A 72,089-nucleotide genomic window follows, 5' to 3' on the forward strand; every position below is an offset into this window, starting at 1 on the left:
ATAAACTATTTTAGATCCTTATTACATTCTTAATTTGATAGAATTTTCTGGAAATTATGTTCTTATTCCATGGAAATAATTTAAATTATGAACATTCTATGAATCTCATTCTTGAATCTAAATAAAATTAAATCTCAATTGTTTGGGTTTTTTTTGGTAGGATTTGATCAGAAGAAATCAATTAAGATCAGATCATAGTATTTCCATCCATTTCAAAATACTGTCTTTTATATCCTGGAGTTTAAACCATTCCCCCCCCATTAAAATTTTCTAAAATTGAATGCCAAAAATCTATTTTGAAACTGACCAAGAAAATTCTTTTGCTTTGAAAACGTGAAAGTCATTCTGAAATAGTTTGAAGTGAACAGTCAATAAAATACACTCATCACCATGAACTATCTCAGCTTGATGAAATAATACTTTCATGAGAAATGTGGAAACTGTCGGATGATCTCCAACCCACTCTGGTGATATGGTTGTTATCTCCTCTTCTTAAATGAAAGAACTTTAGAAAACTGCTACAATTCATTCCACTGTTTGAAAGAAGACATTTTTATGTCACCAAAATGTGAGACTATTTGAGAATTCATTTTCCATTGGGTAGGAGAGAAGACTATGATGCTTTTGAAAAAAGGCTAAATTTCTTTTGAGAGTTTACATTAAGTACCTTCAAATATACATTTCATTACAAGGATCTTTTAAGACCCACTGTGAATTTAATAATAATGTAGAATAGTATAAAAATATAACTGTAAAAACCTCCAAAACCTGACAATAGAAAGAAAGAGTAGGAGAAAATAGATGCAAATTAAAACTATGTTATTTGAAAAGAACTTCTGTCTTAAGAGGTCTAATCCCCCTATATGTCTAAATAATTAAACATAAGGTGCTTTCCAGGGTTTTAATGATGCATTTCACCTCAGTTCACAAGGCAATTGAAAGTTCTGTAGAGTATGATAGAAAAAAAATTGTGGTTCATAAAAAAATAAAATCATGCCGTATAACCTTTAGTGTTTATGTCATCAGTTAAATTAAATGTGTAAGGACCAGTAAGTCTGGAGATTTTCAGTATTTGTGAACTTGTCTTGAAGTATTTTATCTCTTTTGGATTTCTTCTACCCCATTCCTGAAGGAAGCTGACTCCATGTTAATCCAGCTTGCTTTTTTAACAGCAGTTTTGATACAGGCATGTACATATATATTACCTTTCTATGGGGAATGTAATGCCTCTGTGGCCTGGGCCACTTCTTGTCCTCTCATTCTGGGAAAGGAATGACAATTAGGGCATAGAAGCAGCATTTTTTATCAATACAGGGATAGCTGGAGGAGGAATTGACCTTTTCAATGTTAGATTAAAGAGCCTCTCCTGAAGGGTTTTCAGTTGGGAAGTGCCTTACACTGAATGTTTGGGCAAAAAGATGGGAAAGGGAATATACTTTATTGGGAGCAGGGAAAAACTAGGTAATAACCAAAAATATTTATAATGTTTATGAACATGGACTATTTCTTAAGATGACAAGCCAGTTCTGAGTAGCTGCTGTAAAAATGAGTCACGATCCATATAAGCTGATATCAAACTCAAAGCATTCCAGGCACTTAATTTTGTTATTGTAAACGTATTTAAATTATTATGAGGATTTGTCACATATCGGAATCAATTTATATTTTATTATCCTTGTCAGTAGTGCCGTTGTGCTAAGTCCAGATGTGGGGGTACCTGAGTTTCCTTCCCCTCTCTCCAGCCCTTCCTCACTCCTCTGCTGCTATGCTGGCAGCTCACATGTCCCACCACCTTGCTGCAGTAGCTGCCTGTCTGCCTGCTCTAGTAAACGAAATAGGGCTTGGGCTTGAGATCAGCCTAGTCCCATACGAGTTCACTGCTAGTAAACCTTCTGGCAGAGTTTTAGCCAGGCCCAGCTGCTGCTTATACTTGGGCATGCTCTGGATGATGATTCAGACTAGGCCTTGTTCCCAGTAATTATCATGGGTAACACCACCTATTTTAAGGTGCAAGGCAGTTTAGGCATAGATACAAGCCACAGCATTTGGCTTCCGCACCACAAAAAAGCCGCTGACCCCAGTGTTTACACGTATAACCATAATCTATCTTTCTCACTTCCAGGATCTGCCTGTAAATATCTGGAAAGCAGCAGTGGAGCTACTCATTGTGCCTACTCATGACGTGTCTGTCCAAACACCATGGTCTCACCTTCTCCTGCCCTCTGGTGTGCCTGACCCAAGTGCAGGTGTGTGCTGGGGCTGCCTCTGGCACCAAGGGGTACACCCACAGCTGTGCTGCTGCCCAGCCACCTTCGCTGAGGGACAAGGAGCGAGTGGAGGAGAAGCAGAGAGCAAATACACGGTTGAGAAACAGTGAGCTCCAGCTTTAAAATTTTCAGAAATTCAGAAAAAGCAAAGCACATCACAGTTTTCTCAGGTAGAGCCCTAACACTTCTAGTACAGATCTGCAGAAGTGAAGACAATTACAGGGATGATGATAAGACAGATGCAAAAACTGGAGACAGACAACACCGAGAACCACCAAAGACCCAAACAGAAGGCACAGACACAGACAGGTTTGCTCAGGGTCACACAGAAACTCTAGGGCAGGAAATTCTGGGAAGAGTACGTGAATTGTGGTAATTAGGCCCTGTAACCATAAATTGTCTCTCCTCTGCATAGTCCTTATTAAAATAAGAGCATAATGACACGTGAAATATTCCAAGAAAGAATATGTCCATCAATAGCATATGTATATGCCCTTGTCACGACCCAGACTGGACAGACCAGGGAGTCGTGTTTAATCCGAAATTCCCTCGGGCTAAGTTAAGGTGAAACGACACCAAAAGATCAGTTAAAGATTTTATTCATGACAGAAGCAAACTGAACTGGGGAGGCATGGTACAACAGGAATTGGCATAAGACTACTTCTGTAAGCCATGTAACCATGTACATCGATTCAGGGAATAATGAGATCCCTCCCGTTGAGTCCCGAGGTTCAGAGCAGACCCCGTTGCTTTCCAGACTCCTCCTCAGAGAAGGGCCCAGGGGCAGCTGGATCCACTCCTAGTCTCAGACTTGGTCAGCGGTTTATGTCTTGAAACGGATGAGGTGTAGGGATTGTGGAAAAGGAAAAGGAAAGAGAGAAGAAGACAGAGAGAGAAAAGGAAGAGAGAAAGATTTCACCTGTCCTGGGTCCAGTGTTGGACCAGTCAGCTGAGGGGTCCAGTCCCGGTGGGCTTGCACGCCTGGGGCTTCAGTGTGTGTCCTTTTATCATCCTTGCCCCTCCTTCAGGCGGGCGCCCAAACTCATCGGGTTAATGAGCAGTTTTGGAGCCTTTGGGCTTGGGGGTCCTTTGTGGAGTAACTTCTCCTTCCCTGCAGACGTGGCCATTGTTTGATCTTTGTATCAGAAGAGCTCATCAGAACAGGGAGCTGCGCACCCTCCAGCACGCCCTCCCCCTCCTGTTGCTGACCTCTGAGCTGATGGGGTTTTCACCTGCCTCCTTGCTGTGCAGGTTTGTCTTTAAGCAGAACTTGCCCCACCACAATGTTGGAGACAGTAACTCTTTCAGTCTCTCACAGCACTACATTACCTAATCTTAGCAACAGGAATACAGACAAATATATTAAAAAAATTCATTATTCGAGTTGCCCAAGAACATTAAAAAATTGAACCAAATTCAATGCTATTGCAAGTACATTTGAAGTACAACACAATTTTCTCTTTGTAAATGTCTAAACCCTCCACCTTCTCTGAGATAATTACATTAAAAAAGATGAAATACCGCACACGCATCTTTCAGTTAAATGGGCCATTAATCCCCCAAGAAAAAAAACACTGTATAACTTTTATTTCAAGAATTTTTTTCCCTTGTTCAATGAAAGTCAAATAATACATCATTTTCTGAATGGCACCATATAAAAGACTATATGAAATGACCTATGATTCTACCATCATTTGTTTCATAGCAATGAAGCTAAAATTAGGAGGTTTTAAATACTTTACAATAAAATTTCAATACTGAAGTTTTCTCTCAAATATAGTAGCACTTAATTTATATCTTCCTAATGTGCTTGCAATCCATTTAAAAAGAAAGTCTGAAATTTATGGGCATATATCTAATAACCAGATTAAACCCTGAGTATGGAAGAACTGTCATATATAATAGCTGTAAAATTACAGTTATGCAGCAGATGCATCATACATAATAACCTTGGACAAGCCTCAACTGTGGGATCTTGAAGTATTTGCTCACTTTCCAGACCTCACCTATGAGTGCTTAATGAAGAAGACCTCACACCAAAATACATCCAGGTTCCTGACGTGGACAGTCAGTGGACCAGAGCTGCAGGATGCACTGCGCTTCACAGTACAGCACCGTTTAGCCATATGCTAGTATTCCTGAGTACTTTTACAGATATGTAATGGTAACCAGCAGACATGGCTTGGTATGTGTATTTGCAACAGCATGGTTGCAACCAGCCTGGTAATTACATCATTTTCATGACAGGTATGAGTTTAAATACAGTCAAAGAGATTCAGGAAATCCCAGGATGTTCTAGGAACTAAGCCCGTGTCTGCCATCCTTGGGTGCACGTTGTTATCTGTCATACTATGAAACAAAAGAGCGGGGTCTCCTCATTTGACCATGTTTTAAAGGCAGCCCTTTTGGGTAAGTGTCCTCAGGAAGGGTAGGGTCCTGCTGTGCTGAACAGATGGCACTGCCAGGCTCCAGAGTGTGTGGAGATCCAGACATGTGCCTTGCGTGGGATTTCTGTAACTGCAGCCAGGATGCTCCTGGCCACCAGCTGTGGCCACCATTTTTCTAATGCATCCTGGTCTCTGACCCCAGGCATCCAGCTTATAAACTACAAATTTCTTCTGTAGGACCCAACACTGAAAGTGGTGGTGTCCCTAGATTGGGTATGTCCCAGATCTGTCCCTTTCTTTGTAGAAAAGTATAGTCATTATTAAAGGCAAACAGTGATGTCTGTGAGTCCTTAGTCGCTGTTTCTCCAGTGACGTTCCTGTGCTCATATTGTCAGTCGCTCCCACTATGTATTAATCTTTCACCAGAAATTATTTCTTTTTCACCGCTAATTGCAGTGCTCTCTATTAAGAAGCAGTCACAGAAAGTATCAGTACAAGTACTTCTTGAAAGAGCACCCTAAGAAAGGAGTTGTTTGCAAGTTAGACTAAACTATTTGTTGAATAAAGTAGAAGCTGATATCACCAACACCTAAACAAGAGGGTAATTTGAGACACCTTTGCTGAATTCCAGAACTCCCATTGGTCTTAATTAGAACAACTGAAAGAAACTGTTAATTTCAATCAGCTGGTGAAAGGTGCTGCTGTCACAATTAGTCAGGCTTTTGGAGTTCAGTTTTCAACTTTTTAGGTAATAGACAGTCTTACACATAATATACTGTTTCCCTTCAAAAATATGTGTATCTTTTCTTTTTAATTAGAGAGTATTTATAGTGTTATGAGCCCAGAATGTGTGTTAAAACTTTGTTATTTTCTAGACAGAGTTTCTTTGTTTTATCAAGCAGAACTGGAATTTAATAACAAAACAACCTATGCAGAAAATAATTGTACTTTTAAAAAAAAAATTCTAACAAAGCCTACTGAGTAATCTGCTAGTAAGAGACAATACTAGACATCTAATTCCTGGGTGCCTAATCACTGTAAAACAAGTGCCTTCAAATTTTTTGGGAGACCTTCAAGAATCTTGTATATGCATTTTTATATTCCAGGAACTTATTTCTGAGATGTTGAAATGTATCTGGTTTGAGGTTTGGGGTTTTTTTTCCTTTGGCTTCTTCACTTACAGCACTTGATTTTTTTCATGTGACTGTATTCCTTCCCAAATGTCGTGGTTTAACCCCAGCCAGCAACTAAGCACCACACAGCCGCTCACTCACTCCCCCTGCATCCAGTGGGGTGGGGGAGAAAATCAGGAGAAGAAGTAAAACTCCTGGGTTGAGTTAAGAACAGTTTAACAGAACAGAAAAGAATAAACTAATAATGATAATGATAACACTAATAAAATGACAACAGTAGTAATAAAAGGATTGGAATGTACAAATGATGCGCAGGGCAATTGCTCACCACCCGCCGACCAACACCCAGCCAGTCCCCGAGCGGCGATTCCCCACCCCCCCTTCCCAGTTCCTAAACTAGATGGGACGTCCCATGGTATGGAATACACTGTTGGCCACTTTGGGTCAGGTGCCCTGGCTGGGCATGAGAAGCTGAAAAATCCTTGACTATAGTCTAAACACTACTGAGCAACAACTGAAAACATCAGTGTTATCAACATTCTTCTCATACTGAACTCAAAACATAGCACTGTACCAGCTACTAGGAAGACAGTTAACTCTATCCCAGCTGAAACCAGGACACCAGGACATACTGCTACATGAAATAAAATCTGCTGCATTTTGACCACAAATAATACATTCAATGGATGTTCAGTGGAATGACCTACTTTGGTATAATGAGAAAGATTAAGTCAGTGTAGGTGCAACATGCATTGTTACTTTGTTAAAACTGAGGAATACTTATGCTGAAGTGATATGTAGACACTTTAAAAAAAATCATTTCAGAAAAAATCCACTTTTAAGCAACATAAAATTTTTAATAAATTCAGCTGAAACTCAGAGGTGCCAGGATGCTTATCTACAACATGGAAGATGCAGGTTTCAATCTTTTTCTCCTTCATTCACAGTTCATAGGAGAAATTAAAAAACAAAAGCTGCCTTTTTAGAGTATAGGTATAGGCTGTCCACAGGTGGCCACAGATTCCTCCCCTTTTAGAATCAGCAACGAAATAATCCAGTGAGAGTCAGGACAGTAGTTAAGGGACATGGAAGGAAGTATTTACACTCTGAATGCTCTCAGTAGATTCTGAAATAGTGGTGACCTCATGAGTAAGGCACACTTCAAAGATGGAAAATTTGGATGTAAAAGCTTGCTCCAGTGTCATCAGAAGAAAGCCTCAAGACTAAACCCCCTGCATGTTGGGTAACTACCTTAGCACAGGTAGCTGGAACACTGCTGTTCCCTTAGTTTTGAAGTCATCTAGAGAATCTCTCTAGCTACCTCTATTACTGTTTTAATTCCATAATAAAATGCATCTAAAAATCTCACCCTTTCCAGTTATCATTTTGGTCATACCCTTTACAAGGTAATATATTAACATACGTTTAAAAATTTGTGGTTTCTTCTTACCATCTTCCCTCAGATCTGGTCAAATAAATGCATTGAATTAGGGATTCCTTCAGGTTTTCTATAAAATAAATTACGTGGCTGTTGGGTCAACAGAGTGTACACATATTTTTTTAAAGTATCACATCCACTTTACACACTTGCAGAGGCCAAATGCTAGCTGCTGTTGCAAATTCAAAGAGCTTTCTACATTTTTTTCTCTTTACATTTCTCTTGATTTCCACTTGCACACACAAATCAGCCTCCATATACAGCCCAGATTTGAATAATCAGGAGCAGAAAACATTCTGAAATGCTCCTTGCAGAACCTCCACTGAATAAGTATTTGGGTAAATATGCCACAGAAGACTAGGAAGTTCAGCCTTCAGGACCACACAGAATTTCACCAGAGGATGAAGAGTGTGGTCTGTAAGAGGTGCACTGATGGGCTCCTTTTAAATATTTTGTAGAGAACATTCCCTTGGCACAAGAAGACATACAATAAAAAGGTCACTACAGTACAAGACATTTCCCAATGTCCTTAGGTGAATCAAGACTAACAGCCAGTATTTAACAGGATTTTCCTCTGCCTTGGTTGTAGCCACACTTCCATGCAGCTAAGGGGAAATTTCACATGCAGTGCAGATCATGTACATGCAATTTGCACTGTTCCTTTGTTTCTCAATCATGGCTTGAGAAAAAAACACAGCAACCAGAGCAGGAAGACATATATGATCTTTTGCCTATTATCCAAAGGAATACAGGCAAGAAAAAGATCCATAAGAAATAAAAAGAACCATGAGATGAATGTAATGGAACTGCTGGAATTGCCTAGCTTGGATATGTCCCTGCTTGAAATGTTTTTACAAGGGCATCCTTGTAACCAGGGTGAAAAAAAATCCTAAATGTTAACTAGAAATCACTTTCCTTCATCCTACATCTTTCCCCTTAGTAAATGAAGACAGGATGAACAGCTAAAATTACTAATTGGTTTACTGATCAGTTGTAGTTTGTTCGATTGATTTGCAATTAATTCTGGTTTGTGGTGCATAGAAGAGGAAGGTTGGCGCCAATCTTTGAGGCAGCTGATACTCAATATCCTCCGAGAGAGCTGTGGACCAGAATATCAATAATCTGTTTTCAAGCAGCTCCTGAAGTTTTTGAGACTGTGTCTTGTGCATTTGTAAGACCTCCAGGGAATAAGAAGAAATCTAGGTTTTGTTAATAAATAGATCTTTTGTGAAGATCAGACATTTTTAACCTTACAACTAGTATTTAGTGCCATTCTTATTTCAGAAAAATGTAAGTACTTTTCATAATCCGTACTACTATTGGTGCTTTTGGTGATACTTGTTTATATCACAACATTCACTTTTCCAGGCTCTTTACAGGTAAATGGCAATTTTAAATTAAAAAAACACTACAGGTTTTGCATCACTACTACTCAAAATTCACAGAAAGTAACCCTGATAAGAACACAAGTACATGCACAGTGTGAGAGAGGTATATCTCTTACTTTGAGGCATACAAGGTCACTTTTAGAGTAGATAGATGTCATTTGTTTCAGTTATGAAATAAAGTTCTTTTAATTAGGAAAAAAAAAGGATATATCTGAAGACAAAGAGAATCAGAAGCTGAGCACAGATTAGTTAAAATGAAGAGGAAACTCATGTACAAAATTAACATCTCTTCCTCCTCTGTATTGTTCGTATTTGTAATGTGACATCAGATATTTTCTTTTAGGAACCTGATTTAAATTTCACTTTCATATTAATTTAGTGAAAGAATCCTTTCCTGGATGCTTTTTGCACTTGTGTTTCACTTTCTGCTTGGAGTCATTTTCCAGAAAGAAATAATTACATTCTTTTACTCTGACACTCTAGATTGCTTATTTGTCTCCTATCATTAGTGTATGCATCTTATTCCTTGGTCCAGTATGCGATTCTTTTCTTTCTTTTCTTGAAGTTTGCCTATTTCATATAAAAATCCCTGAATCCTTTCTATAAAATGTGTCCTTTTCTATACCTTTCCAAGAATTTTCCAGATATCTTCATTACATTCTCCTAATCCCCCAAAATAGACTGAATTTTTTCTGAAATTCCTTTTTCATTTTCTTTTTTCTGTTCAGCACTGAGAGGTATACCTAGTGATCTGATTTTCTAAGGAAAACATGTTAGGAAATCATCTTAGATTCTTTCTTATTGTAGTATAAATGCATTTTAATGCACACAAAGCTTAATTTTAAGGAATTTTCATTTCAATATTTGTGCAAGCAGTGTTATTTAAAACATGAAAGAACAACTTATTTTAACTTAAAAAAAAAATCTTTTTTAAAATTCTGTTTGATGACCTATTGCAGGCACATTTCTGTAGCATAAACAGTAGCAAAAGGAATTGGGACAGGATAAATGAATGGCCATTCATTGAGACTATTTTTGAACCCCTAATAAATAAAACACCTGATTAAAGCTATAGAAGAGAAGTGATAAGGAAAACTGAACTGAGGTTTCCATGCTACTTAAGACTTTGGCTTTTCACTGTAAATGTGATCTTGTTTCAAACTGTGAATGAGTCTAAAACTGCATGTTAGTAGCTGCATTAGAGATACCATAATAGTGGTGGATCATTCCCGTGAGAAAGGCAAGCAAGGCTTAGTGACTCCTGTTTAAGAGAGCTATCTGTCACAGATGTCAGTTTATCTGATTGAGACTCCTTAGCTGCTGCTATACTTGCACCCTTCTCTATATCAAGACCTTTTGCATCTGCGAGCTGCCAGCGGGGGAGAAAAAAAACCCCTTCTTCTGCTGAGATAGCATTGGGATCTTTGTGGCTTTTTGTCTCAGTATTTAAACAGTGGAGTTAACTGGCTGATATGTGAACTTTGAAAGAATCCCAACTCTTAAGGGATGTGGAGTTTTTTACTGTATTTCATAACCCTTCCATCATTTCACATTTTTGTACCTTTAGCCCTGTATGTGACCATTCTGTCAAAGTAATCTATAGATCTTTTATCTGATACACCAGCAGAATACTTGCATATTTTTGTTGGTCATAGTCAAAGCTTTCATGATCATTTTCATGAGAAAAAACAGTAGTGGGAAGAGCTGTCCAAATCATTAAAATGTAAAATGAAGACAACAAAGGCTGTTCAGACTTTTAATCCATTTCTTTTTCCTAATGTTTAATTTTGATCTTCATAGAGATTTGATTATAAAATGAAGCCTTTTTTTTTTTAACCTTGAAGGCAAGTCAAGATGAGAAGCATACAATTCATTACTGAATAAAATGACCTTCAGTACAAGAGAGGTTGTGGGCCACATGCTTACTTGGGAAAATACAAAACATACTAATGCTTGCAAAACAGATTGTGAACAGGTTTTGCTCTACATCTCCAATACACACATGTACACACACCACCAGCAATTGCAATTGCTTGGTCCAGACAGCTGTCCGAAACAATTTTTTTAAAACTTACTTTGGATATTGGAGCAGGTAAACTGGCATCATTGCCTTCACTGATTTATTGGAGGAGTGGGAATCTCTTTTTACTCTTGCATTTCTTACCAGACCACAAATTTAGAAAGTAAAAAAGTTACCCTCATTTACTGATCCATTATGAATGTGCATAGTTTTATGGTAAGGATAATGCAGTAAGGCAAGAAAGCAACCTGAAGAAGGAAGGAGAAATTGGGGTTGTTACAGACATCAACTCCATTGTTTATGATAGTCCGTGTAAAATTTATGGATTTACCACTTCTTTGTAATGTATTTACTCAAGGAAGCTGTGTTATAAATCATCTGTTTTCCAATAGGAACCTACATTTTTCACCCTAATCTCCAGTTGAGTTCACTGAGGCAAGAAAGGTCAAATGACGAGCCCAGTGCTGCATGATGAGTCATTGAATGAACCAAGAGCACTAGGATCCTCCTTGCCCCTAGCCCTTTATATCAACAGGCCACAGGGGCTTTGTGTTGTTCCTTTCAGCTGCCTTTAAATCCAAAGTGGTAGTTAGAAACATCTTCCATTAAATCTTAGCCTGGCTCAGTGCAAACATATACAGTCCTTGAGATGGTCTGTTCATATACTGGATATGTTTCTCTGTTTTTTCTGTGACACCCTTTCTGCTGAGATTTGTTTACTGATCTCCATAAATCAGCATTCTCATCAGATGTGGTAATGAAGTCCTATGAGAGCCAGCCAATATTTCCACAGTCATTAAGTAGTTATCTAAAGATTTCTTTCTTTTGGGCTTGATTCACCACTGGGTTTCTTCAGGTTTATACGGGTGTAAGTCTAATGGGTTCAAATTGGTTGCAGTAAATCAATGCACAGAACTAGTCCCTGAGCTGATGTAAATCAGCGTAGCTCCACTGCATTCAGATGCAGCAATCCTTATTTATATCAGCCAAAGATCTGTTCCGTGGAGTTCAGACAAGCCTACTGTACAAGCTGCTGGACCAGGTTCAGCTTTGATGACCAGGTATTCCCAGGTGGAAGGTTAGGGTTACACTTTCAAAAATGAAAATCAGTTTTGATTAGAATCATAAAGGAGAGACATTTTCATGTGTGATAGTTTTGTTGTCACCTGTTTCTTTTCTCCCTGCAAAAACAGCGCTCCCTTTCAGAGCTGCTCTTCTGAGGTTTCATCTGCAGTAGGAGGAAAACCACTGATTGCAGGCTAACACAGTGGCAGATGTAAAATAAACCCTTTGGAAGACATTTAATGCATGTGAAAAGAAGAAATGAGAAACTAAATCTACACAAACTAAACACAGTGGGCAAGGCTGTCTGTAGTCCTTCTACAAGTTATCAATTAAGCTGTGAGCAGACAAAAACTTAGCCATATGCTTGCATGTGTAGTCCACTAAAGTCAGAGGAATTAATCATGTATAAAACTGGCTTCCACTAAGTTCTGGCCAGAATTGTCAGCCCCTTTTGACTGGAAATAAATATTCCATTTTCGCTTAAGTATTTTTAGACTTTTTTAATAGATAAAATTGAAAGAAACTTTGACATGAACAGTTGAGTAGAAAATTAATTTTGAAAATTTAAAATCAAATTTTTTTTTGTTTGCTTTTTTCCCTTTTCTTATTCATAACCAATCCACAGCATGAACATGTATTCACAGAAATGGTATTCCTAAAGCCACCTTTCACCACGAAAAGTTTCAGCAATAAAAAAATGCTTTTGTCTACTTTTCTTCCAAGCAGGTTTTTGAATCTGCACTTTTATAGAAGAGCATATTGGAGTTGGGGTCCAGATCTTCTGAAATTCTCAGCAGCACAAAAGCAAAGAAAACAGCATTTTTACTATAATATTAAAGCCTCTGTTTATCATAACAGCACCACACTGTATGGAGGAAAGCATGACAATTCTCCACTAATAGCCATTTCCAGTGCATTCAAAAGCTAGAACTAACCAAAGGCAACCCCAAAAGCATGGACAGAATTCCTTTTGCTTTCAACACATGTGGTATCTGAGTTACACTTTGTGATGCTGAGAATCTCCCACCTTCTTAAAACCTATAGTGAAGTAGAGTATGTTGTGTATCGGTGAGGGCAGATACATAAATTCTCTTTTGTAAGAAATATTATACACTTTTTTTTAAAGCATGCTCTTATTTCCCTGTCATTGTGTATTGTTTAATTTTTGTATCTATTAAATATTAAGTGGGCAAGTGGGTTTAAATTTAATTTTAACAGAGAAAATTAAGCAGCACAAGAAATAGTGTGTGATCTGTATTTATTAATGGTAAGTCAAATTTCTGTTTTGCTATGGAAATGACTGCAAATGTAGTGGAACAGTTTTCAGTTTACTTACATCACCAAAAGAGAAACAAAAACAAAAAATGCTCCCACTGATAGTCATGAGCCCTAGGTAACCTTTTCTTTTAGCTTATGTGTTCACTTTATAGTGTAGCAAAAAACCCTTTGCGCACTATGTCAAAAACTTTCATAGTCAGATTTTCTGATTTTTGGCTTGTATTTATTTGCTAGCTATTTGTTCAGATATTATCGTGAAATTTAGGGCCTTAAGCACTCTTGTTCTAAAAATACGCAGGATGATAATATATTTTAAATGTTGTTGTTTTTTTTAATTTAGAGATTAATGTGACTAAATATACATGAAAAGTCAGAGAAAAACTGGCTTAAAAGTGACCCAAGTCCATCTTTAGTGAAAACGTCTAAGCATGTGCTTAACTTTCCATGTGTGTTTACAACACCATGATTTTAAGTCCATACTTTCACTGCTTTGCTGAATAAAGAAACAAGTCTGCAGCTTATTTCTTATAACAGAATTCCCTATTTCCCATGTAAAATCCTTTACACAGAGCTCTAAAAACCATAAATTGCTTGATTAAAACTTATTCTTACATCACTCAAATATTGTTTTACATGAAACTTTAAAAATTAAATGTTAAAGAGCTTCCATTTTTTTCTATCTCATTTTGGAGGGAATCTTTTCCTTTTTTTAAAGGGAAAATTGCAAGTAGAATTGTCTCAATGATATGAAACATAGGAGGAATGCATGTTTAATTTTGTGTAAAATTCTTATATATATACTCACACATACATAGAAAAAATCAAAATGGTAAAACATTTTATTTATATTGAAACCTTGCATGTAAAGAATTGTCTGTTATAAATGCTGTACAAATAGAAAATACAACTTTTAAAAGGGATGCATTTAGAAAGCAGAAACAACTTTAAGCAAATGGAAGTACAAAACCAATTATATAAAATTTCAAATGCACACACACACACACGCATTTCATTACCTGTGATTTTCAAGTTCTGACATCTGAAGCCCAGTATACTCTTTTCCTTATTTGAAATGTTGAGATAATTCAGGATGAATCAGTTACTTGAGAAGTTTTATGCATGCAATAAAAGTACAACACAAACCTTAGAACCACCTAATAATTACAAAACAGAAAATAATAAAAAAAAAACATATGGAAGACTACTCTTTGCCTACTTGTCATAAATAGGAAATATCAGCACAATTCTTTTTCATGAGTAAATTTAATTTATATATTCCTAACTGTATAGCATTTATATGGCTGAATAATCCCACAGAAACACTATTTGTTATTTTTTGAAAATACAGAATTAGCTGCCATTTCAACAAATATTACACTTGTGAACTGTGTCATTTCACACATGCATAGGGATGATATTTTCATTACTTAAGCTAAATTCACAAAGGACAGGTATTTTCATGTGGTTTTTTGGTTCTTTTTTTTAATAAAAGATGGACTTCATATCTAGCATTTAAAATGCAGAGAAAGATACTACTATAAAGCATCTATTGAACTCCAACAAAAAATAAAGCAGTCTGAAGATTACTTTCATATGATATAGGTTCTTTGAGTCTATATATTTTATGAAATGAAATTTATAATGATTGGTAAACAAATTGCCTTATTGAAGTCATCAGCCGAAGCTGTCTTGCACAGATTTACTGTTCAAAGCTCCAGTGACCCGTTTAATGACCCTAAACCTTAGTGTCAGAAGTTCTTTCTAATCCTTAAATATCCATGTCTAATAAATCCAGAAGGTTAATAAAAGGACTTTATTTTTTGTATTGATACAAGTATGGATTTATTTATTCTAAATTACTCACCAGAGAGAGACATTTCATTGAAAAATACCCCTTGAAAGTGATTCATTAAAACCAAGGTGTCATTTTTAAACAAATTGCTGGAAATTGTATCATCAGAGGTAATTGACAATATATCTTTTTAATTTCATTTGTGATCTCTTTACTGTCCTTCTTTTGAGGTAATTTTTTAACTAAAAATATTTTTCTAATTTATTCTATGCTGAGTGTAATAAATGTAGCTCCCTTTTGCTACAACAACCACTGAATATATCTTACCCTCCAAAAAAATAATATAAATGAAAAATAATATGTTTATTGGATTTCTGGCTAAATTAACATGGACTTAAGATTGAAAATATGTATTAGAAATGCATATGGGTTTAAGCTGAAAATCATCATTCAAGCTTTCCCCCCCACGCCCAAAATAAGCATGTGAAATTGTAGATCATTCTGGGTGACAACAGTACTTTAAAAAAATCAAACGTATTAAGATATGGAAATGAATACTTAAATTGTATTAACAGCCTTAATTATATGCAGCTTCAAAATCGTGCAGTAATAAAAATGACTGTGAGTTCATAACATTCATATTTTTCTTTTGCTTTCCTTATTCTGGTTACAGATTATAGTTCTTTGAATTACAATGTGTATTTACACAGTAACTTTACTTAGTGTAGAGACACAGCTTTAAAACACTTGTGGCTTGATGTCTAAAACTGGAGTTAAAAATTCCTAATCAATGGATTTATATCTCCACTGGTAAAAGAATTTCCTTCCCAATAGCCAGAATTAGCACCAACACAAAACATCTTGTAGCATTATGATGAGAATAGTTTGATGATTACAGCTTTTTTTTTTTGGTAGATATAGGAGATTTTGTAAGAAATTCTATTCATCAACCTGATGTTCTTGCTTTATCTAATTCACCAGTTATTTGTGTACGAAAAATGGAAACTACTCTTAGGCACTTTCACCCATGAAAATCTATGAAAAAGCAAGGAAAATATCTCCCAGAAGTCACCTGCTCAGGTCTCTGAGTTTCTATTCTCCCTTTAAATAGTCCAAATACCTATTATGTATATACTGTGACATATATTCTGTGTTAAGTCCCACATAAAGCTGTCCCTTCACATTGATGGCTGCAGGGGACACAGCTAAAACTTTGGATGTCCCCAGTGGTGGAACCAGCATTAGCAGTATCCCTCACGAAGTTGGTCGGGAGAAAGCAAACCTCAGTGAACGAGGGGGCAGATTATCTATTCTCCTCTTAGCTAAACTAAGAGCTAAAAAGCTCTAAGCTTTTTCTGTTGAGCTTAAAACAGGGCACAGACCACTACAGAAAATATTATTTTAGAGGAGTAGAGTTATCTGCTTGGGCTAAACCCCCAGTTTTCAGTTCTGTGCTCATCACTGCGTAAGGGTGTCCCTGTACAGCACTGTAGAAATGGGCAGCCTGGCCAGAGGGAGAAATTCTATAGCACAGTAATTTGGGTTATGGTGAAAATTTTTGAACTCCAGTTTTCAATAATTTATTTTATTTATGCTGTCAGTATAGGGTGTGACCATTCACTGGACCTTTGGTTTATAATCACAAAACACATTGCTGGATAATCTCTACATGCATAGTGTGTATTATCTATAGGTTAACCTTGAGGGGGGCATGACTTTCTAAGCTAGAAACATAAAATAAAGTACCATTACCTACATAAAGGAAAATATACCACATTAAACTTCTAAGTCTTTTAAAAAATCCCTAGAAATATCCAGTAACCAAGAGCATAGTCAAGAAAGGTGGCTTGCTAAAGCACATCTAGCAAAAGGTTCTTTGATACAAAACTGAAGACAATTTCCTCTTCTACTGAAGATAATATGGATCTTGCTATTCATTTCAGTAGATGGAAGTGCCCAATGCAGCCTCCCTTTTCTGATCTTTCACCAGCCAGCTGCACGAACATGGGGAGTGAATGCAGCTGAGTTCCTTCCTCTCCATCATCTGCTACGTCTGCCCAGGCTCTGAGCTGTCTCCTACTGTACAGGGACTTTCTCTGATGATATATTTGAGAACAAAATGGGACCAGACCAGCAGAAGCTTCAGGAGCCACCGTGGTATAGGTCAGAACTGTCTTTCATTGCCAAACATTGTTTTAATTAAGAAAGCACTACAAATTAAAGCTTTATGTTTTTACTGTTCCTCTGCTTATGGATTGCCATTGTTAATAATCCTATTCTCTTATTCCAGCATCCCTTATATTTAAGCATTAATTTATTTCTTTCTTTAGTTGATTAAATAAGGAATGAACCGCAGCTTGCCAGCAGTCATTAGCTGTATTTAATAATTTTTGAATCTTTTTCACTCTGAAAGACACTAAATAGAGGTGTGAGGTCTTTCTTCGGAGTGGGTCTTCTCACTGACAAGTTACCAAAGCACAGGAGGCAGAAGAAAGTTACTGTTATTTGCCTGATTGAAAGCTAATAAGGCCTTTTCACGAAGACACTTGGAGTGTTGTTGCAGCCTGCTGTCCAATTAGCAGATCCATTTTAGCACCGCTCTCCTAGCTCATCCACCTCTGTGCTATATAGCCTACTGCAAAAAAATCTAGATAAGGTTTTACACTAATCTTTGAAAAACCTATATGAGAAAATATAATAAAACATTTATTATGTATAAATATGTATGTCTATATATTCATATACATCCACATTATGTGTATATGAGAAATGAGAGAGATAGACACACACGCATCCATCTGAAAATGCTTAAAGACCATACACTAATCTGCCTGTGAAATGGTTAACAGGGAAATAAATCGACATTCCTTTCTATGTGTGTTACAAACATTATTATCTCCAAGTCACATTTTAATTTCATACTTGATGCTTCAGCTCATGCCATGTTTTTAGTTAGCTATGGCCTATTAAGCTGCTAATTTATATACTGTTGTGAAGGCCTCTGTAAATGCTGCTCTATAAATAATAGAGCAGTGATCCATAACCACCTTCCATGTAACAGCACAGAGTCCACTGCAGCTAATATGAAAGAACTGCTGGTTGCTAGGTGCCAAAATGCTGCCTGCCTATTTAGGAACTGCTATAGTTTTGTATCCCTGCTAAGATGACAAAAGTGTAATTAGAGATTAATCAAGAGCTACATTAGTGCCACAGTTTCCTGCAGACTGACTTTTGTTGCTCACCAGCAGTTAAGTGCATCTGCCTGTATTTACCAGTTCTCTGGAGATTTAAAAATTTATTGTCATATTTACAGGGACAGCTACAGTCAGAGTTATCAAATCATGTAGGAAACTTGGCAAAATGTATATAATTTGCAATTGCAGATATGACTCTCTGTATTTATTTTTTAAACATTCCCCATATAAGAAATGTTTTAAATTTCCTGCCACCACATAGTTAATTCTCTGGGATGAGGGGAAGAGAGCTTAAACCCAGACTGTTTTATCCTCTACTGAAGCTTCATTAACATAAAACTTTACACCATTTTTAATATTCTTATTTAATTCTAAGTCTTCTGTAGCTTCATTTAATATCATATAAACCCTTTCTCTTTTTGGATAGTAAGCAACTTCTAGAGCTGCTGAAACCCTTAAATACTTTAATCTGTTCATAATTTCACATATTACTAAACTATATATTTAGATTCCTGAGATTTCACCTTGATTATACAACCACTACTTACGTATTTCTTGGAAGAAAACAAGCACTTACTAGGAAATGGGTTTGCAGAGTTCTCTTCACTGCATCATGTAGTAAAAGCCACAGAAGAATTTTGTTCAGAAGTTTATTATAATTAAAGAAATTTCTGATTTTAATTTATTTTTTCCAAATAGGGAACTTTTAAGATGATCCAAATTTTTCATAGGGAATATGTTCCATTTCCTGGCTAGCTCCAGTAATAATACAAAGAGGACAGGTAGGAAAACAGATGGAAAGATTATGGGACTTATCCAAGGTTGCATAACAAATCATTGGTATCTGAGAACAGATCTTGTGGAGAAACACGTACTCTCCTTAAATGAGAGACTACAGGTGATGTTACTTGAATGTCTCCTCCAAAGCCTGCCCAAGAATCTTAGCAAGCAGCCTGTGTTGAGCTCTGTGATACTTAGTATCCAAGCCCAAGAACAGACTGATTTGGGTAAGATCATGTCAAACATGGCATAATCACTGGCACATAGGAGAGTAAGTCTAGTACAACAGTAAAAACGTGGTATTTGCAACATGTGAGTAGCAATCTTTACAGGAAGACCAAGAATAACCCTCTTCCATTAATGAGATCAATGCTTACAATCTAAGGAGCCAATAAAAAGCACAAAGACGACAGTAAAAATATGGAGATTGAGCAGCCTGCTCTGCGTAACTTCATTTAAACCAAGCAGTCAGAACCCAAGTACAGGAAAATGCTGTATAAACAACTCTACTGTGAATGGATTAATAGTTTAAAACTCTACAATCCAGTTTTCCTTCCACACCAAACCCCTTTAACAAATGAGATACATGTTATGTGTTAGTTGATTAGTAACTGAGGATTCAACTATAAAAACTGTTGCTACTTAATATATATGTCTGTAAGTATATATGTATATAACCTATGCATGTATAAATGTGTATAAATATATATACCTATAGCTTTTTGTGGAGTTGTAAGCAAGGAATTCCAGTCCTGGGGCACTAGAACAGGAATTCTGGGGTGGAGAGTTCCTGGGAATGGTTATATTTACTCATAAAGCAGATCTAGAGTAAAAAACTCTGTACTGTGACATATGGCTCTGTGGATTTATTCATAGCTCATTTCCTCAAGGGAAAAGCAGAAACTCTGGTATTTTCAAAGGAAAAGGAGATTTAGGCAAATCCTCCTGGTACTTGAGCGATTGCTCCAGATATTACAGCCCCTTTGACTTACACAAGGACAAAAGCTTGTAGATAATGGGCTTAACAGTGAGCTTCTCATTTAGTACCTCCTAATCTTTTTGTTTCCTCTTCCTTTTGCAAAGATCTTTACAACACTTACAAAGATAACATTTGGGTAAATTGAGTTCTTTCTTACATAGAATCTTCAGTTCAAATCCAGCTTTTTTCAAAGGTAATGTTTTCTCCTTTCTTAATAACTGCCATAAATAACATCATAAAAGCTTTTTTGGCTCTGCACAAAGACTGATGAAACGAAAAAACAAATGATGAACCTCAAAAGTCTTGAAAAAAGGTCTCTTTATTGATCCAGTTTTATCTCTTGTACCTAGAAACATGATATCTGAGTTCACTGTCAATGTGTGTTCTATCTAACAAATGCTAATTTTTCTTCCCATCCTTGTTTTATTTTTCATGGAAGAAAAATAGCTCACAACTGCAAGGCCATTTTCTTTAGAAACTAACTTCTTTTACTCTCTGAGGGATGAGGCAAGGAGGCTACATCTTTTCAATATAACTGGAAAAGTTTTCTGTTTGTCCACTAAAAAATACAACTTTTTATCTTATGAAAATAGGAAATCTATGTTACAGCATGTGAAAAAGTAAAGGTTTGCAAAATCAAGCTGGGCACATATTGATAATAATAATTGTCCAAGAAGCAGTTAAGAGTTGAAATCCTAGGCAAAAGTAGAGCTCATCTTTCTTGTCCTCCACACTGTTGCTGTTCCGGATTGATAGCACCTTAGTTTCAATATGATGAAGAGTAACAGCTGCCAGAACTCAGGTGTCACCATAATCAAAAGTTATGGTTATAAACTATGGCATAACCACAACCGGAAGTTATCTGAACCATAAGTTCAGATACTTTCCGTAACATGGGAATTGTGGCTTCAAACACCCTCAGGCTGAGAAAACCTGGCAGATTAAAGCTCCCATTTCCAAGAAAGTGTCCAAACTCTTTAGATATTTGCAAAACTGGGTGACAGCTCTACCAATGACTGTGATCCTAAAGTTCTCCAGAGCTACTGTTCTTACTGGGGGAGTTGGTTTTGGTTTTTTTTTCTTTTCTTTTTTTCTCCAGACATGACTACTGGAGCTTATGAGAAGCCATACTGCTTTCCTATGTCTAGACTGTAAGAGCATAGGAGCAATAAACAGGAAATGCACGTGCTTTCTCACTGTGCAGTATTTAGCACTTTGAATATGGTCAGAGTCTAATTTTAATGCTGAAGGAACATGAAGATTGACCAGGAAAGTAGCTTTTGATAACTGGCAGAGTTGCTGGAGAGCAGGCAGTCTAGATGACTGCCTCAGATTTTGGGAACCTCAATTCCATGTAGTCTCCATTAAAGAACTTTGGATTGTGCCAAAGAAAAATAATAAAAGAAAATATTAATTAAATATGCTGTACTCTCAGTTTTGAGTTTTAGAGAGGTGATTATGTATTAAAATAAAACCTAAGTTATCCGGGATTAAGGAAGAAGGGTAATGTGTAACTCAGTCACTTGGGATCAAACACTAGATCCAAAAGGCAGCTGCAAAGCACAGATGAACAATTTTGTTCCACACAATTACCTTGATTGCAGCTAATCTGATTTGGGCTGCTGTATGTGTATGTATGTGTATCTAATCTTACATAAAGGTTGATCCCTTTGCTGGCTGAATTAGGTCAAAATACAAAAGACAAAATAGCTGATAGGTAAGGAACATTATCAAAATTTTAAATCCACAATTGTACTCTATTTCCACAAACGCAGTTCTTTGATGAAAATTGTTTATTACATGGCTAAGTTCTTAGCTAGAAGGCATCTTCTGGGCTTTGAAGATTTTGCCATAGTCTTAGAAATAAAAAAAAAAAAAAAGAGCAAATTGCTGTGCTTTTCTGTAATTTTGTATAACAGGGTGTTTCAAGATAAATTATACTAGCGGACAGTATCTGTCTTGTACTACAAAACACATGTAAAATACCTGTAATTTAGTTATTTCAAGGCATGCATGGGAAAAGGTAGTAAACACAAACACAACCATACTAGTTTGTAGACATGCAGACTTCACAAGTTAGAAAGAGCTCAGGCTTGCTAAATATCAAAGATGGGATCTGTACTGCACACCAAACTACCTAAAATTGCCTTCAAATTTAAGGTGCAATTTATTTCAAATGGCATAAAGTTGTAGATAGCAGCACTAGCATACACAGACACACTGAATGTCTGTGAGTGTCAGTGACTGAGTTGAAACAGAACTCATTTCTGGGTTATAGCTATAGTTGTATTTAGATTGTACAAAATGCATAGGTAGATATAAATATGCAACATAATATATGCTTGTAATGTCCTGATTTAATTCCAGTTTTGCTTTTTCTTAATAATTTGAAGTGCCCTTTTCTGTAAAATACTTTTTCTTCCAAACAATTTTCTTTCCAAATTCACACAATGTGTTTCAAAATGTTATCATGTATTCAATGTTGTTTCCTGTAATTTTTTGCTCCGTTCCCCATTCAGGAAGCACTTATTGGACCTGAGTATATTTTCCCTTCTAATATCTGAAAAAGCAAAAAAAAAAGTGATTGCACTGTCTCTAGCTTTACACCAAAAACTGTGACAGGAAGGAAAAGTTGACTTGAGCAGGAAGAATGGTGAACTTTAAATTGCCCATTAATGCATTGAATTTTATAAGGCAGCATTTATTCCCTTGAACTCACAGCACCCTGAAACATGAACATGTTTCTGGTGAAGACCTTTTCATAATGGATGAAGGTACTTAACATTTTACTACCATTTATCTGTTTTACTAATATATTGTAACAGTACTGTTATAGTCCACATCATAGTTGATTTTCTTAAGACATGGGATAGGATACAATTACTTTTAAAGGCTGTTTACATCTCTTAGACCCTGTCAAAACTTTTGTCTTCAGAACACTGTCACAAAGGGAGTCATGCACATTGTCCTTTTTGAAAAAAAAACAGTAAGCTCCTGTCTGTGTTGCAGGGCTTTTACATATCATACAGCAGCAGGTTCCCTAAAGAGTCAGCCCCAGGCCTGTAGGAGAGACCAGGGGTTACCGATCAACTTTAATTACACTTTCAAAATTTTAATTTATGATGAAATATTTAATGTGCATCCAAAACCAATCCCAAATATTTCCTTGAAATCCAAAATTGCAGCTGATCTTCTCAGTGTTAAAGAGTTCAAGTAACTTTGTGAGCTGAAAATATTGTGGTAAATTAAATTGGGTGGATCATGTGATTCATTCATGCTTGTGAATCATGAAAGTGGACAACCTACCACACCAGCAGAGACAAAAATAGGAAGCTTTCCACAGAGCTCAAGTTTGGCTACTTCTATGCTCTTCCCTGTGTAAGCCATGAGTTTTATCACCATCAGCTATGTTAAACAAATAGGTCCATGAACCACAACTAATAATGCCTCATTTTCTAAGATTTGCCTCTTCTGAGTGATTGAAGGCTCCGATTAAGGCTTTTCCCCTAATTAGGGTATTCACAAGGCACCTTTTGCATGTAGGTTCTCTTACATCCATAAACAGTTGACAAGACGGCTTTTCCAACCATTTGGGTATTATGCTTTTAGTCCTCTGCCTACTGTCTTGTGTAGGGCAGATTGCATGAACTTTTTATTTTTAAAATCCTTATTCAACTGTCAAAGTCACCCACTGTTGAAAAATGAGGAAGGAAAGATAGACACACAGCACAATCACAGAAGCTTCACTTTCTTCAGATTCCGAGCTAAGAGTGGTACCAATGAAAATAGTGCTTGGATGACCAGGAACCATGAAACACCAAACTGAAAACATATGAAGGAATTAAGTGTCAGAGAAGTGTCTGAGAAGAGTGAACATCATTCTTCAGGCAGAGGCCATGCTCAAGGAATATGCACAGACTTCAGGCAGACACAAAGTTACAGTGTGGTCAATTATCTTGTCACAGAGGAGGCTAATAATTGTCTTTTTAAACAGATAAATCCTTTGGCACCTGGGAATTTTCCAGTATATCTGTTAACCTACAGGCATAGGAGCTTCCCCCCACGCCCACCACCAGCTGCCTCTCCAAACCAGGGCTGTGCTGCAGCCCTGTGGATCGCTGGTCCTGGGAACACTGCTGCTTCAGGAATAGGGATCCAGAAATGACATTTCAGCACTGGCCAGGTGATAAACTGGCTCTGATGTGTCATTTCCAGAAGCACTACCTCTCACAGACATTTCAGCATGGCAGACTGGTGGGTCAGAGGGTAAAAGCAGGTTACCCAGTGGGTGGAAGCAAATAATGGGCATTTTATTACAAACACATCTCTCTCTTTAAAGCTGTTATTCTCAAGGATTATTCAGGTGACCTTAGTCATGATTTTGATTTCATAAAATGGAATTGCAACACTGTTCATTTCCACAACTGATTATGTATATGGGCAGTATTAACAGATTTAACAGATTAACCTCTTAACTGCTGGGCTTCTCTGAATAAAAGGATAATCCCTTTTTTACAATGCTCATCCTGGTTATCAAAATTAACAATTAAAGTGGAATGAAAGGTGGTTCATATTTCTGACACATTCAGACTAGTTTAAAGACAGTGAAAAAATGAAACAATAAGCTCTTATTTAAACGTCTGTTAGTCTTACTCTGAAGGGCTGTAGAGATAACAAAGAATAACCTAGACTTGTTAACATGATTTTTTTTCCTAACAAACAGATTCACTGTCCAGGACAAATATAAGGTTTTCTCACTGAAAAAAATAAAGACAAAAAAAAATTTCTTGAGGTGTTCTTCAGCAGAGAGAATTTTCCTTCCCTGGTTCAACATGTGCCTCTGTGCCTTTGATGCCATTGCTGGTCCCAGATGCTTGGCTACTTTCAGGGACTTCAGACAAGTACTTCACATTTACCTCCAGCCTTCTTTGCTGCTCATTGCAATTTGCTTCACTTCCTAAAATGCCAGTGTGGATGCAGAAATCCTTTGCCCTCCCTCTTCACTCCCCGCTGTTCTCACCACAATCAGTTGAGGAAAGGACAAGGTTCTTGGAAATGGTTGATCATATCCCTCTTTCTAGGACACCTTTCCTTTCCTGAGCTGTGATTGAAGTGGGACGAGCCAGCAGATCCACAAGTGGCTGGACTTCACTGGAGTATGGTGTTATGTTTAAATTGCTCAGAGTCAACCCCTGGGCATTTAAGATGCCTGAATAATTATATTTGTATTATTAGCTATGGTCTTTCCTTATACCACAAATTCTGTCCAATGATGCTGTTTTGAATTCTTTTTCCAAATCCAGGCATTTTATTAGCATAAATATAAACATAATATAAATATATTTCTGCTACACAAATATAAGCATAAATAGATATTTATCTTGGAGAAGAGAAAACCATTGTAGGTATTCAGTCTAAAATGGATGCCTGTGTCAGATGCTTTTGGAAGCAAGGAATAATAGTGGCCAGAGTATGCCAGCTTGCACTCCCTCTCAGTGCCAGTCACCCTATGATATCTTATGTTCAAGACATGTTAATTAAATAAATTCCAATAGCTCAAAAAAGTTAGAAAAAACTTCAAAATGTCAATACTCTTGCCATCATGTGTTTCGTCCTCTCTCATACTCCTAACAGATGTGTTATGTGGGTTGGCAGAAAATAATTTATTGGAACTTTTCTCAGGACTGTGATTTAAATGGGAAGTCAGCTTAATGCAACTGTTGCCAGTGATCTAACTGCCTAAGGAAACATCATTGTTTTGAATATCCTAATTATTCATCAGCTGAATAAATGTCTTTTTCACGTGGGAATGTTTATCACTTTCTGAAGATGAAATATTAGCTTCTTCCTCCTTCTATGATTTCCTTTCATTTGTGCTGATAGTTTCTGACTTACTATCTGTCCTGTCTGCAGTCTGTCAATGGATACTTCCCAGATCAGAACAAAGATTGCTTCACTTCCATTGCTGTACAAAGTTTGGCCAAATAATGACCATACAGCTATTATGTTCCTAGAACTTCTACACACCATGAAATGTAACATCTCTGCTGTAATATTCCATGGCCTTGATTTTCTTGAGCTTCAGTCTGAGGTAGAGACCAAAAACATAACTGTCACCTTGTTGTGGTTTAACCCCAGCCGGCAACCAAGCCCCACACAGCCACTCACCCACTCCCCCCACAGTGGGATGGGGGAGAGAATCGGAAGAGTAAAAATGAGAAAACTGGTGGGTTGAAATAAAGACAGTTTAATAGGTAAAGCAAAAGCCACGCACACAAACAAAGCAAACCAAGGAATTCATTCACCACTTCCCATGGGCAGGCAGGTGTTCAGCCATCTCCAGGAAAGCAGGGCTCCATCACCTGGAACAGTTACTCGGGAACACAAACACCATCACTCCGAATGTCCCCACTTCCTCCTTCTTCCCCCAGCTTTCTATGCTGAGCATGATGTTCTGTGGTCTGGAATACCCCTCTGGTCAGTTGGGGTCAGCTGTCCCGGCTGTGTCCCCTCCCAACTCCTTGTGCCCCCCCAGCCTGCTCGCTGGTGGGGTGGGGTGAGGAGCAGAAGCGGCCTTGACTCTGTGTAAGCACCGCTCAGCAATAACAAGAAGGTCCCTGTGTTATCAACACTGTTTCCAGCACAAATCCAAAATATAGCCCCATGTTAGCTACTGTGAAGAAAATTAACTCTACCCCAGCCAAAACCAGCACACACCTACAATGTCATTTACAGATTTGTGCAAGGACACTTTTCTTATAAGCAAATTGATAGAAAGTCAGTTCTATCATATTCCAAGTCAGTCATATTCAACAGCCAGACTGGGGGTGGAAGGTGAATAGACCTCAAGTCTCTTGTTCACTAACAAGTGCAACAGCTTTCAAACAAGGTTGTGAAAAAACAACTTCAGCAATAATATTTCTGCTATGGTGATTAAATAAAAAAGCATTCGTATGAGTATGCTAATACTCAGACAAATTGTGCCTCATCAGCTTCTTCAAAAAAAATAAAAGCGTTATTGGACTAGTAAAGAAACGTGTTCTTAAACAGTGTTTAGTTGTTATAATGAGTTGGGCTGAGTGATAGCCTACTGCACAGGTGAATGCACAGGTAGTGCTGTTTTTTAAACAAGATAAGATAGATTATTTTGTGCCATGTTAACCTATATATGTATACTTCTTTCATTTTTTTGCAGCAGTAAGAATTTGGTCTTATAAAGGCATAAGAGAACTTGACCAGTTTTGAGTTAAGGTTCCAGCTAAAGGCCAGCTTATGACTTATTTCGATCTATGAGCAATTGGTGAGACCACTTAAGTGAATAATTTTCCACTGATTGTTAAAGTCTGTGTTGTGGTCTGATGGTCATCAACAGTGACAAATATTTACATTGCCAGGTTATTCACATACAAGAACTAACTTCATTGTACTTTATCAATGTCCTATAAAACAGAATGATGGAATAATCTTTCCAACAAAACAATACCAAAACTCTGCATTCTATTTAAAAGAAAAGGAAATCAAGGTTAGCTGATGTATATTATACCAGAATATCCCACAATTATCTAATAAACTACAAGCTCTGTCATTCAAGTCCATTTTTTGATAGTTGTCTGCATGTACCTTTCACTTGTGAAAGCTCATGTATAGGTCGTGCCAAATTTATTGCCATTTTTTATACTCATTCCATGTGCAATACTTGATTCCTGTAGTTCTGCCAGTCTGGAAGTGTCTGGGTCTGTGCTATTTTTTGCTGTTTATATTTGCCAGCTAATATTAAAACAATGGGATGAAATATCTCAGATACATATGCCCATGACATTAAGAAACAGATATTGAATTTAGTAATTTTAGCTGTTTGGAAACATTTACTAATAGATTAATTTGAAAGATGAATATATTTCAGAACACATTCTTAGATCAGAAATAGTGATTTTCTTCATACTTTAAATAGAAAAGAAAATGTGGTAAGCAGAGGTACTTTGTCTTTGGAAATTGATGTCGACTAAAAGGTAAAATTGCCGTTTGGGGTTTTTCAGAGCATGAAAATAAGTAATTTGAAAGCAATGCCAGTTTCCTGGAATTTCTGCAAGTTTGATGCATGCTGTGTCTCCTGCATGGTAGTGAAAGGATTTAATCCCTTACTGTGTGAACAGAAAATTCTGACACCTTTGAGGCTTAAGAATTTAGATTTGTTCATTAACAGTTGGGTGGATTTTTAAATACAAATCCTGCACAGTCTATTCACCTCTTTTGTAGTAATTGTGAGGAAGCTGGATATTTCCCTTGTACTGAGAGGAACAGGAGGACTATTTCTAGCTCTGGATTAAATTAGATGAAGAAATGTGACATGGCATTGTGTACCATCCCCCTTCAGGTTTATAATAAACAGGCATGCCCTGAAAAGACAACAGTATAACATACTGCAGGGTACATATGTATGTTTGGAATTTATGAACTAATAATATGAAACAGTGCCTGCTTGTCTGCCTGGGCACTGAGCTCCTGGGCTGTAAGAATTTCCAGAGGATAAGAATATAACCAAAATTTGGTCAAAATCTTGGCAAAATAAACACTTTCAATATCTAATCTACCCATATTGATAGAGGACTCTGAGATGCATTTGGAAGAGTCTGTCCCTCCAGAAAAAAATCATCAGGGAAGTGTGTGAGGAATAAACCTGAATTCTGGGAATTTTCTCCTTTTTGTTCGTTGGGAAAAGGAGAAATAAGTGGGGTTTTTTTCAGCAGACAAAGAAGCACAATCACTACATGCAAAATCCCATTGCCTACTCCTTTGCCATTCTCCTCCTTTGCTCAAATATTAAAGAAATATAATAGCAAAAGCACTTAGAAGTACAAGCAAGAGGCATTAATCTGCTTCTCCTTCTCTTGTTATATCTTATTACAATAATCTCCTCTTTTCTTTCCCCTCATTTGTGACTTAAATGCATGTCTTGTCTTTAGGAGGTTTGGAACAGAGCTATTCAGTTGCCAGAATCATTGAGTTAAAAAATGCCAGTTGTAGCAAATGAGTTCAATAAAACTGTGTATGCAAATACATGAATGTTGGAATATATTTGCCAATTTCAATCAATTATGACAAAGGCAGCAATACCACTTTCACAAAAATGAATAGCTGGTTGGAAGAAAAAGACACAAATCAGTTCCCACTGAGGGAGAGCCTGCAGCTTGAATTCAAAACTTAGATTAGACACCAGACCATCAATCATGGGAGAGAGCCATGGGCAACTGGCCTTCCAAACTTTCAGCTGTTCACAGAGTTATTTGTTTAAAGAGAGAATGAAACTGAGCCAGTAGCATAGTTTTCAAATCTGCCGACTGCATGACTGCTTTTGGGTCTGAGGGGCCCACGTGCCAAGTTAGGAAGACTGAGAGGAAACAAGAGCCCGTGTTAACATTTTGCTGAAAAAACCCACTATTTTATTGCTTTCATCAAGGCCAATTCCAACCATACTGTATCATCAATCTGGGCTATACAGGCTGCAAAAAAACAAAATCACTCATAGATGTAATAGTAGTTTGAAAACAGAAGTCATGGGCTCCCATTTAATCTCTGTAATCATTCATGCCAAGAGAAAAGGGAAGGCTGAGTATCAAAGGCTCCTGTATCACCAACTGAGAATACAGCACATTGTTTTAAGGGGCAACTTGTCTTCCTGAACTTTTGTGGGAGTATTTAAACTAATCCGCACCTCAGGACTCAGTTCAACAGCTAATATGAGCTATTACAGACATTCCTGATATCTTTTAGAAAATGATTGCAACCCTTCTCTTTCTCTCCCTTCTTTCCTTAAGCTATGATTGAAAAAAAAAGTTGATGAGACCTAACTAAATCTTTCTATTGATACACTAATAGTTCAGAAATTTCAGAAAAGTCAGATTTTTAATTTTTTTTTCTTCCCTCTATCTTATCTTTGAGAATCAATGTCACAACTTCCAAGTTACACCCTACTGTGATTCACTTGTCCTGGTTTGTGAACTGGATCCTCACAATGCCCCCAGTGCAACTAGTTTTAGGTGGCAATTAGGTGAACTTACGGTGGAGTGTGCTGAATCAATCTGCCTTTGTTTTCTCAACTCAAGCTGTACTTTTGCTTATGATACAAATGGCCACCACAAATCCCTTCCTTTGGTGGTTGCTGTAGGAGGCTATGAATAAACCTTCTGTTGACGGTTAATATTTGGTTACTACCTGGACATGAGCAAAAACAGGGGGATGAAAGCTTTCCCACCCAAACAAGCCATTGTGATCATTTAGTCTATCTGTAACTCAGAATAAATATTCATCAGATGGCTCTTACATCTAACCAGCTGACTAACAGGGAATTAGAGCAGTTTTTAACCCAGTGTCCTGGTTTCAGCTGGGATAGAGTTAACTGTCTTCCTAATAGCTGGTACAGTGCTATGTTTTGACTTCAGTATGTGAAGAATGTTGATAACACTGATGTTTTCAGTTGTTGCTCAGTAGTGTTTACTCTAAAGTCAAGGATTTTTCAGCTTCTCATCCCCAGCCAGTGAGAAAGCTGGAGGGGCACAAGAAGTTGGCACAGGACACAGCCAGGGCACCTGACCCAAACTGGCCAACAGTGTATTCCATACCATGGGACGTCCCATCTAGTTTAGGAACTGGGAAGTGGGGGCAGGGATTCGCCGCTCGGGGACTGGCTGGGGGTCGGTAGATGGGTGGTGAGCAGTTGTGCTGCGCATCATTTGTACATGCCGATCCTTTTATTACTACTGTTGTCATTTTATTAGTGTTATCGTTATCATTATTAGCTTCTTCTTTTCTGTTCTATTAAACTGTTCTTATCTCAACCCACAAGTTTTACTTCTTTATCCTGATTTTCTCCCCCATCCCACTGGATGGGAGGGAGTGAGTGAGCGGCTGCGTGGTGCTTAGTTGCTGGCTGGGGGTAAACCATGACACCCAGTAATCTTATAAGAACAACTCCACAGGCTTTGCAATTTACACTGCAAAACTATCTAGAGCCAGGGCTTATACTTTTACTACACCGAGTTTCCTTATCTTTTTTTCTGTTCTGTGAGACTGAGTACTAGAGGGTCCCTACACAGTTGCTCACTCTGATAAATTATTTTGACCCAGTTAATCCTTGTATGCACTGTTGTCATACCTGTAGATAAGAAATCTGCTTATATCCTTGTCTATAAAACTTCACTTCTCTAAAGGGCATATCACAAGACAGGTAGCTATGTAAGAATTGACAAGGGGTATTTCTTAAAGCCTTTCCTGTTAACGTCTCTCTTCTCCTGTACAGTTACACTGACAGGAATATCCCAGTCTTAAATTTTAAGATGTCCAGAGAAATGACCAAATGTTAAAATTGATTCAAACTTTTCATGACCAGTTACAGGTTTCTGTCATTGGAAGCTGCATGTCCAGAATAGAAGTTGTTCCTCTCTTAGTCTTCACATACTTAATTTCTCCATATTTGCAGGTTATCCTGTCTCTACTTGCATTTGTGGAGAGCTGTGGAAAGATAAATAAGGTGCACAAAAAGTGTAAATAATCCCTCAATTTGAATACACATCAAACAGTTATAACTTCTTGAATATCAGCTGGAACTCATAGCTTAAGCCCATTTCTTTTTAAGCAGGGCAATTTTTTGAATAACTAATTCTGAACATTTTAATTCAGAGAAAATGTTAAATCTAATCTATAGATTTCTGAAATGGGATGCTTGCAACAGAATGTTAGCAGCCAGTTAATTTTTGTGCCATGAGCAGCACTACAATTAATTCAGGCAAATTCACACACGTAAAAAACACCAGAGAAACAGGTGTTTAATAAAGACTCGCTGTGTTGGTCCTGCTTAATAACCTCATGCTTCATTCTCTAGGACTCCTCTAAGAAGGGCTAGTAAACATAAAAGATGCGGAAAGTATGTTCAGTTACATTCCTAGCATCCCACTGTATGACAGCAACCCCAGGCAGAGCAAAAAATAAAATGGGCAGCTAACATCTCAACATAAATTTGATTTTTAACTAACTCCATAGATAGAAAAAATATCACTCTGGTAGTTTATTGTATTAATTTTCTGTCTTTTACCTACAGGATATAAACAACCACGGAAGGTCATATCAAAAACCAGTAATAGAACAGAGTCTTCTGTCCTTAGCTAGGCTTGCAATGTAAGAGCGGAACATCATTTGAAAACTAGTATAGAATTAAATTTTGCCTTTTTCACATCTTAGGAGAACAACCCATTCTGGAAGTGAAAATAGGCAGCTTTGAATTTCAAATCCTATAAACCTCTTTGGTAAACTTTAGGACACATAAAATTTATAGACTAGATCAAGTAAAGCGGTTAAGAGGAAACATGGTTTTATATCTGTTGTACATGTTGGTGCATGTTGTTTCTGTATTTCCATTAAAATTATTATTTTCTTCCAGCTGAGGTTTTCCTTTTATTGTATTTGTTTTGTATTCCTTGGCAATGTCCTTACTTTTCTATGCTTTCTTTCTCTTCCTTATCTTGTTGGGTTTTGAGGGGATTTTTTCACACATGACATGAATCTAATGATTGACTTCTTTTGTGTGTGTGTAATGAGTTACAGTATATGAATTGTGTGATGTGAACTTGGTTTTTTATTATATATAGACTAGGTGTCACCTAAAAAAAAAAAAAAGCTAATTTGACATCATGCTCACTGTATTTACTTTCTGCAGTCTTTTAATATTAATAGATGAAAATCTCCACAGAACAGAACTTCTGAATCAGAGTCTGAAGAAATCATTTTTATGAGTTTCTATGTGATAATCACTTTTCAAGAAGTGGACCCACAGTCATCATAATATGTATTACCTGATTTATAGGGCCAAATCACAGCTACTCACCTGCAGATTAGTTAGGACGTATCAAGATTTTGTATGTCTTTTGCAATCCACAGGGAAAAAAACACAAACTGAGTAGCTGAACAGTTTCTAATAGCAAATCTAAGAAAATTGCTTTAATTCTTTAGACATTCTGCAAGTAGGACAACACCACCCCCAGTGCCCCCCAGCCCTGAGGTCTAAAACCTCAGCCAGCATTCAACTCATGTTGCTTCAATCACTGCTGTGAAGCTGTGAGGATTTACAACAGTAAACTTGGCCCTAAATCTCTCTAAATTACAATTTTCCTTTGTATTGGTTATTCAGCACTGATTTGTATAATTTTGCCAAACTCAAAATAGAACAGAGTTGGTGGGGCAGAGAGACGAGAGAAAGCAGAAAGAGAACACAGTTAAAAGGGATTGCCAAGCTGAGCACAGACTTACTGGGGGGTGGGAAATGCAAGTAGCTCAAACAAGCAAAATAACAATCACGAAGGGGTTACTGCACAAATTATAGTATCATCGTGTTATAGAAAGTTGAATTTCCCTTTCTGGCTTGTGTTTCCTTTTTAAAGTGTAAGACACTGAAGTTGTAAAAAGCACAGCTCTTTCCCCATGAACAGACTGTTTGTGATTAAGTAACTTGGACTAACTTCTGTTTCCTTTATTAATGAGATTAGTCATATTTCTTTACTGGCCCCAATTCAGCAAAGCACTTAAATATGTGCATAAATCCTACTGATTTTAATGGGATTTACACATGTACTTAAAATTAAGCCCATGCTTAATTTCACTGCTAAATTGGGAATAAGAGAAACTAAAGTGGATTCCTTGTCCAATGCTGTGATTTGACTAATACAATAACATTTTGCCATGTTAACTTGCAACGTCAAGAAACTGAAAATTTTTTTGATGAGCAAGATGAGACCAGGTGGGCTTGCAAACCAAGTACTTCAAGATTACTTTTTTCTGAGTAGTGACTATGGACTTTCCTCCAGGCAGCATGTAGCACTTCTTGGATGCAAGTTGAAACAAACAAATTCAATGTAGTTATTATACTGGTATTTCTGAAAGCCATGTTTGCATAGAAGATGTCTGTAGAGAAATATTACTGATTGTATCTTTTCCTTCCTACCCCAAGATCTCATGCTGCTACTATGACTTCTGCAGTTTGCAGTATTTTACTCTACATACATAATCCCCTAAGCAGACTGTTCTGGAGATAAGTAGACGGTATATAAGATTTTCTGAAGTACTTACAGTATCTGGAATCTTGCATCTTCAAAACATTTTAGTAAAACTTAACTAATAAAACTCTCTGCAATTATGAGTGCTCACAAGAAAAAGTAATGATACACTGCCAAGACTCCAAGTGGTTATCATAGTTTCAAAAAGTCATAAATGCATGTTTTTAAAACTCTTTCTTCTCCTCAGACCACTTTGCATGATGTTAGGAACACTTAGCTTCACCTTTGGAAAGGAATATAGCCTTTTAAAACCTTGACATTCTTGTGAATCAAAATTATCAGCAGTGCAGGAGACAGAAAAATACAAGCAAAGCTTTCTGAGCTCTTTTCACAGCATGGCTCCCCTTGCTATCACTAGCTCATCAAAATCTTCCTCCTGTGGGTTTTTCCTTGGTGCAGGGGTGTGACTTGATGTAACTGCGGACACCTCCACTGGGTACCCACCTGTAGTTCTCTTCCACAGTTGTGGGATATTGCTGCCTCTTCGTCTACTTCCCACCTGACTCCAACAAGATAGGCACAAAGAAAAGTTCTTCTGAATCCCAAATTATGTGCCACTTGTGGCTACATTATCGTGCAATGCATAGAATCAATTTTCAAGAGTAACAGCATGAAAAATGGGGCATTGTGTCGTGATGCTGCAGAATGTGGTGATGCTGCAGAACTGTATTCTAAATATCCCTGTGCACTTCATGTGCCTTTTGTAAATCAGCTAATTCCACAATGCTGAGCAGGGGAAAAGAAAGCCATATCAAACGGCAATAATATATTTTAGAAGTTTCATTTAATGTAAATACTGTCAGTTCATTTCTTTTCCTAGTTATTTTATTCTTCTCTCAGTGGAGCTAATTAAGTTAGGGATAATTTTTTTGTTCTGTTCTTAAGAAGTGCAGATCCTTGCACAAGCTGAGGTAACACCACCCCCTTCTGTTCACACTGATGCTAGGCTCAGTCAGCGACATATCCAGCATAGCAAAACACTGGTACTCCAGTACCATTTGCACAGCTGAATAGGAAGAATGGATTCTACTGCTGCAGCTTAATCATGTTCATTGAACTGTATATTTTGCAATTAAACTCTTTTAAACATTCTCTAAAACAGCTTACTCCAAGATTTTCTGGATAACAAATTATTAAAATAGTTAAAACAGATGGCAATTTTGCTTTAACTCTCTAGCATGGATAAGTACAAAATTTAAATAATAAAAAAATTCATTTGAATATTAGGGAGCACTTTTTGTGCAGCTCATTTTCATTTTAGTATGCCTCTTTTGATGATCTGTAAGAGCAGCATCTGTCTTCTGATTTGATGCTGGGACCGTTTCTCTGTTTGTGAGATGGAAAGAATTCTGCTTGTATGTCTTTTTGCTTTACAGGCTCATTGTGGTAGACGGAAAATGCCTATTACTAAAATATTATCCTCAAGTAGGTTCCTCAGCATTACTTGATTAGTTCTTTAAGTTGATTAGCAGTCTAGTACATCAGTTGTCTGGTCAAATTACTCACTTTGACACAATTAAATCTGATGCTGAGCTTGTGGTTTCAGGATGATTTCTTTGGTTGGAAGCAGGAGCTTGAACAGTATGGTTCCCTCCACCCATGGATGTTCATTTCCATGTAATGAGCCAAAGCAGTGAGCTGAACTGGGGCTGAGCCAGGTTACACATAATTTAGCTAAAACCAACCCTGTGGCTGTCAGCTTAGGGAAGTGGTCCAGGTCACAGTGCAGCTGCGTGAGCAGCAGAAGCTGGGGAAGCTGCCCTGGGGCAGGGGTTAGGAAGGAGAGGGGGGTGGGGGAGACTACTTACACTTGTATTTTTTGCTGTAGAAACTTCAACAAAGTGCTTTTGAGTAAAGGTTTGATGGGGTTTTTTTCCCCATGCAGGATATAAGCATTTCAAATGGTAAAGCAAAATTAAGAACTTTCTGGAAGCTTTGAGCAAATCACAGAAGAAAAAACACCTCTGTGGATATTTCTAATGCTAATATTTTTTTAATTCTTTCATATACGTGTTCTGCAAAGCCTGGCCAGTATGAGTGTTATTTCTGTGTTTTCTACAATTCACAACTGAGGTCTAAAAAACAACTGGGATACATAAATTCATGGTGTTTGGAAAACTCCCTGTTCTGGTGTAAGACATGTTTGTTAACCTATTTACTCTGTGAGGCCAGGGAACTCTGTTATCCAGGGTGAATCGTCCCAACTATGAGTCAACCAATGAATTTAAATTAAAGAATTAGAAAGTTGTTCAGCTGTCTGGATAAAGACACTGACTGCTTTCCAATATCACTGAGGCAGAGAGAAGTTCTTGTGTTAGTCCTGAAACAACATGAAACAAAACGTTCAGTCTCTGTCATGGAAAATGTTTTTTCACCAGGAAGACAGTCACTATGGAAAGACCAATCATGCTATAGATGCTGTACCTGAACTGCAAGTTGTCATTCTGCACAGTTGTATTGCTGGGACGTTGAGCTGCTTGGACATCCTCATGACTGTGTGGCCACATGACAAGCAACCCATGGGCCATCCTGGGAACTGCCGGGGTGCTGGAGAATTAGGAAGAGGAGGAGATTTGCAGGGAATTCTCAGCTCCTTGGTTGGACCAAAAGAAACTCAGGATAAAGAAACATGTTTCTTTTCTATCCATACCCACAGATACCATTAAAACTACTGAATTATTAAAAATTTAAAGCAAACCCCCAACCTTTTGCAGGTTCCTAAACAAAAGATATTGTTGATGTGAGTGATGTTTCTCTGCTTTTGGTCTGTTTTTCAGACACATATGATGAAAGCCGGTGATTACCACAACTCTGTGTGACAGCTGACTGAGCAAAAGAGAGAGCAAGTGGAAATCAAAGGTGTGCTCCACCACAGTTTCAAGCACCACAAAAAAAGGAGGGCCCAGATTAACAAAACAAAACAGGTGTTACAAAAGAGAACAAAGAGGAGGGATGGTCCCAGGAAAAGGGGAAGCTAATACTTCAGTGGAAAAGTTCAGATGAACTGTGACTGCTGTGGTGATTTTTGGAGAAGGCTTCCTCCCTCTCTGATACTCACCCAAAGGAGTTTCTCAGCTTTGTAGCTCTATGCTACATGTCAAGTTGGAGCCACTCACTTCTTGCTTCTATCAGCTGAATCGTTTCTGCTATCAGGAGACCATCCACACCTAGAGGAGATAAGTCATGCCTTGTTCCTCTGTGAAATATAAAGGATTGTAGCTAAAACCAAATCTGAGTTCTTTTTTCCATTGGCTGAAGGGAAATAATCCCAAACTTCACACTGGTGCTAACCTGTCATGAATGGGAATTTGACCTGTGGAAAGGATTTGGGAGTGGTTTATGCATTTCTGCACTGACTTGGAAGAAAAGAATGTGTGTTGTTCATTGGCCTTGTTTTTGAAGGGTACTTTGTGGGACAACATTTCCTTCTTTAAATTTGCATTTTTAAAAAGTGAGAAGTCTTGACTTTTCAAGGGTTTAAAATCTTTAGCTCACAGTAGGTTTCCAGATGACTCTTGCACCTGAAAGCAAGACAGGCTTTTTCTTGATGTTCAATATCCAGAAACTCTTTTACTGGACAGCTTTTTAGAACTACTGGCAGGCCCATGTGTTGAGATGTTTTGAAAATTATGATTTTTGCAATGAATGGAATATAAGTTTGGAATTTTTTATTTATCTGTTTTTAACATGATCTTCAATTGTGGCTGCTGAGCTCTGGAAAAAAGCTCTTAAAGTCATTGTCTGTGTTTTGAGTATACTCTGTGCTGAAAGATTGCTCCCAAAGGTGTCCTCAAGTTTTAATTTCCTGGGTTTTTAACATCATCCAGCTCCTGCAGTGTCTCTGAGTGAATGGTAGAGCACCTCAAAGAGCATACCAGAGGGTGTTATTCATGTTCTGTATGCTTCCAGTGTGCCCTTGCAGTCCTTGTAGTCAATATATTCCTCAAGACTACGTGTGGCCCATGCTGTCACCCCTGTTTGCTCTACCCGCATTGTTAGACACTCAGACCCTGTCAGTGGCACAAAGACTTTGTAAATACTATGTCGTGGTTTAACCCCAGCCAGCAACTAAGCACCACGCAGCCGTTCACTCACTCCCCCCCATCCAGTGGGATGGGGAGAAAATCAGGATAAAGAAGGAAAACTCGTGGGTTGAGATAAGAACGGTTTAATAGAACAGAAAAGAAGAAGCTAATAATGATAACACTAATAAAATCACAACAGTAGTAATAAAAGGATTGTAATGTACAAATCATGCACAGGGCAATTGCTCACCACCCGCCGACCAACACCCAGCTAGTCCCCGAGCGGCGATTCCCTGCCCCCACTTCCCAGTTCCTATATGCTAGAACTATACTAGATGGGACGTCACATGGTATGGAATACCCCGCTGACCAGTTTGGGTCTGGTGCCCTGGCTGTGTCCTGTGCCAACTTCTTGTGCCCCTCCAGCTTTCTTGCTGGCTGGGGATGAGAAGCTGAAAAATCCTTGACTTTAGAGTAAACACTACTGAGCAACAACTGAAAACATCAGTGTTATCAACATTCTTCTCATACTGAACTCAAAACATAGCACCGTACCAGCTACTAGTAAGACAATTAACTCTATCCCAGCTGAAACCAGGACATACTATCATTCATAATAAATAATCACACTCCTGTATGGTCTCTGCTCTCCTACAGCAAGTAGGTAGTAAGCCAAAATGTCCAAAGGGCAGCATCACATTTTCATCAGCTGGAAATGAAAGCTGTGCAGGGAGGTAGCTGCCAACCTGCCCTGAACACTTATAGTCAGAGTATACACCAAAGATCCATGAAGCCGTGGCTGGTTAGGTTAGGGAGGTGACCTCAAGTGAGGCTGGAAAAAGAAACTCTGGCTTGAACACAGAATGACCTTAACAAGTCCTCATCAGGGCAATCCTTCACCATGTATCCAGAACAAGTATAGTGGAAGACTGCCCAGAAAGCCAAGGAGTGCGGGAAAGAAGATATTTCACTTCATTTCCATCACTGTCCTGGTTTCAGCTAGAATAGAATTAATTTTCCTTCTAGTAGCTGCTATAGTGCTATGTTTTGGATTTAGTATGAGAAGAATGTTGATAACACACTGATGTTTTCAGTTGTTACTAAGCAGTGTTTGTACTAAGTCAAGGATTTTTCAGCTTCTCATGCCCAGCCAGCAGGAAGGCTGGAGGGGCACAAGAAACTGGGAGGGGACACAGCCAGGGCAGCTGACCCAAACTGGCCAAAGGGATATTCCATACCATGTGATGTCATGCTCAATATATAAACTGGGGGGAGTTGGCCTGGGGGGATTGCTGCTCAGGAACTAACTAGGCATCGGTCAGCGGGTGGTGAGCAATTGCATTGTGCATCACTTGTTTTGTATATTCCAATCCTTTTATTATTATTGTCATTTTATTATTGTTATTATCATCATTATCATTTTCTTCCTTTCTGTTCTATTAAACTGTTCTTATCTCAACCCATGAGTTTTATGGGTTTTTTTGATTCTCTCCCCCATTGCTCTAGGTAGGGAGGAGTGAGTGAGCATGCATGATGCTTAGTTGCTGGCTGGGGTTAAACAATGACAATCACCTACATAAGCAACTAGAAAATTTGCCCGAAAGAGATAATAATTAAAAAAAAATCAGCAAAAAGCTAAAACACTTTCAGATTACACTTTTTTAAAAAAAATTTAAATACACCATATTGTATGGTAGATTCTATTATCCACCTGAAAGCATTTAAAAGAACGTAAAAGAGTTGATGTGTTTAAAGCAGAGTGAAGGAGGTATTTAGAAATAAAAAATATACAAATCTTCAAAAAGTAGAAATCATGTCAAAACAAGAAAAAGGGGGGGAAACATTAATTCTGATGAGTTAAACATAGAAATTTCATTACATAGGTCAGAAGTAACACCTCAGAGGTAGGAAGCTTACCAAAGACTCTGTAGATGATTGAGGTCTAAAAGGAAGGTGGGCCATTTTCATAGCTGAAAATCAATTCCTTTTGAATATCCAAGCAGCTTTTGACACGGCTCCTTATCAAAGATTCTTAAAAGGAATTACATCGTCATGGGCTTGTATAGATTAAGAGTTGACTGACAGAAAGGAAACAACAAAAATAGTTGGTCAGAGGAAAAGGTTATCAGCACAGATCCGTAGGGTTCTTGTGATATGACCTGTGCTGCATGACAGTAATAAATGTACAGGAAAAGTGCATGGTTCGGAAGTCCTTTTAAAGTCACATCAATGATGAACTTGTAGATATCAAACTGCTATGTCATGAATCAATGTGCCATGGGCATTGTGCCCAGCATCCAGAGGGTGTGTGCCATTGACTTCTCTTCTGGGAACTAGGAAGCTAATTTTTCATAATATGTTGGCACACAGTTTCCTGTCACAGGCAAATAAAAATTACCTTTGAACCTGAATTTTCCATCCAATTAATTGTATCTGTACAAGAACCTGTGATCTCTACAGAGGGGTTTAACAATGTAAAAAACAAGATGAACCTCAGTTTCATTGCAAGGTTCACAGGCACTTTGTGGTGGTCCAGCCTGTGACCAGTGCTGGCCAGTGTACCATTGCTCCTGTGATAGCAACATGGTATCACAGCCTACATGATGCACTTCAGCAGCTTCTCATGTATTGCTACCAACTTGTTGCATCACACTCTTAATGGAAAAACAGCATGCTTCTAAGCTCCCTATGGCAGGGCTGCCCTGGCCAGAAGGCTGTGGGATGCAGGCTATATCGTAAATACTGGAGCAGGAGCTTTTGGGATGGCTGGGATTCCTAAACATTCCACTTTTCTGATACTTTGAGGACATTTCCATGGATAGACATTACTAGTGAAATTTGGACGGATGCTATGTACTCCTGGCTTGATACCTTTACTGGGTAACTTAACGGGGTGGCAGTGAAGTAGCCTATGTATACCAAACCAAAATTCTAAAGGCCTTGCTTGTTTATAAAGCTTATAGTACACGATATGATCAAATTTACTTCTATGGAGCTAATCTCTTCATAAGTAGGAATGAGTGACTTTAGATTTACAGCTCCTCACACACACATTGGAGGTTCTTCAAAATCTGGATGCATACTTTGTGTCCTGTGTCCAAACCTAAACATGATAGAGTTCAGTTCTTTGACCTGTACGCATGCAAGTAAATCAGCCAGTAGAAGTAATTGTGGAAGTAGTTAATGTTGTCTGGCATGGGGCCATTATAAACAGCCAAAGTAAGACTTCTGAAATTTGCTCTAATATACAGGCCAGTTTCTTCTCTCCACTACTTATTGGAATCAGCTGGGATTTTAGCAAGAAAAAACATTTTGCAAGTCAACTATAAATAATGCTTATGAATTAAAAAGCAGTACTTTCATTTCTTCCCACTGGATTATCCTCATATGCCACTAGCATATAAAAGTACAAGACCTTCAGGCTGGAGCAAAATACCCATTGAACATATGGCTTTTCTTACGGGGGCTTTAGAAAGAGAAAGAAAGGAAAAGAGAATACAACAAATTGTCAGGTCTTGCAACTTCACTTCAAAATTTTGCCCAAAGGGTTAACTAACTGTCTGTCAACACTGACTTCCTTCTTTTTCACTATGAACAGTTTATTCTCAGACTGAGTTGAGATGGTGAAATCAATGTATACAAAAGAGAATTCTGAAGGTTTAGTGTGCCATTTTCTTACTCAAAATAAGCAAAGGTCTAATAAATTATTGTCAACTTCAAAAAGAATTGCATTTATTCCTTTGTGACCTTTTGTCAAACTGTGTATTATTCTGCTTCCTGTACATGAACCACCTGTGCAGATAAGCATTTTTGCACGTCTGTATTCATTTGGAACAAAATAATTCAAACTGGTTTTCAAAGTAAAATTCTAGTTTACAATGCTAGATGGTGCTTAAAATGCTAGATGGCGCTTACAATGCTAAAATAAAAAAAATTCTGAGGAGTTGGGTTAGAGTTTCTAGGCTTTATTGTTGCTCCCAGTCATTAGTTGCACTTTAAAAAGCATACATATTTATAAATCACTTTACAGGTATGATTATCAAAACAGATTATGCTCCCAATAAAAAGAAAAAAAAAAACCAAACAATTAAGACAGGCAAGGAAATGATGACTGACCGTATATCATGGTTACTATTACTGCTGTGATATTTGAAATCATCACCACAGTAGGAAGCATGTAAAAGTTTGCAGAGATATCTATTGAACAGACTGACACCATTTCACCTGAGGATCTGAGAGATCTACGTGTTTCTCCATGGCCCTTAATATTAAAGGTGACCTAAACAGTGAGGAGATGAATCCAATGATATTGTCTGTATGAGCTGGAACTCCTCAAAACCCAGTCAGGATTTTGACCTGAAGAATCTGCATTTTGATGCATTTTCCCTCTGCACTTCATCCACTTCCTTAGAAGGCATAATAGTATTGTAGTATCGATATTGTTTTCAAAGATACCCAATTCAATGGGAACTTCAATATTTAAAAGCTTACACTTTCTCTGATGAGGTTCAGCATTAAAATATGATAACAGATAGGCTCATAATTTAAAATCAAGACATCTTGTAGGACTTTTTCATGAAAATCTATAGGAGTTGCCTTTTTTTTAATGGAGATTTACCTCTTTTTATATGCTTCTGAATCAGCCTATTTCAGCCAGAAAAAGAAACTACTGCAAGATTTTATGTTTGAATCATTCAGAAAAGTCTAAAATATAGAATATGATAAAATACAACATTTCAGTGTAAGGATTTCCTTTTTGGGCATTCATAGCACTCATTGCTGCAACTTAGACTAACTGGTAAGAAAAATCCCCAAAGGTCAAGATCAATTATATGTTAGATATCATGAATTTCAGTCAACTCTCTGTGAATGCTATTGCTGGTACCCTTTAGCCTTTCTTACTGCTTTGTGGTTCTGGAGGAGAAGAGGGTAACACGACAGACAAAAGCATATGTGGACAAAGGCTCAGCCCAATAAGTTTCAGGTTGTACATATTTTACAAATCTCAGGTTTGTGAAAACAGATTTCAGCCTTTTACATTTTTTGAAAGATATTGTGTCCCCTAGAAATAATTGCAGGAGTCTCTATGACTCTACTTGCATAATGTGTCCAAGAGCACCTGCCATTTATGTGTATGAAACGACTAAAAGATTTTTTTCTGTCTTCTAAGAGGATCTATCTAATAGATGGAAGAAAACCAGTGAATGTCTAAGAGCAGAAAGCTTTGCATCAATTTTCAATAACTACATGAAAAAAACACTTCTTCATGAAGGACATGTAATTGTATTACTAGCTAATGTGTCAGTTTTACTGTGGGAAAAAAATCTTGGTTTATGTTCTGTTTTTTCTAGTACTAAACTTTTACTATCTGTGGAGTATAATACTCCTAGAAAAATAAACAGGTTTTTTAATTCCCAAGATTTCTGCTCCCCAATTGTATTCTTTGTTGTGAACCTGCAAATAAAATTTATCTCAAGTTGAAAACAAATGAGGTTAATAATGCCACCGAGTGGTCAGAAGTAAAAAGAGTCATAAAATCAGCATAGTTGCAGGTTGATAATATAATCTAAGAAGGTTGTTATGCCAAGATCTTCCTTGAATCCACAGGAAAAAGAAAGTCATCAAGGAAGAAAGAAAATGAGAGAGAATGTGTCAATCTGCTGGTGTGTAAGACTAGATGCCTGATTACTGTACATTGATCTAAAAAATTTAAGGTGTTGCAAAGATGACAGCTATTATGACCAAGAGGCCAAAATTAGATTTTTTTTTTCCCCGCATTTGCATTTCTCCATCAAATGGATCTACAGAGTACTAATCAGAAGGAAAAGGAAATTTAGTAAATTTCTAAATATTAGGTATTTGACTGATGTTACCATCATCAAGTCTGATTATATATCAAAACCTATAAGTGTTTAAGAATTATTTTGAATATGTGCTGGGAAATCTAAAAATTTCTATAAACACAGCTTTAAACTTTCAACTTTCATGAAGGAATTTGCTAAACTCATATAAGCCTCCAGAAATGTGCTTGGCAAGGTGATTATAAAACACACAGATTAAATTCTGAATTAATTGTTGTTTGGTGCAGACCAATGCTCATATCTTGACTAAAAGGGATATATTTCTTGCAAGTGTAAATGAGAGTTTTCAAAAGTGGTGTTTACAGAACATTTGGTTGTCCAGGAAAAAAACACAGTGATGAATATATGTATATCTAATAGCTCATGCTCAGGTACCTAAATTAGAAAGGCTTTCTTTTTTTATAGTGACTAATCTGCTGCTTTCTGTACATAAAACAAACAGGTTTTTTAATCTTAAAAGTTTCTGGGGTTTGTGTCAATTCCAGAGGTAGATATTAATCCTAATTCTCTTTGTTTTAAGAAGAACAAAAATTTCACCCTTGCACGTCACGTCAAATTAGTATAGTAATCACTTAATTAAGCTGACTAACAAAGAAGTTAATTTACTTTTCCTATTACATGTAGTAGGCTCAGAAAATACCCTAAAATATTTTAAGTCTATCAAAACGATGTGCTGTAAATATATCTGGCTTTTTATTAAACTACCTTCCATTGACAGTTTTAAGAGTCTACTAGGTTTTTCTAAGACAATGAAAAGTTCCCACAATAACAGTATACAAGATTAGATAAAAATGAGAGGTCAATCATAGCAATAATTTTTACTTTTGCAAAAAATTTGTGTTGAAATTAGGTTTCTCAGTACAAAAAAACCCAAACAAAATAAAACATTGATTTGGGCCCTAGCATATAAATCACAATCAGAAATACTCAGAAAAGTCTTTGATTTTCACTTGGATAGAAATCTTAAACCAAAGCATTTTACATGCTAAAATTGTTGGATTTAACTGTTGGAAATATTATTTCTTAGTCAGTAACAGTGACAGCAGCAGCTTACACTAAGAGGTTGCTTGAGTACCATGCAGTCCAGGGAGCATACATGTAAAGAACCCCAACAGCCTGAAGAAAGTACAGTGCAAAGCTCTGTCCTGCAGTACAGATACACTGATTCCTATAAATAGATGACATCTGCTCCAAGACTTTGGCTCAAGGATGCAAATAATATGAATTGTTGCAATCAAATGAGGCATAAAGAAAGAAAACTGTGTCAAATAATTATTTTTTGCACGTTGGAATATTTTGTCTAAACAGTCAGCCTGGGTAAAGCTGTAAGAATAGCACTTCCAAAAATTTATATTGGAATCAGAAGTTGTGATTTCTTGTCCTACTTTCTAGTTGTTGGAAGAAAAAACAAATGCTGATTTTGTTTCAAAATTCTCAGTGTAGGCAAGGTAGGCAATTTTTGGATGGAATCTATTGCATGCAGGTGAAAATACTGAAAAATTATACTCAAAACTTCCTAGAACACCTATCAAGATTTTAGCTGGATATTTCAGTGTAATCTTAACAGGCTGAAGAATGAGAATCTGGATGAAGCCTCTTGTTATCTTTTTGTGTCAAGCAGTTCATTTTTTAGCTCCCAAACACAGCTTCAAAAAGGTCTTCTCTGTCATAGATAAACTCAGAGGATGATAAAGGCCTGTATTTATGCCTTATTTGTTGCAATATCATTTAATAGCCCACTATTCATCATTTCCTTCCTCATAACTTTGTGAAGCTTCTTCCAGCTCTTTGTCTAACTCCGTGCATGGTTTGAAAGGCAAGATGAGATAAAACATATGCATGGCCTGTCAGCTAGGTGGGACCACCATCCACGCAGTCAAATAGCACCCAACTGTTTATAGTGATCATCATTAGTCAGGGGGTAATCTTTCATGATAGAGTATTGCTCATTGTACCTGCCAAAACACATGCCAGTACTGTAACTGGTCTAACAGGGCACCTGTTCTCCTTACAGTACAGAAAGTAGCTCTTTTTGAAATGGAGGGGACTTCGTGGGATAGAATCGTAACTTTCCTTTTGTAAAATAACAGGCCTCATAAAAGTGCTTGTAAAAGGATTCATAATTGCATTTTCAGTTTTTCACTGGAGTGCATTTTGCTGCAGTGTCATCCTGCATGTCCGCCATAAATATGATTTTACCTCAAAACAGGATTACACATTCCTTTAATAATCTTTCTGGTAGCTCAGATTTTGCCTGTGCTTCTGTCAAGGGCTAGATGGAAGAGACAACAGGAGACACAGGAAAACAAACCAAAATAAAGCAATCAGAAAAACCTATCTATCTTCTCAATTTAATACATAATGAACCTGTCTATTGCAGAAAGTTTCAGCTTTATTTGATTCTGCTCAACACTGATGTCACTAAACGATTGCAAATCTCTAACGTGTCATGTTTAAAGTGAATTATTTCTTAAATGTGTTTAATTTGATATAGCAATTTTTCTTGTTAAGTACTGTTACTCTAACAATTTCTTCATAAACTGCTTGCTGTGATCCTGGTTATTTTAAGCACTCTAAAGATATTCTATAAGACTTGACAAAAAATTTGGTGCAGAATTATTAAATATATTGATGAAATTAATTCCAAATATGTAGGATCATTGCAGCATTGGACCAAATAAGAAAATTATATTAAAATTTAAGTACTAAGAAATTTGGAGATCAGCATTGTTTTCTTCTCTATAGGATTGTACTGGAAACTGAAATAAAAGCTGAATATTTTCTGTTTTAACCAATTCTGTTTAATGTAAAACAAATGTAGCCATGCATTAGCTTGTGCTTGTTCAGTCTAGACAGATCTGGAAAAGTGCTAAATTCAAGGGTACAACTTTATATTCCTGTTGATCTTTAAAAAAAGAGAGAAGAAAAAAGAAAGAAAAAAAGGCATTCATGGAATCTAGACATCTCTAGAAATAGGCAACAACTGTGTTGAGATTTTTCAGCATCATAATTAGGCAGTAGTTAGCTTCCTACTGCATATTTTTTCCTTACTAAGCAATGAAATCATGCATAGAAAATACTATAAGAGAAACAGAGGTTGAAAAATGCAACATCTAAAACATGGGAACATGGGAATAATTCCTTAGTTCAGTACTCTTTAGCTAAATAGTATGATGCACTCATTACATAATACATTGATTTCTCTGTCCCTTATGAATTCTCCATCACTGTGTAAGAAGTGTGACTCTTGAATAAAGAACCAGGTTTTTTCTCATTTTTCAAGGACCTGCTTTAGATTTTATTTAACACATGCTGCTTGAATTGTGTTTTGATTTCAGAATTATTAACATCTTCAGGAAGTGTTTGTTAGTGGGTTTTGGTATTAGTGAAATCCTTCGTGAAGAAAGCACACTCCATTGGGCCACCATCACCACAAACACTAACACTTATCAACTCAAACCGAAATATTCTGATTTCTTAAAAAACAAATTAACTACATAAAGCTCCTCAGTACCACACTTCAGTCCTTCACAAAGTATTAATTTATCTTCATACCTCACCTATATCTAAACCCCCAAACTTTTACTTTTTTAAACCACAAGAAAAAGAAAGGGAAGATCAGATGGTTTCAGTAGTATTGAGTGATAAAAGGTCCCTGGGAGGAGTTTGTCAGAATATTTTACACTGTCATGGACTTGACAGGCACAGATCCCCATGGAGTTGGTTATTTTCTCCACTGTGACAACTGAATGTTTTCTTCCACTCCCCATTTCCTATCTTTTAGTTAATAATCAAGGCCAGGACATCCCTCTTATCCCACGACTCCTTACTTTCCTTAAAACTCCTATATTCACATTAAATTCACTTCACCAGTGGGGCATGTGTATTCTTAAATAAATACTTGAATAATATTTTGTTCTCTTTATAACCATTTTCTCCAGGCATAATCAATGTTTGTCAGAGAAACCAACACACTGCCTGCCTGTGCCACTTTATCATCTATAAACTATTAAAGTCATTCTACCAGCTGAGCTGAATGTCATTTATACATTACTCATTTCACTTAAGTTTTCTATCTAGAACAGACAAGGACCCAACACCGATTCTAATTCTAACTCTAATCTAAAAATGAACCTTTATGTCAGAAGAGGTGGGGTACATGAAAGGTGTAATTTTTCTACTACTCTGTGTGAAATCAAGATTAAATATTGTAATTTAATGAAGGAGCTGATGAGAATAAAAAACCCTGATGCCATGGCTGTACAATGCTGAAGGAAGTCTAATTTATCTTTTTTCTATATCTACAAGGATACATAGTGAGTCTAAATCTGGAAAGAGTTAGTTCTGTTACTAAGACCTAAAAATACGAGTGACATGGTGAAAGTAAGCTAGGAAGGAAAAGAGCCTGCCAAGTCTCACATATACATTTTTCTGCTTATTTTCCTTCCTCTTATTGCCAAATTCCTGATTTGGTGATTGGGACTTACTCACAGAAAAAGTATTTCATTAATAGAAGAGTTGGTGCTCTTCTGTAATAAACCTTTTCTTTCCTTGTGAATGCTGGTTCATCACTGAACTTGCATCTGTAGTTTGCCATCCATGAGCTTATCTATTGTCTAGACCTTTAAGTTCAAAGAAGAAAAACAAATGTAAACTGAATATGTCAAACAAAAATCTGTCAGTTGTACTTATTCCAACTTTAGCAGAGTTTCTACCTCCTTTTAAATATGCTTTCTTCTTGCATCTCAATATTGAAAAAATTATACCCTCTCTCATATAGTACAATCTTTTCACCACACAAAAACTCTACAGTCCATCTCTCTCTTCTCAGTGTTGGCTTTGATGCTACTACCTGTAGCCTATGATCAGCAACTTTCTCTCTCTAGACCTTTGTCTGTATCTCACAGAGTCCATAGAACTGGTAAGAATAATTTGAATGAAAAATACATGTGATAGAAGATCTGCCTCCTAAAATACATACTAGCTGTCACTAGTAACACCAAATAATTGAATCTCAAACACTGTGCTGGTAAGCATCTTCCCAGTACTAATATTAATACAAGACCTTTTGTTCAGCCTTCCTTTTATCCTAAGTTTTTTCATAGATACACTGTTCCCCATCTAGGCACTACCATCATCACAGAGAGTAAGTGCACATACACATACTGTGGTACCATGCCTATTTTATTTCCTTTCTTCCAGGTTTCTGCCAATTCAGCACTTCTGGCAAGAAATATTCACTGTATTCCTGAAAGCAGTACAATTCATGTCAGTGAAAGCTTTCTTACTAAATGATGTCTTTCTCTCCACTTGCAAAAGATGCAGTCCACTTTAATTGAAATGTTTGCTGGTTGAATCTCCTAATACTGATTTTTTGGATGGTCATTGAACTTGTGGAGAATCAGGCTGTGTGGGTCACTAGTAAGGATTTTTCTCTAATGGCAATTCTTTTTCCACCTATTACAAGCAATTTTTTTTTTTTTTGTCCTTGCTGCTTCTTCATAAGCAGTGTACATGAATAGAATTTGTTTTATATAGATATTTCAATCACTTGAAATGTTCTCTGCTTCACAAAGTAAAAAATTTGAAAATATTTCCCAGGACCAATGAATGGAGGCAGAGGAAAAAGAAAATAAATTGCCTCAATATCATAATCTACAAATTAAGGATTAAAACCTGCTAATCTGAATCCAGAATTTCTGAAATTACAGAAATAAGATATTCTGGGAGAAAATAAAACACACAGATGTAATTCAAGCTAAATCTTTCCTGAAAGTAGTTTAAAATGTTAACAAATTTGTATTTTCTGGCAAAAGCATAAATATTTCCTAAGCAGTGCTGAAGCTACAGAAACATGCTGTGCTATTAGCTCTGTTATAGTGATGTTAGGACAAAGCTAGCATATATCACAGAATCTGATATGCTTACATATGGAAGACACTTGAAGAAATAACCTAAATTCATTCTCTTCCTCCAAAGCAGGACTGACGGAAGATATGTCATTGCAGGCAGTTAGTTGCTTGTTTAACCCATTCATTAAGTCTTCCAGTGATGGGGACATCTCAGCCTCCTCAGACAATCCATTCCAGTGCATCACTATCTTAGTCCTTCAAAAGCTTTTAAGTACCTAAGATGAATATTCCTCACTGTAACTTAAACCCATTACTTCTGGGTCTCTCTGCTATAGAAACAGACAACAGATTGTTCCCTTCCTTTTTACAGCAGTTTTTTTTATCCTTGAAGACTTCAATCATCCCCCTCCCCCAAATCTTCTCTCATGTACATGAAACAACCCCAAGACAATGACTTTTTTCCTCAAAGGTCATGTTTTCTTGGCTTCTGATTATTCTCCTAATTCTCCTCTGGGTCTTCTTTGTTTCTTCCATGTCTTTATGAAATGCAGCCCCTGAAGGACACACGATACTCCATATGAGGCCTCAGCAATGCAGAGGCAAGCTGGAGAAGCTCCTGCGTACGTTGCAGGGGCTCTGCCTATTTCACAACAGCATGGCTGACTGACTCACACTCTCATAACTCTCAGATCCTTCCCTGAAAACCTGCTATCAGATTGTTGGCACTTGGCATTTCCACAGCTGCATATTCCTGCCTAAATGTAATACTTCACATTTTTCCTTTCTCAAATTCACTGACCATTTTTCCAGTTTGTCAAAATAATTTTGAACACTGATAACTTCTTAACATAATTCACACTTTTACCTTTGTGGCATCAGAAGATTTAACATGTTCCTTTTCTATTTCACTGATGAAATACAGAAAGCACTAGACAAAGCTACAGGCAGGATATAACTCCATGAAACACATCTCGACTGCAACCACCAGTTGGTGCTTTTAGGACACATTAGCTTGCACTCCAGTAGGTGTACCCAGGCTAAGATTTTCTTGACATTTGATGATACTACGTGAGTACAAAAAGCCTCACATAAGGCTATAAAATAGCTGTGGTTTATTACTCTCCAGCTGCTAATAGCTTGTTCTTTTTTTTCCAGAATTTCTCCAGAGATGCAAGCTAAGCTGATAATTCCATTTTTCTCTTCCGTAATAAATCTATACCCTGCCTTTGCCTGTTGCAGCTATTCCAATGTTAACTGTCCCCTATGAGCTCTCAAAGATAACTGTTTAGATACTGAGGTTGTTTCAGACAACCTTTAATTATCCTAGGATAACTTTCTCACGTGCTTTTTTCCTTCATATTCAGAAAATTTACTGTCCTCTCAGCATTTGTCTAAATTAGGGATGTAAAAGAAAGTAAGCTGGTTGAGGCATGGGCAGCTCCTGATATCATCTTGGCAGTTTTGAATGTTACCATCTACAGCTGTTCACTGTTGTGGATGTTAATTTAAACTAATTTGTTTAAAGGAAACAGGATCACTGCTGTGATCAGTTATGGACTCAGTCGTGGGGTAATGGCTTTAACCCAAGGAATCGGAACAAAACTGAGGACAGTATCTTCGCAAAGTGTTACAGCCACATCTGAAGGACCACATCTGTAGAATCCCAGAGGTCAAGAAAGAGCTGCTGTTTAGATGGGAAACCATGGCTGTCTACGGTTTTTCAAATTTATTTGATACATATGAGCTTTGGCAAAAAAAAAGGTGCTGACTGCACATAACGCAAATTGTCTTTTGTTTCGCCGATCCCTTCCAAAGGACTTACAGAAAGTCAGTCAACTTGTACACAGGTTATTAGCAACATGCAAAATCCATATTTGGATTTTTAAAGTACCCTGTGACTTGGTGGACATCTATTCACAGATCCAGTACAATTCCAGTGGAAAAGCAGTAAAACTGCATCCAACCAATGAACTTTAAACGAGAGTCTCTGCACAATTTCAGTTAAGTTGTACAGCCTCTGAAATTCTTTCCCTGCAGAAATGGTGGCATGTGAATCTGTTTGCCTTCAGGGCCCTGTTAGAAGCTCATTTGTATCCTCAGGCTCTTGCCAGAGGGAGCGGTAATAAAAAGTACCTCTAATTTATCCCAGACCAGAGGATTTTGCTTAAGGCTGATGTTGGTCACTCATAAGTACGCTGTCTACACCAATGTTTAAATTATGTAAATGTCCCCAGGAAAGTTATCAGCAGATACCTTCTCTACTTCGATATACAAGATAATCATTTGCATAGTACAGCCCTTGTATGGCCCAAAATCTGACTTCAGTTATGTTTGTGTAAATCACATGCAATTAAAATATCCTTTACCTAGACAGACAAAAATGTCTAGTGGTCAACGGACTGTTTGCATCTATCAGAAATGCCTAAAAAAATATTATTCTATAAGAAGCAGCACATCCTGTGACCACTTCATAGTGACACACAGTCTGATCAGTCAGCCAGCTGCTAGCAAAAGAGTGTATACCCTATGAGATCTACAAGTCTTTCCCTTGGATAGTGTGTGCATTAATTTGCACCTGTATCTCTGCCCAGGAACAATTTTTCACAACATTTGTAAATATGTGTCTTCTAAAAAATTGAAATTTACCAAACATATTCCATGCTATTTTTGGAAGGGCATTAATGGGGTGGACCAAACGAATGATTAGTTGCTGCTACTTGGGAAACTCTACACTAACATAAGGAATTATTTCTTCAGTTGAATCTCAGAAAGAATTTTGAGTAGGTGATAAATATTGTAGCAAATCAGTAACCTTGCAGAAAGCCTAGGATTTTTAGAAATTCTGGAGAAAGGTAGTAGAAAATGGCCTAAAACACTGGCATATTATTGTACAGACAATAGATATTCAGGAATGGAGGGAAGTGGGGAAAGATGGGGGAGAAAGATTAAAAAATTATTCTTTACAGAAAACCAAAACAAAAGCAGATCCCAAGATTCAGTAATAACAATCTAGACTTTGAAGCACAGAATCATGGTCTTTGTAAAGTCTCCTCACTTATAAACTGAAATGCAGAACATTCTGACTTACACAGTAGTAAAAGGTAAATTTTCCGTATGGCATGTGTAAATTGCAAATGAAAATCACTTGTAACTTATCCTTGCAAGCTTTTGGGGAACCTAGCTCAACTTTATGGCCAAAACTTCAAAGAGGAAAAATGATTCATGAAAAGTCTAATACCCTTGCAAAACTACTGAGGATAATTTAAAAGTTTACATTTTATGACACTTGGATGATTACAAGAAACCCAGCAAGTATTATGACAAGCATTACTTCTTAACCAAAACCAGACTTGAAACTACTGTATGACAGAGCCTGGAAACTGTTTACCAATGGAGTTTGAGGTTTTGTGAATCAGTCAAATGATTTGGGGCTTTACTGGTTACTTCATGATTTTGAACCTATTTTCCTGTCATATAAGCACTCATTTTTTTCAGAAGTTAGTAAAAAATGTTGTGACAAAAATTCCCTGAGTATAGAAAACAAGAAATTACATTTATTGCAAAAAAAATTAGCCTTTCTATCCCTTTCCTCTGCCCTTTGTCTTCGTAGGCCTTTTATAATCTCTGTATATGATTTCTTTATTTACTGCACTCTCTTTGGTGGTATGAATAGTTTGTTCTATTCCTGTTTTCTTGTGAACACCATGGAGAGATATCTAATTGTGATATTCTCAAAAATTAAAGTAGCCCCCCTTCACTAAGTGTTAAACACAGGCTTTGAAAATCTAACCTAAGTACTAAAATCCTATTTCAGAACCAGAATTGACAAATGGTTTTGCCCAATGGAGCTTTGTAAATATGTAGATATGACTTAGTCGCCATCACAGAAACATGGTAGGACTACTCCCATGACTGGAGTGCTGTGATGGATGGCTATAAGCTCTTCAGAAGGGATAGGCAAGGTAGAAGAGGTGGTGGGGTGGCTCTCTATGTTAGGGAGTGTTTTGACTGTACAGAGCTGCATGATTGTGATGACGAGGTTGAGTGTTTATGGGTAAGGATGAGAGGGAAGGCCAACAAGGCAGATATCATGCTGGGATTCTGTTATAGACCACCCAACCAGGTTGAAGAGACAGATGAATCATTCTACAAGCAGCTGGCAGTAGCATTAGAATCCTGTGCCCTTGTTCTCGGGGGGGACTTTAACTTTCCGGACGTCTGCTGGAAATACAACACAGCAGAGAGCAAACAGTCTAGGAGGTTCCTGGAGTGTGTAGAAGACAGCTTCCCGACACAGCTGGTAGGTGAGCCAACCAGGGGAGGAGCCTCGCTAGACCTACTGTTTACAAACAGGGAAGGACTGGTGGGAGATGTGGTGGTCAGAGGCTGCCTCAGGCTTAGCAACCATGAAATGATAGGATTCTCGATCCTTGGTGAAGTAAGGAGGGGGAGTCAGCAAAACCACCACTGTGGACTTCCAGAGGGCAAACTTTGGCCTGTTCAGGACACTGACTGAGAGAGTCCCTTGGGAGACAGTCCTGAAGGGCAAAGGGGTCCAGAAGGGATGGACATTCTTTAAGAAGAAAATCTTAATGGCTCAGGACCAGGCTATTCCCACGTGCTGCGAGATGAAACACCAAGGAAGACGACCGGCCTGGCTGAACAGGGATCTTTTGCTTGGACTCAGAAAAAATTTAAAAAAAGAGAGTTTATCATCTCTGGAAGAAAGGGCAGGCAACTCAGGAGGAGTACAGGGATCTTGTTAGGTCATGCGGAAAGGAAATTAGAAAGTCAAAAGCTCAGCTAGAACTAAACCTGGCCACTATTGTAAGAGACAACAAAAAGTGTTTTTACAAATATGTTAACAATAAAAAGAGAGCCAAGGAGAATATCTATCCGTTAATGGATACAGAGGGGAACATTGCCACCAGAGATGAGGAAAACGCTGAGGTACTTAATGCCTTCTTTGCCTCAGTCTGTAATAGAGACACCAGTTATCCTCAGGGTATTCTGCCCCCTGGGCTGGAAGGCAAGGACGAAGAGCAGAATATACCCCCCTTAATGCAGGAGGAAATAGTTAGAGACCCACTACACCATCTGGAGATTCACAGATCTATGGGACCAGAAGGGATCCATCCAAGAGTACTGAGGGAACTGGTGGAGGTGTTGCCAAGCCACTCTCCACCATTTATCAACAATCCTGGTCAACAGGGGAGGTCCCAGACGACTGGAGGTTTGCCAATGTGACGCCCGTTTACAAGAAGCGTCAGAGGGAGGATCGGGGGAACTAGGGGCCTCTTAGCCTGACCTCCGTACTGGGGAAGATTATGGAACGGTTTGTCTTGAGTGCGCTCACGTGGCATGTGCAGGACAAGTAGGGGATCAGGCCCAGTCAGCATGGGTTTATGAAAGGCAAGTCCTGCTTGACCAACCTGATCTCCTTCTATGACCAGGTGACCTGCCTAGTGGATGAGGGAAAGGCTGTAGATGTTGTCAACCTTGACTTCAGCAAGGCCTTTGACACTGTCTCTCATGGCATACTCCTTGAGAAGCTGGCGGGCTCATGGCTTGGACAAGTGTACTCTTCACTGGATGGATGGCTGGCTGGGTGAGACCAAAGGGTTGTGGTGAATGGAGTTAAATCCAGTTGGCAGCAGGTCACAAGTGGTGTTCCTCAGGGCTCAGTACTGAGGCCAGTTCTGTTTAATATCTTTGTCAATGATCTGGATGAGGGGATCAAGTGCACCCTCAGCAAGTTTGCAGATTACACCAACTTGGGCAGGAGTGTTGATCTGCTTGAGGGTAGGAAGGCCCTACAGAGGGATCTGGACAGGCTGGATTGATGAGCCGAGGCCAATTGTGTGAGGTTCAATGAGGCTGGGTCCTGCACTTTGGTCACAACAACCCCATGCAGTGCTACAGGCTTGGGGAAGAGTGGCTAGAAAGCTGCCTGACAGAGAAAGACCTGGGGGTGCTGGTCAACAGCTGGCTGAATATGAGCCAGCAGTGTGCCCAGGTGGCCAAGAAGGCCAACGGCATCCTGGCCTGCATCAGAAATGGTGTGGCCAGCGGGAGCAGGGAGGTGACTGTTCCCCTGTACTGGGCACTGGTGAGGCCGCACCTCGAGTCCTGTGTTCAGTTTTGGGCCCCTCACTGCAGGAAAGACATTGAGGTGCTGGAGCGTGTCCAGGGAAGGGCAACCAAGTTGGTGAAGGGCCTGGAGCACAAGTCTTGTGAGGAGCGGCTGAGGGAGCTGGGGCTGTTTAGTCGGAGAAAAGGAGGCTGAGGGGAGACCTTATCGCTCTCTACAACTACCTGAAAAGAGGTTCTAGTGAGGTGGGTGCTGGTCTCTTCTGTTAGGTGGCTGGTGATAGGACAAGAGGAAATGGCCTCAAGTTGCGGCAGGGGAGGTTTAGGTTGGATATTAGAAGAAATTTCTTTACTGAGAGGGTTGTCAGGTATTAGAACAGGCTGCCCAGGGAAGTGGTTGAGTCACCATCCCTGGAGGGATTCAAAAAGTACATAGACAAGGTACTTCAGAACACGGTTTAGTGGACATTGTTGATGGTTGGACACAATGATCTTCAAGGTCTTTTCCAACCTAAATGATTCTATGAACCTAAATATTAAAAGATTCAGCTTCCACTGATAAGCATGATTCTGTGTGTGTAAAATTAGCTAAGTTACTTCAGTTACTAGGAATATAAGTAGTTGTAAGGATTGTATTTAGTGTGTGAGTATTATAGTCTTAAAAATTAAGACGGAATATTTTGAAAGAATTTTGAATGTATAAGTGAATGCCTAATACTTTTGTAATCTTTGCATATGTATGTGTACCCACAAAGACATATAAATATATATAATTTATACAAAGATCTTACTTTTCACTTTGTATTGTAGATATATAGAAGGATCATCTTCTTTGAAAGTGAAATATTTTATAACGTTTGTTGTTTTGTTTAGAAAGGATCTACACTTTGCAGTCTCATTGAATGAAATCAGTTTAGCATACATGTTATTCAGACTGTGCAACAGCTATTTAAAGATCTGGAAGGATGCCTTAGAGACCTCACAGAAATCCCAGAATGTTCATGTTTCTACAGAAAGTAGATCCAAAAAGAATTATCAAGTTGGGGGTAGGGGGAAGTTCAAAAGTTCGATTTGCTGGTTCAAAGCAGACTGTAGAAGAAAGGGACTTAGGAGATTTGTTGGAGACACTAATCTCTTATTCCTGCTTTCAAAGGTGAAGATGCTTATGATGAGGGTCAACTGAAATGTCTTCTGAGACAGTGGTTTCCATACCAATCAACCATTGTCATGTCTCCCACTGAAACAACCATAACCTCCAGAATCCTCTGGTGGGTTTCTTATCTTTCCTTTTGCATCCCTCAAAAACCTAGAAAGAAAAGGGAGGCAACAAATCAAAGACAAACACCTCACACACAACTTTTTCAGGCCCTTGTTTTGCTTCCCTGTGTTGTGGTTTAAGCCCAGCCAGCAACTAGGCACTACGCAGCCACTCACTTCCTCCCCTGCCCTCCCAGTGGGTTGGGGAGGAGAATCAGAAAAAAAAGTAAAGCTCATGGGATGAGATAAGAACAGTTTAATAACTAAAGTAAAATGTAATACTAACAATAATAATAATAAAAAAATATAATAATAATAATAGTAATGAAAAAGAATATAAAAAAATAAAATTAAAAAAAAAAACACAAAACAACCAAGAAAAGACAAGTGATACACAATGAAGTTTCTCACTGCCTTCTGACCAATGCCCGAGCAGCGATCTGCCCCTCCTGGTGAACTCCCCCCAGTTTATATACTGAGTGTGATGCCCTATGGTATGGAATATCCCTTTGGCTAGTTTGGGTCAGCTCTCCCGGCCATGGTCCCTCCCAGCTTCTTGTGCACCTGATCGCTGGCAGAGCATGGGAAACTGAAAAGTCCGTAACTTGGGATAAGCGCTACTATCAACAACTAAAACATCAGTGTGTTATCACCATTATTCTCATACTAAATCCAAAACACACTGTACCAGCTACTAGGAAGAAAATTAACTCTATCCCAGCCAAAACCAGGACACCCTGGCACTGTGCAGAGGCAGGGGAACTGCCCACCTGTGCTGCCCTACATGTGGCGTGGTTCCCCTTACACATGCAAGGCAGTGGCACAAACTTACTGCTACCAATACCGACTGATGGCCTAAGAATGTCTTTATTTTAAAACTGTCTTAACACACATCAGCGTTGATGACATACTCTTATTTACTTACTAAACAACACAGTATGTTTTAGGGTAATACAATATAGGGAGGTATGCCTTAAGCAGATGTGTTTTTAAGGAAAGAACAATTTGGTATTTGTATTAGTTCACTAATTCTGTAGTCATATTTTTTTCATTATTAGGTATCTTTCAACTATCATGGTGATCCTGTTTAAAACTGAGACAACATCATTCATCTAGCAATTTTCCATAATGTAATTCATCTTTTACAAATAACATGAAATCTATGATTGTCTCTGATGAAAAAAAAAAGTGTACAATAAATTGCAAACTTTGTCATTTAACTTATAGTTTAATAACCTTTTGGTCCTCCAAATCAAACCTCTAGGTAAAGCGCACCTTATAGTGTGATACTTCACCTTAGTTTGGGGCAGGGGGGAGCACAAGTTAATACCAGAGATGTCTGAGGAGCTGAATTAATAGGAATAATAGAAAGGGGAAAGAAATGAGACAGAAGAGATACAAGAACTCAAATGCATAATATTCCAGCAGCGTGTTGAAAAAAGGATTGACTGTTTAAGGCAAATGAATAGAAAATAGAAAGGAAAACCAAAGGCATCCATACATCCAATGCTGGAATTTCTCATAATGTAATCTGATTATTTGTAGGAAATATTGTTTAAAAACATCAGGAGTGAAAAACACCAAGACCCAACGCTCACTTATGATTCTCTAGTGCAAAATCAGCCCTAGGGTCCCAGAGCTCTGTGTACTTGCCTCAATGCACAGGTGCCTCTGTGCAGCAGAGCACTGTTTGCTGTACCATGCTACCATAGTACCCATCATCACAGATAAACTGTATTAGCATTCTGAAAATAATTTTTTTCATTGCTTATTTTATGGACTGGTTCTTTCAACTCAGCGATGTGTCCTAAATCATCTGAAATTCCAGAGAAGGAAACTGCTCTTGGAATTCATCGTGATCTTTGCTTGTTTCTGCTTCTTTATGTCCCAGCTCTTGGCCTGTGAGTAATTTTTTGGAGGCAGGTTGTTAAGCAAATTGTGTCATTTCCATTGAAACCAGACTAAGACTTCTAACAAGGTAAGTCAGTCAGTCTCAGTGAGGACATTATAAACATGCAAGTGAGGGATTGTAATAAACACGTTTTTGTTGTCCTCTGGAAACAGCTATTGAGCTGTTATATCAACATAATCTTTTTCTTTCAAACTGTAATGTAATGTATAAGCAAGTACAGATCAAGATTAGAAATATCTCAGTTCAATCAACCACATTCTTTTTCTCATATTGTGATGGGTTGGGGTTTTTTGTCTGCTTGATTGGGTGATTGATTCAGCCCTGCATGCCTTGAGAAGAGTATTTATTCCTGAGGTTTTTCTCAGTGTACTGTATGCCCAGGAATGGCAGGGAGAGGGGTTGGGACATCTTTTGTGCTACTCTTTAAAAATAAGCATTCAAGGGTGCTGACTGCCCATTGACTTTATCAACTGGATAGGGCTAAAGAAAACTCATCTGTAGAGTTATCTTTTTCATCCCACAACCTTCTAAATCCTGCCTCAGTGCACCATGATTCACAACACAGCAGGACTTTCTCTGCAGTGGCTCACATTTTGTGTGACAGCTGCTCACAGCAAAGGTTCTTTGCTGGGCAAACTTGGTTGTGACAGCAGCGGAGCTCCAGCCACTGCATAAGTGAGTGAGCAAAGAATCAGGGTCTACAGCTTTCTCCCAAAGATACCATTTAGCTGGACATATCCAAGGGCTGGAAGATGAAGCAACATGTACACAGGGGAGTGCACAGTTTTATGTGGGGACTGTGATCATCTGCTTCTTTTGATATGAACCAATGGCTTTGGAAGATCATTATCAAAAAGATTAGACCTCTGAAAGGCTGGCTCCTGTCCTAGCTAATCCATTATTGAATAAGCATTTCAGAAAGTGCTTTTTTATCCAGTCAGAATAGTGTTTATATCCACAACAATATTTAAAGCTTTCAATGAGTTAGGGAGGGAAAAAAATGCATCTCCTGGTGAGCCAAGGGAAGCAATGTGAGTTACGTGGGCCAGGAGTGTACACATGAAGGAACTGCTGTAAAGACCTGCTCCTGGAATGCTCCTCATTTCCCATCAAATCCCATCCTCTTGAACCTGATAGTCTTCATACAGGTCACTGGGCTTTTATTTCCTCTGCTCCCTCTGACCCACTACCAGATATCCAAAGTGAAAGTGAGGGGAAGAGTCACACAAGTGGAGTATTGTTTGAGGGGCAAGCTGATTTGAGGATTTTCATTTTCTCATTCACTAAAATTGAGGTTCTTCAATTACTGGGTTCCCTAAGAGCTCCAGTTCTTGAGTTTTTGTAAAGAGAATATCAGACCACATCTCTGTCACAGAAGTGTCAAAAAAACACTTACATAATAATTAGAGTTTGCTTTCATTTAGTTGATAGACCTTCAGCAAAATATTTCTCAGCCTGCAACCACTGCAATCAGTACTTCTCCAAGGTACTCTTCCTACCCTAGAAACACCCTCTTCACTCAGTTATGAAACTCTGCTTTAACTTATACAGTTTTAAAAAAGAAGTTCAATTTCTCTAGTCAGAGGCATTAAAACTATAATACTCTCCAAGCATTTTTCCTCCCAAGTATCACACATATCTAGAATTGTTTTTTTCATGCAGGTCCAGTGTCATGATTTGATATTAGCATTTCCTCACAGATTTCAGACAATTAAAAGCAGCCACACCAAGAATTAAGAACTAGTTAATAAAATATGCTGTTGCTAACTCAAGCTTTTCTGTAGGAAATATTTTTCCTTTGAATATCTTTGTAAACCAAAGAAGGTAAGCTCTAACTAAGCCTTCTTGCAGGATGATAGTCTGGGTTTTCTTCGATTAAAGCATACATACCTATACATCATGTTCCTATATCTCGTTATTCAAATGCTTATCTTTAGGAGCAGATTTTCAGATATTTCAGGTTGTTCATATATGAAGTGGGGGACTGGGAAAAAGAATACAGGGGCAGGATGAACATGCAGACATGTTCCCTGGGCAGTAATAGAGATATATATTGGCAGTGCTAGTGGGTGTGGGAGAGAAGTTAACACCACTCTGGATTCCTCATAAATTCACATTTGAAGCTTTCATCATATGTGTAGTTATGGTGATATCTACAGATAAACTCAGAGTTTGAATATACGCATTAATCTAAACCTTTATTGAATAGTGGCTTAGCTCTCCATAAATTATTCCAGATATAGGGGCAAAAACAGGAAGCGAGTTGTTTCTACTGATGTGTAAGGAGAACAGTGAATTGCAAACTATTTTCTTCAGCCATATTAAAGTTACAGGGGAGCAAATACCTTAAAAACTCATCATTACATTAAGTTAAATACTTCATAATGATATGGGGGTTAAGCAGGTTATTTGGACAAGAGATCAAAATTACATATAAGGAGAAAATTTCTGGTTCAAAAAGCGGAGCTTAACACCATTCTGCATTATATGCAAATTTGAAAGTGTTAGAAACCAGAAAAATATTTTTTTGTCATAGGAATTTCTTCCACTTTAGGAAATAACATATCTATTGGGTGATAAGTAACTTGTTCTAAAATACCAGTAAATTTGTTAAATTTAGATTCAACTGATATTTATGAATTGCAGGACAGATTCAGCAATTCTTTCAATGTTTTTGATTACGTATTCTCAGTGGAGGACTGTAATCATTCTGTAATGAAAACTAATACAAGGAAAAAACCCTACATCTGACAGTCTGAATAATATGCTTATCTACAGTAAGCATCTTTAAAATATCCTTCACAGATCATTAGCTTCATGGGATTAGGAATAAGCCTGCATAGATTTAGCAATGAATCCCCCTCCTCAGGGTATTGTAACAGGTATGAAACCCATTCCAGGCCATATGGTGACAGAGGGCAGCACTCTTTCCCAGGGGCCTTGTTAGATTTAGCCACAATCTATTGTCAGGCACAGTTGGTGAAATCTGATATTCACTTAGTTTAGTGCAACAGAAGTCCCCTTAAAGATACTATCAAGACTACAGTGATCACACAAAATGAGTTGCATTCTGTCATTCTGCCACTTTTCTCATATAATCCCATATGTGATTATCACACCACATAGATGTTTCACTTTTTTCCTTCCAAAATGTATTCCTATTTATGTACAAATATGTATGCATACCGATATCTATTATTATAAAATTCATCACACAGGCATCCTTTGCACAATTCAGTATGGACCTACAACTGGAACATACTATGCAACTGGAAAAGAAGAAAATACTGATATGCTTTTAAATTATTTCTGTGTTTTGGCAGATAATCTAGTAAATATCCCTATCATTTTTCCATCAGACATTATCTAAGGTTTGGATTACTCTTACTAGTAAATGGAATTTTAAGTTCATTACAAGAAATACACTATGCAGTCATCTGTACTACACTTTAATGATGCCTTTTAAAGCAAATAGAACTGTTGCAACTGTACATCATAACAGTTAAAATAATTCATATAAATAGAATATTTTTAAACGTGGGGGCGGGGGTGCAAGTGGGTGTGGAACAACAGATTTGTTCAGTAGAGTCCTCATTTTTCTCCAGGAAAACTGCTGTTGGCCTTCTGTAGTACACAGATGTCAGTCAAGTGTTAAAGGCTGTGCTTTTGTCTACTGCCTACAATAATCCAACACAAATTGACTTTCATAATCCCCATGTGTTCCCCTGAACTATGGTCCACGTACAGCACATACAGCACAAGACAAAGCAGAGGAACCGTTCTCTCACCGGTGGCTCACTCCACCATACTGACAGCAGCAACAAAACACAGAAGGGCATGATGAATACTTAAATCCAGCTAAAATTAATCAGGACCTCAATTAGGCAGAAAGTAATTACCAAACCTGTAATTTGACTAGGACACAGTAGCAGATGTTCCTACTCTTGCATATAGTACCATGGGACCTTTAATTAGCTTAAAATAGCCTCATCTTTGGAATTCACTTCCCATCCTCTTGGTCAATAATACTCTCAGTTTATTGAACTGCAAGGCCCATGTGTTTTCCCCAGCTGCAAGATATTGGGAAAACTCCAGTGCATGATGTTAATGTGTTTTAGCTTGAGTTACTGCATTTTTTCAGAATTAGACTTACAGGAAGGATTTACTGCAGCATGGCTTATGTAAGAGTTACCAAAAAGAAAGGCACAGTAAGGCTCCTTTTTAAAGTACATGATCATGTATTTATAAAACCACTGTTTTAGATGTCACCCTGCAGAGCATACCTTCTACCATATCCTCCATATCTTCTTGCAGAGGCAGGGATTCAGTGAAGACTCAGTTCTTTTGAATCAGCTGCTAAGTCACTGACCCTCCTTTCCTGAGCATGTTAGTTTCTCCAGGGAAAATTTCCATCTGGATGCTGAACAAGCAAGTCGTTATTTTGCTTTGTCCAACAGGATCTCATACTGCAGTGATGTAACTTAAAACCTCGTATCAAACTCCATACCTTTAAATAAAATGAAATAATATTTGAATGAGGAATGGTTTTTTCTCTCATTGACCTGATCTTCTCTAGAAAATAAAATCCTGTAATCACTATATCGTATCTATGTTGCCATGGAAATTGTAAAGATTTTACACCTTGGCATTTTGACTTCATTTCTGGATCACATAGGAGAAAGAGATGGAATAGGACAAGCTGGGCTAAAAGGGTAACACAATGATTTAAACAAAAACATCTCTCATAATTAACCCAAAATGTCAAGGATATTCATGGAAAACACAGAAAACATAAGTGGATTTAAATGTAAATATAAAGCATTACACAGGTTTCCCTTTATCTCTTATGCCCTTAAAATTATTATAAATTGCACCAAACCCCCCTTTTTTTTCTGATCAAAAGCTTGTTAATATCACCTAATGATATTTTAACATATTGGCAGGCCATGGAACAGTTACCAAAGCAGATTAAATCCATCTTTCAATAGAATAATACTCAGGCCAGTTTTAGCCCAACTCACTCTTAACACTTAAATGCTGCCTTGTTTTGCAGAGTGCAAGTTTACTCATAAGATGAATATTAGAAAACTAAACAAATGTCAAATTTGTGATTTGAGGTTGTATTCAGCCATAATACAAGAAAATGACATTGATTATCACAGTAATCTCCTGTTCTACCTAACACTAAAGCAGCATAAAAAAGAATTGTGCTCAAAATCATTGGCAGTAATTTAAGTTATGTTAAATTGTATGCTTAATTTAAGCAAATATGTGAACAGTTGCCATGTAATCTTTGTTATTTCTTCATTTAAAATAGTCATTGGCTGATGAAGATAGCAAATTTCTTTTTAAAAAGCAAAATGCATGTGTGCCACTGGCAGAGTTCAAATGAAACCTTGACTGTGAGCAAGCTGCTAAAATTCCAGGGAGTGGATAATTTCACCTGGATTAATCTCTAATGCCATGCAAGGTCTTTTGTACTATGGGTGGCTCAGTGAAATGGACATGGAGCAGACCCCAGAGAGTTAATCCACTGAGGTTTGTTTCTCACAGTGCATTTTTTCAGTAGGGATAAACTACATGTTCTTTAGTGACCATGTATTTCAGTAATGGTGTCCTACTTTCCTTGACAGTTGCCTCAATTTACAAAGTACTGAAAATAAGAAATTTGTGTTATGTTCTTGGCCCAAGTCAATTACAAGGGGTGGAGGGAGGGAATCTAGGCGTGTAAGGTCAAATACAATGCACAATAAATGCAAGGAGGATTATGGATGGCATATGGAACCTAAATTCTAGTGTGAATAATTACTTCAGCCAGGAGCCACAATATGCATGGTAGCAGGGTTGTGTTACTTAAGAACCAGTGGCAGCATATATGCTGGACCAGAATATCATGAGCTTGCTTTATCAGACTTTGGTAGTTTGAACACAGTTGCTGTCAAGCTGAGATACATGTCATTGCTCACTATACTGTGTGGAAAGAGAAGATACTGCAGTTATGTTGAAGTAAGTCTGCAGTAGCTCCACAGGAGTTATTTTGATCTTATAAAGAGGAAAAAATGAAGAATGTAAGAAACTTGCTAAATGTAGAGAAGGACACAAACTACAGCATCAGAGAAGCAAGTATGACATCACCTACACTGAGGTCAGCTTCCAGCTGTCCACTGCAAAGAAAAATGGGCATAACAGTTGTTCATTTCACAGAGGTCTACACTGTGTCAAAAATAGTAAAGAGACTACAGGCCCACTACCCTACAACAATGTTACAAAAATGAAGGTGTACTCTGGTTTTATAATCTGACGCACACACTGATTATATGGTTATGCAAGGTCCCTGAATGAATGTGCATGGCATCACTACTAGTCTGGCCTTGTTAGCCACCGCTAGCCACTAGACACCACATAGGAAAACAGAGCAGTTTAGATTGGAAGTGACCTGTGAAGGTCATCCAGTCTGATAATAATAATAAGCAATTAGAAACAGCAATAGATTAAATTCTTAACCTAGTCTTTGAACAAATCCTGGAAACAGAGTTCCTCTAAAATCCTGGAAACCATTTCCAGGCACATTAAGGACAATAAAATCACCAAGAGTAGTCAGCATGGCTTCACCAAGGGGAAGTCATGCTTGACCAACTTGATAAACTGCTACGATAAAGTGACTGAGGGGAGAGCAGTGGACTTACTGAAGTCCAGTGAGTACCTGGACTACAGTAAGGCTTTTGACACTGTCTACCATAAGATCCTCATAGATAAGCTGTTGATGCATGGGCTGGTTAAGCAGACAGTGAGGTGGATTGAAAACTGGCTGAATGGCCAGGCCCAGAGTGTGCAAATTGGTGGCACAAAGTCTAGTTGGAGGCCAGTAACGAGTGGTGTACCCTGGGGGTCAATACTCCATCCACTCCTGTATATATCTTCATTAATCATCTGGATGATGTAGAACAGTGTACCCTCAGCATGTTTGCAGGTGGTACAAAACTGGGAGGAGTGAGTGATACTCCAGAGTGATGGGGTGCTGTTCAGAGGCACCTTGACAGGGTGGAGAAGTGGGCTGCCAGGAGTCTCAGGCAGTTCAACAAGAAGTGCAAAGTCCTGCACCTGATCAAGAATAACCTCAGGCACCAATATACGCTGGGGGCCACCCAGCTGGAAAGCAGCTTGGCAGGAAGGGCCCTGGGGGTCCTGGTGGACACCAAATTGAGCATAAGCCAGCAATGTGCCCTTGCTGTAAAGAAGGCTAATGGTATTGTGGGCTGTGTTAGGCAAAGTATTGCCAGCAGGTTGAGGGACATGATCCTTCCCCTCTACTCAGCATTGGAGAGGCAACACCTGGAGTACTGTGTCCAGTTCTGGGCTCCTCTGTACGAGAGAGATGGAGCTACTGGACAAAGTCCAACAAGGGGTCACAAAGATGATTAAAGAACTGCAGCATCTCCCATAGGAAGAAAGGCTGAGACAGCTGGGACTGTTCAGCCTGGAGAAGAGAAAGCTCAGGGGTAAACTTATTGATGTATATAAATACTCAAAGGGAGAATGCAAACAAGAAGGAGCCAGTCTTTTTTCAGTGGTGCCTAGTGACAGGACAAGGGGCAATGGGCATAAGCTGAAACACAGAGATTTCCCTCTGAACATCAGGAAACACTGCAAGGGTCACTGAGCACTGGAACACGTTGGCCAGAGATCATCGTGGAATCTCCAACCTTGGAGATATTCAAAAGCCATCTGGACATGGTGCTGGGCAACTGGGTCCAGGTGACCCTGCTTGAGCAGGAGTGCTGGATCAGATGACTGTCACAGGTTCCTTCCAACATCAACCATTCTGTGATTCTGTGAAACCCAGATCTCTCAGCCTCTCCTGATACGTCATATACTCCGGCTCCTCAATTATCCCAGTGGCGCTCCACCAGATTCACCCCACTATGTCAGTGTCCTTGTGCTGGGGAACCCAAATCTGGACAGATGACACTAGATGTGGTCTCATAAGTACCAAACAGAGGTGAAGAATCACTTCTCTCAACTCAGTATGGTCTTGCGAATACAGCCAGACTCTGCCAGAGTCATTTTGCTTGGGAACTTGATTGTTTGCTCCTCCATTCTAAGTGAAGACAGTAAGGCATAGCCAAAGAAATTCTATGCTAGCATATACAAAATAAAGTATCAAGGCCCAAATTATCTTTTTTTAATATGAAAATAAAAGATCTTGAATAATCAATTTTCAAATATATCATGAAAATCATATTTCATGGGAAAGAGAGGATCTCTCAACATCTGGCTGCTAGAAATGTTGTCATGTTTTGTTTTGTTTTTTAAGAATTGGTTTCTAACCCTCCTGTCATGGAGGAATAATTTTATTTTTATCTACAGAGATATAAATAAAAACAATCCCAAACTATGATATCTAAACAAGCCTCAGTCTTTCAAGGCATGATTTCCAGTTTTTAGAAACTTGGAGTTTCTGATGCCATGTAAAAGTGAAAGAGTCATCACTGGTATTATTGCAGAAACAAACTTATCAGTGGGAACTGAGAGGACCTGTCTGCCCTTCTGATAAAGTTTACCACTCCACTAGAGAGCCTGTAAAAATGTTACCACCTCAGCACTGTCTTGTTCATTTGCAGAACACTGAAAGCAGAGAATAAAGCCAAGTGCAGCCTAAACTGCTGCTGATTTTTCTCCTTCAGCACTCATGTAGGGGTTTTGTTTTGTGAGGTGGTCTACCTCCTTCGTCTTTATTTCTTTGCATAGGGAAAACTGCAGGAGGACAAGACTTCACAGACCTGAGTGCTGTACACCCACACTGGCTAGTTAAACCAGTAATATGAAGAAATCCAACACTAGAGAAAGTCAGGACTTGGAGTAAATATGATGTAGACTGAGTGCACACATGCACTCCCAGTAAAATCTCCCAGTCAGGCTTGCTCTAGCAATCATAAATAAGTATTTGAGTAGGCACTTAGTGCTGACAGGTAGTGGATGTCATCCTTTAAATAGGAATGTTTTTTTAACAGCAGGAGTTCCTCTGAAAGAAGATGTGAGATAACATCAGAGACCATTCAAATTATTTTCAGTATGCTACTACAGCATATTACCAGAAGTACTTAAAAATGTTTGTACAGCCAGGAAGAAGAAGTACCGGTTTATCGCATGCTACTATCCAAACTGGAGTAATTCAGTTGTCAGGCATTCATGCCCATCCAATCTTATGATTCGTTTATTATTAAGACGATACAATGATTAAAAAGCCATTTAATGGAGTTATTCCTTCTTAGATTTGTGGACTTGCACTATGTCTTATGAGATGTTCATAGGCAATCAACAACAAGGATTTCATTCACAGCCATTGGGTCACTTTATTGTTTTTCCATAAAAATATTGTCCTACATGGTTTCCTCAAGCACAGGAAAAGCATGATTCTGGTCTTGCAATTTCTTCCTCCTGCAGTTTTTCCCATAAACTGAGACAAATAGACAAGGAAAGAGTTGTGTGATTTTGTGAACAATCTCATAGCATGAATCTTAAATGTCTTTGCATATTTTATGGCATATATAAAACAACAAGTAAAAACCTACAGGCCTAATCCAGCCTTGATCCTGTGCTCAGGAAATCTGTGACCATTATTGAATAGTGCCAAATCAAGCTCTAATTTTCAAAGCATCTGTATGAAAGCAGTTACATATATGTAAAAATTCGTCACAGTTGTGGCCAATCCAAGGACAGTGCATATACTGCAAAAAGCAGTAAATATGTTGTTCATATTGAACAATTCAACTGTCTCCACTTACTGAGGCTGACAAATTTATTTATTTATTTTGCAGATCCCTGGTAGATGTAGCCTCATCTGATTCTTATAAAACTGCTGAAGTCTCTTGAGCTTGTGAAATATCATTTAGATCAATTAGATGAAGTGGAATCAAAAGAAGACAAAATACATGGAATAAATGTACCAGTAGATTGCACAACAATAAAATGACAAAATAGACTATTTCATTCTAGACGTTAAATCCTTGCTGCTCACCTGGATCCTCAATTTTGGTCCTTAACTCAGAAGCTGATTAGGAGAATATGATAATTCAGGAAATTAAGTAACACATGCAGACTAGATTCACAGCAGGCATTTCTTCCAATACAGCAACTGGCACAGCTGGTGTCCAAGTGCAAGTAGTGGCACAGCACTAGGTCCTCCACTTCAAAATCACTCGCCAGTACATCAGGCATTTTGTGCACTCCAGTCTTGAAAAAAAGAAACAAAAAACAATAAAAAACAGAATTCTTGCACACAATGTATTTTTTTCAGTTGTCTATTTAAGCGTATGACAAATTGCTGAAAAAGATGGCTGTTTACAGCAATGCCTTTTTACAAGTTCTTCCTCTTATTACTGAAAAGATTTAGGTACAGTTTATTCTGTTCAAAGTGACCTCCAGTTTGGACCTTGCATTTGAAGTTTGAAGTTGTTCAAACATACAAATTATAAAACTTATGAGGATAAACAAACAGGTTAATATAGAAGAGTGGCTGTATGGGTGTTTATACTAAGCTTGAGTTCATGCCAAGTGTGAAATTGATGTCTAGTTCAAAAGGCACTTCATGTAACTAATAAAAGCATGTGTCTTCTCCCAAAGAAACAGCCCTTTTCAAATGTTATTAAACATTCCTCAACTTACACAGTGTCCTGGCCAACCCCAGAAAATGAACAATGTTATGCATAATTCTGTGCAGAAATGTTTATATAAACTTTGCAGTGGTGTACAGATGAAGGCTTTGACAAGTTCTCCTGTTGTAGAAATATAACTTACCTACCTGAAACGTCTCACAGAACTAGATGCACCCATTTGTTGTATCACTTTGCTAATGGCATCAGAATAGCCAATGACACTGTGGGATACTGAAGTTGGATGGAAAGTCCAATGTCTCCTGACAGAGATTAAGTTTTGCATATTGGTCTTTTTTTCTCCAGAAGGTTGAGCCTGGTCCTTCAGAGTGATACATGAACAGTGCACAACTTTTGTGTCAGATTTTTCTCTTTCTCCACACATTTTAAATTAATCTTATTTGAAGAATGTATATCAGTCATACTCTGTCTGGAATATCAGCATATTCTTATGAAAATTAGAAAAGGGACAAAATCTATCATTGGCTTAATTTCCCCTGGCTTCCCAGGCATTGGACTGGACATTTTGTTGGACCTCCTTCACTTCAGAAGGCCCCTTTCTTTTTGAGTTGTACTAGTTTATTTAGAAATCTGTCCTGTTCTAAGACTACAGTCCAGAAAGCAGCATTTCTTTTCCTACAAAATATTTGTTAGGTGCTTGGGACAAAACATCTACCTTCCTGCATGTATTCTACTTTGCTATTATGTGTAATAACTATGCATAGCAGTAAATGAACTCTCAAAGCTTAACTATTTCTGTTGCTGTTGAATGTAAATGAAAACCATTATGACAGCACTGGAAAAGATAATGTTTGTTTTTCTTTAAATGTGATGTATACTTTGGAGGACACCCTATAGTGGATATGGGAAGAGTTCAGTACTCTCAGTATATGCTGAGCTGAGCTGTATGAACTGAGCTGAAAGTTGCTTGGTTCTTCCCAAGAAAAACTGAAGGCAGTTTAGGTACAGGTCTCCAGCTCTGACACAGGTCATTGCTCAATAGGGGCACGAGGGGACTGTGACCATGAGTCAGAGCAAAGCTATGCCCCTGAAGAGGAGCTGCAGGCTTGGAGTCTGCTTCTGAAATCCAGGGGTGAGAGGTCTCACACTCCTATATCACTGCAGGCACTGTGCCATCATCTTTCTTATTTACACATCTTGAGAACAAAAACAGATGGAGAAACATCTAGGCCTGGAAAGCCATGTGGGTTCATGTGCCAAACTGCTTGGATGAGAGCAATTGTGGGAAAACTCAGAAAAACTCCAGAGTACCTGGAAAATATAAAAATTAAAACACAGAAGCAACTAATAAAATTAGATACACAGGCTTTAGCAAGAGCAATGGAGCATTTTGAGTACTCAGTTTAGGTGGAGCAACTCTTCAGTTCCATCTTTCTTTAGACCTAATCCCAAGAGGTGAGTGCTGCATTACAGCCTCTGGAAAACAGGCAGCAGAGATGATCCAAATTTTCCTCCCAAGACAGCATAGTTTACAAGAGTCTTCCCTTGACCATATCTCCAATTAAACACATTATAAACCTCATTATTAAATGTGGTATTTGGACTTCCTAGACACTATTCACATTTCAGTATCTGGCCCTAAAGAAAAACAGACTTTTAAACATAGAGTAAGGTTTAGTCTTTTTTACCATTACTACATAGAAAGACATAGAGGTTGAGAAAACCTGCAGATTTTCATCATTAGGATCTTACAGAAAGCAATTGTTAGTGATGGATGAAGGTTGTAAACTTGATACCACTGAACCAATGACAGTCTTTTGAGAGATTTTAGTGGGAAGAGGGTAAGACTCCTACACTTGTTTTGACAGTTGCATAACATTAAAAGCTGACGAACTCTTTCCAGGCTTACTCATGATACTTAGCTACGCTTTACATAAGACCCCCTTAAACAATCCTACTTAGCAAGCCTAGAATCATTCCTTGAAATTACATGAATTAACTTAGTTTATGTTCTCTCCCTTCTTTTTCTTACATAGGGATATTCAGGTTCTGATTATCTGGAAATAATTCTTAGAGATTTTTACCATTATCTTTACCAAACATTAATTGCAATGGAAATTTATGAATGAAAAGATGGTTTTGTTCTTTGCCTGAAACATTTTCATAAGCATTTGCGTAGGAGGTCAGTAAATGGGATTTCCATTCACTTCTTCCTTCCTTGCCTTTAAAAAGTGTGACTGGAAAACAATAACTATAATAGCAAGAAGTCCCTGCTATTATCCAGAGTTAAAACAGAATATGGCCAGATTATTTGCAACATTAGGTTTTGGCATATAATATCATCTACCCACAAAAGGCTTATCACAGGACCAGGATTTCAGTCTCAGAACTGATTTTCGTCCTTTTTCAAGTTTTTTGTATGTAAAGGGAGAAGCTCACCAGAACAGATCTGAACTCTGAAAAATACAGCACATGGATAATTGATTCAAAAATCACAAAGCATTTCTTGCTGAGAGATCGGTAATGGCTTATGAAGAGACTTTTTATTTGGGGGAGGGTTGGTGGGGGGTTTTTTAGGAAACCAGAAAAGGGGGATTTGTGGATAAAATATGTTTCATCTCAGAACTGGAAAATATCCTCGTAATGAAAAATGTCT

This window comes from Haliaeetus leucocephalus, unplaced genomic scaffold (genome assembly GCF_000737465.1).
Source record: "Haliaeetus leucocephalus isolate CR32 unplaced genomic scaffold, Haliaeetus_leucocephalus-4.0 Scaffold169, whole genome shotgun sequence".
NCBI classification, from domain to species: Eukaryota; Metazoa; Chordata; class Aves; order Accipitriformes; family Accipitridae; genus Haliaeetus; species Haliaeetus leucocephalus.